Here is a 72,089-nt window from a genome sequence, read left to right as displayed (position 1 = left end):
TGTTTAATTATTTCCTTTTACACTAAGATTATTAGCTTTCATTTTTATTATTATGCCTAAATATAGTTCTTTTATAGTTTTGTAATCATATTAACATACTCTGTATTTCACCTTTATATAACATCAACTACTTGAGATGCTACTGAAAACCAGTCCTGTGTGCATGCTGTGTGGTGTGTGTGTGAGCGCCCCCTGCAGTACCTTCTGGGGTATCTTCAGATCCTCTTGTAGTTCCAGAGGGTAGGAGATGTTGAGCTGTCCTAAAGGAACCCTCACATCTCCTAACACTGTGTTTCTGGAGAATTTATCAAAGTCCCTCACCTGAGATGCATACAGACACCTGATAAATGATTTACACCACCTCAGATAAAATACTTTTATCATTCATACTTTTTTCTCTCTACAGGTGAAAAGAGACTAAAGTACTATAACATAGCTGTAGTGCTTATGGTTTTAAATTCTTTGGCCCTTGAAAGTATAGTACAAGCAATACCGTTTGAGTCCTGAACAAATATGTTTTAAGAATGAGAGATATGTTTGTGTAGTGCAGAACCTCCATCCTTAGGTTGATGTGATGAAGCTTATCCTCTTGTAAAACACAGCTGAACTGGTCTCCAAATAAAGGGTTACAGCTGCCTTTCACAATGCGAGTACGCCACTCCTGCAGCACTGTCCTCAGAACAGGCAACAAGCCTTCACCCTAAGAGGATCACAGCAGTAATCTATGACACCTTTGTCTTTAGTACAGAGATGCTGCGCTGAATGAAAACTCAAAGACAGCGTGGATTATATTTTTTAAATATGTATCAAGAAAAAGAAGAAAAGAAGTTCATGGAAGAAATTAACAAGAAAAGCTTACCTCTTCATCTTTAAAGCCCTCGACTTCTACAGCCTCTGATCCAGCCCACATCAGCAGTATTTTAACAAATGGTTGGAGGGTTCGGCTCTCACTGTGCTCCAAAAGGCCCTCCACCTGCAACACGGTGACCACCAGACGTGACTGCATCTGGTCATAATAGACGGAGAACCGTATCGATCCCTCCACCTGGTACGAGAGGATATGTTAAGAAAGACACAAAGGCTTGATTATGCCTGAAACTGTGTCATCAGTGATTTACTGTTAATCTTATTTTGTGAGGATTGAGGGAAGATTTAAAAAAAAATTATGTTTAAATTTCTGTTACATACTCAAATACTTGCCATTAGGAAAAGAATGGAATACTAAAATCAGCCTGCTTATCTTTTAGTCACCCTGATTCACCCTGAATATCTAAACGGATGCCAGAAGGATTTACAGGACATTTAGCTCAGACATCTTTGGTTGACAGAAGATGAATCCTAATGACTGTTGTGAGGTGTTTGTACAGCCAGAGAAATTAGTGTACACATGTATCTGTGAGCTTAAGTGTAATTCATGCACAAGTTCAAGGATATCTGTATGTTTTTGTGCAGCATATTTACACTGCATTTTTTAACGTGTCTCTCTATAAACTCACTCTTGGCGCCACCATGTGGTTATGTTTATGGCTTACTAGTAAGAGACAGAAGCTTGTAACGTTTACCTAAACGTTGGCATCTCTACTAATGATGGGAAAATCTCAATTTTACACCACTTAATTAATCTGACAGCTTTATTTAGTAGACTTTAAATAAAAAAAAGTGATAAATTCAAAACATATTTAAAACAGCTGTGCATAATTGGTGGTCATTCCTGGATGTTGCTGGTGTTGTTTTATGAATCTTTAAATTATGGATCTTTAAAGCAACACCGCACTAAAAGAATGAATATACTTTCTGTTTCATCTCACATTAATAATTTCACTGGACCTCGGGTTTCTGTCTGTCCAAAATAAAATATATAAACTGGATAAAATACCAGTTTTACCTTTTGAATAGTCGCCTGCTCTTCTTTGTCTCCAGCTTCCTCGGTGGATGCTAAGGAGGGAAACGAGGGCTGGGACAGGCAGCGACTCAGTCTGTGGGCCTCTGTGCTGACATCCTCCAGCTGCAGGCACACACACATGCACACTATTTACCCAGGAATTAAGAAAGAAAGCAGGCTGGTTGTATAAGCCTTTATAACACAGAGCCCAATTAATTTTTAAGCCTCTACTCTTTACAGACTCACATCTATCTATTGAGGAAATACTTAGATATTCCACATGTACACACTGTCATGATGGATCTGGTTTCATGTACATAACATTCAAAGGGTATTACCTTATAACTGTCCTTAGACTAGAGTCCTTCACTTGCATCATAGTTGTTGTTGCCTGCTCTATCACAAAGGTGCTCAAGGTGATTTAGAAGTAGTAGCTTCAGCTTGTGATATTACATTAAACTGCTGCCTACATTCAGGTCTGTGGTACATCTGTGGTCCTCGATTTTCATCAGTCTTAATTTAGCCAACATTTGCCCTTGTTCTAAAACTCTACAAGGAAGTTTTTATACTCAGCTGAACTTTTCCTGACACAGGTCAGTCATGTGGTACGACGCAAACAGCAGACTATCCAAATAAACTGCCCGACTTCTCAAACACATCAACACAAACACCCCACCCAGCCTGTGGTTTACTTATCTGCCTTCTCTCTCCTCTAAAACAGTCCTTAGTAGAAATACATGCTAAATGCTTACTTCCGTGGTACAAAATATATTAAAACTCCTAATGGTGTGGTATTTATATCATCCTGTTTTCCTAATTTCCTACTGAAAATTCTCACGTTCAAGTAAATTGGCATTACCTGATCACACCATGAATCTACAATTTTCAGAAATATTCCCTTCATTTTTTTTCAAGCAGTCCTACGTAAAATATTTCCTGCATTTCTCCCAAATCCTGTTCCAGAATCTTAACATGTAACTCAATAACTGTGTCAGAAAGAAATTAGCAGCAACATATTACATTTCAGAGATTCCCCTTGTTCAGATGCACAAACCCCAAGTATCAACTGAAAGACAGCAGATTCCTTGAAGTTGGATTTTCACTTAACCTGGTTTATACACTCTGGTCAAGACCATGTGCACATTAGTGCTCAATTGTGATAAAGTTTCCTCTTACTTTGGTACTTGGAGCTCCTGAGTAGTTTCCTGTTGTCGTTGGCCCTTCGTCTGAATACAGCAAATCATTATGCCCTATTGCAGAAAACAGACACAACCATGCACTTAATAATTTGTCTCACAGTCACTCTGGCTTGTCAATATGCACTGCACTGTGTCTAATTGTAATGCAATTCCTACTCACCTGCATCTTGCTGGGTGTATGTATGGGTGTATTTCTCTGTGCAGAATCTGTAGATCTGCCAGGCTAAGATGCCCAGAGCCAGCAGTAGGAGAGTGATGGAGATGCCCAGAATGCCGTATTTGACCACATCAGAAAATGGCATTCTCAGCTCTCCAGCTTTTGAAAACAGCTCCATAGGAGCTGGGTAGTCTATAAGAGTCACCATGGCTTTCTGCCGCCATGTGCCCTGCACATACCTCTGCAATACAGGAGCACAGAGCATGTGTGGATTAAAGTTATTTTAAGTTATTTACTTGCATTCCCAGATGGGAGAAAGTTTTTTTTTAAATTGTATAGATTTTTTCTATTGTTAATTGTTGTTATGCACTGTATATGCTAACAATACAAGGTTTCTGATGTAACCAATACTAAGTACCTTCAGTGAAATTTACAAAAATATTCAGCACTGGTTTTGAAATGATCATCTAGTTAGTCATGTAAGGAAGAATGTATTAATCTTGCTCAATGTATTACAGTTTCAGACTGCATGTGTATGACAACACTTGGGAACTGGATTTTTAAAAATTGTATTCTCCTATTTTTAGACTAATGGCTAATAATACGGATCAACACATTGTTAGTATAGCAAGGACACTCAGTGACAGATCACTGGCAAAAAATTTAAATCTAAGCTGTAGTAGTCATTGGTCTTTGTCACTGAAAACTTTCTAGTAAAAGTAAAAATAACAACAACAACCCCTCCCCCCCCATTAACTGGGTTGTCCTCAAAGAGTAAATCAAACAAGCATTACAGGAAAAAACAATGCTCTTGTTGGTGGCGACTGTTGTTATAATTTGGCCTAACTAATTGAATCCACAGTCCAGTTTTGAGCCACTAAAATTTGGATTCTATGTGCATAATATATAAAGTTCTTTGTGTAATAAAGCCCAAATGAGTCTAGACATATATCAGCTTAACTTTTGTTTTCCTTCATGTTGAATGTGGTAAAGCAGAGCCTGATGATCAGTTTTCTACAACCTTCTTCAATTTGCAAAAAGAAAAACAATAAAAAGAAAAATCTTATTTTTCTTCTAAAGCTGTCATATACAGTTAGTGGCATTAACAAAGTTTTACACCTGTACCTTTACCAAGAATTCTAGACATGTGCACACTAAATACCTACCAAATGTCCAAACGCCCTGCTATTATCTGAGCGTTTCCTCTAGTGAAGAAAAAACAGTACAGCTGTATCTCTTTTCTAAAACATACTTAACTCCTATCAGAGATGGTTTAGTCAAACCGGACCTGCTCTATGCAAAACACGACGGAAAAAGTAGTACCTAATGTTTCTATTAAGACAACGAAAAATCTAAGGCAATTATACAATGTGTTGCTAGGTCAGAGAATTTAAAAGGAAATGTAAAAGGTAAAAACAGATGTACACTTCACTACTGTACAGACCGTCTGTTGCTGCTTGAATCGTGGCTAAAATTACTTTAAGGACAGTTAAATATTTACCTGTGATAAGTTAAAAACTGAGGTCTCCTTTTTCTTCTTTTCTTTTCCTGTGCTATAAATCCATTGTGTGAGTGCTTACATGTCCACAGAAACAAAAGAACTTGTCTCCAAAGAGAAATTCAAACTAGTACCTTATCATGTAACTGTTGCTCCTACTTTGGTCACTCTACACACACACACACACACACACACACACACACACACACCCTCCCTCCCTCTCTCTCTCTCTTTCACCTAGCACATGACTAGCAACACACCATTCTGGGCAGACTGGTTTGATTAGATACGAATTACATTTCAGAGAGCTTAGCTCAGTGTGACCTGATCCCAACCTGTCTTCTTCATAAGGATTCCTCTGCAGGCCTGTTTACTGAGTTAGATAATTCACAACTGAATTACTGAAACTTGGAAAATACAATTGAAACTTGGAAAATAAACATTTTCTAAGTTGCATGTTCAGTTTCAGCTCTGCTTTATCATCTCTGTGGCCAAGCTGGCTGCAGATACAGGTGTTATAAAATGACAGTGGTAACGTACTTTCAACAGCTTAAAGGTTAGGCAGGATCATGACCTGTTTGTCTTAAAACACTTCCCTTGACATTGTCTCGCAGAATGGTCACCTACTATGTTGCAGGACTGCCTGCTGACAGCAAGGCCTGCAAAGGGGAAAAGGAAATGTATGTAAAAATTGGCCTATCAAGTAACACTTAATGCGGCAGGTAAATAATCAGCTAACAGTGCATATTATGTTAGCGCGATCTGCCTTATTACAAAACCTGCCATTACTGTGGGCTGCATTTAGGTGACCATGATGACAGAGTCAGACAGAGTCTGGCTGGCAGTTCTTGCTGCAGTCTACCGGTAGCGTCTCCTTTTAGTCCAGGATAGACGAATGTCACCGAGCAGCGACTAAGTTTGTGGTCAAAGGCTTGCACCCATTTGCCACAGCAGATGCCCCCGATTTTCGGTAAGTGAATGTGTTTAATTGTAGGCAGGGACATTACTGGATATTCTTGTGTAATTGCTACAAAATAATTTATGTTATGTTAAGAATATTTATTTTATTTTACATTTACAATTTTTTTTCCTGGGGACCCTGTGACACCCCATTGAAGAGCCGAAAACTGGATCGCTTAAGATCTCACTGTTGGGTTTGTAAGGCCATGTTACTCCTAAATTTCTATCTTGTTCAAAGAGAAGATATAAAACAAAGTTCTAAGCTAATCGACCTTAGCGTTCTCTTTTTTAAAAAATAAGAATCGATAAAGAATCGAAAATGGAATCGGAATCGTGAAAATCTTATCAATACCCATCCCTATGTACTTTACAACCTTTTCCCACATTCTTTGTAGCTGTTCATGTTTTTAGCTCCCTATTAGGGTTGCAATGGTATGAGAATTTCTAGGTACAATAACTAACGGCATTGTGGACTTGAATTGTTACACCTTTGTTTTGCAAAGCTAAATCCACTAAAATGTCTACAAGCACAGACTCAACATGCAACAGACCGAGACTGGGTCCCAGCTTCTTTGACAGTCTTTCTGCCAGTGTCCTAATTTTTGTATGTATTGGAGTTGAATCTTAAAAACACTGTCACACATTTTTAAAATGATTATTCAACTAAATAACCAATCACTTGTAGCCATATTTGCCATTGTAGAACAACAAGTATCTCCTAGGAACAAAGAGTCTCCTGAACTGGATTCGCTCACTGAGCTGGGCTCACTGACTGAGGGAAGTAATGCATCATCTTAAACTCAAGAAAGTAGATACATTTGAGACAACCTAAAACACTTAATGAACTATATTAAAACTAAGCTTTACATCCATTTCCACTACTTAAACAGTGGCACCCATATATAAACTTAGTATTCTTAATGGTATTGATGAATGTTATCGCTTCTGTCCTAGTCTTAGGAACTCTTATTCTGTAAGTCTACAGAATAAGTGTCTTGTGCATTTGCCTGCCTGCTTTTGTGGTGTCATTTACTTTATGTGCTTAGAAAATTATACAAAAAAAACTGAAGAAATGAACATACCTCATTTCATAGTTTATAAATATTATTTACAATAACTCTTTAAGGAATAAACCAAAAGATAGTTTTGTTTGAATAAATTATTTATTAGAACTGAAAATTGAAACAATTTTTAAAGCAAATATGTGTAAAAAGACTTCCATCTTTACAGTTTCCCATTGGAGCAAACAAAATAAGGGGAAAAGCAGCAGAACCTTTCAATAAAAATAAATAAATAATAAACCCTACTTCTTTTTTTTTAAGGAATGCAAACAGGAGAAGTGCACTAGCTTGATGTAACTGTTCTCCAAGCAACCAAGATGACTATGGGCAAATTAAATGCAAATATCATACGGCCGTTAATCGTCATACCATGGTTTAAGGGCAAATCTGCAAACTGCTGCTAACCTAGCCCCTATGTAGGATATTTTATTGGATATCTGTTGTACATGTAATCATTGTGGAGACACTGATGGACCGAGAACCCATTTGCACCACGGCTGGTGTTATTTCACGGCAAGACAATCCAAAAGTCTAATAAAGTAAGGCTAAAAAGTGGGTCATAAGCTAGTGAGCTAGCTAGACAAGTAGCAGATAAAGTTTTTTATTTTTTGCCCCAAAAAATACACAGCAGGCCCACCCTAAGCGATGAAAAGTTCATGGAGTTTGTGCTAACATTTGTAAACTCTAGTCTGTGATTTTCTCTTAGCAACACAACATGCGCTTCCCTGACCGCAGGGCTCAGTGCACTTTTTGAAGGGGACAGAGCAAAATGGTTTGGAAAAAGCTCTAGTAGATACTAGAGATGGCACGATACCGATACGTAATATCGGATCGGTCCATCTCTAGTAGATACGCTCCTATAAAGTGGAATGCAGCACAATAAAAGCCATAGTTACATTCATTCTTGCATAGTTAGTGTAAAAGCAATAACCATTAGGATGAGTTAAGAATTCTCAGTCATCCTACTCATAACTGATGGACATCAAGTTCACCAAGGTATCTGCTCTCCTGTAAAGTTCAGAAATGAGCCATGGTCCTTTTCAGTTAGCCCTCCAATCACAGACAACATGGAAGAAATACTATCCTCGGGACTCAGTGGAGCCTGGAAAGAGATGGAGAGAACACAAAAGCATGTGAAACACACGCTTCTGTCATGATCCCAGGTCTGTTCTCAGGGTATTTGTGTGTTTTGGAGTGTTATTCAAATTCATTCTTGTTTATTATTATGTTAGGTCTCTCTTTGGGTCTCTTTGGCAATCATCTATATTTTCAGGTTTCACGTCTTTTACTCAGTCTTCAGCTCACAGTTTGAGTTTCTATTTGTATTAGAGTTTGTTTGATCCCTCAGTGTCTCCGTCTATCTTATTGTCCTGAGTTAAGTTCACTCAGATTTATTTTTTCTTTGATTTTCCATTTTACTTCGCTAATCACACTCTTTGTGTATTGTTTGTAGTTTAACCTCCTCATTTACTTTGACTGTGCTCAGCTGTGTTTAGCTTCTCTTACGTTTCTGCTCTCCTCATTACTTCATGTTTATTTTTAGCCCCAGTTTGCCTGTGTCCTTTGTTGCATCATAATGTGTTTTAACCATCCATCTATCCATCTTCTTCCACTTATCCGAGGCCGGGTTGCGGGGGCAGCAGCCCATGCAGAAAAGCCCAGACCTCCCTCTTCCCAGCCACCTCCTCCAGCTTGTCTGGGGGAACACCATGGCCTTCCCAGGCCAGCCGAGAGATATAATCTCTCCAGCGTGTCCTGGATCTGCCCCGGGACACGCTGGCAACTGTTGCTTTTATTTTTGTGCGCTTTGTATTTTGTATTTTAGACTCTTTGGGGTTTTTTTTGTTTGTTAAAACCAATAGGCTTTTGTTATTTTGGATCTGGACTTTATATAGTTACAAGCAGCAGCTTATATTTGAGTCCTTTTAACTACTTCGATAAGGAAGGTACAGCCTTCCTTATCGATTATGTCATTTAAAGTAGGCCCTTACCTCTGACCCCCCCATGTCAGTGCGTACCCAGCCGGGGTGTATAGCCATACAGAGAATCCCATCTGGCTCTAGGTCTACAGCCATGCAGCGACTAACCATGTTTAGGGCACTCTAAAATGACAAGCACAAACAGGTTACCATGAAACACAAAGAAAATGAATTTCCCCTTGACCCCTCTTTTCATACTCATATTACAGTACAGTTAACCCAAGTTAACTGATTAGCAGTCCGTTACTTTTTATTATGCAGTATTATCTAATAACTCTTCTTTCCTTTAACCTGGAAGCTGCTGGGAGCTCCTGCTAGCTGCTAATAGCCAATAATTACTGTTCTGAATGTTTCGTGCAACTCCACATTTTCCTCAATTCTCTAACAGTGGTTGAAAGTGCAAAGTGAACATGGCCCACACACCTATAACAGCAATATTAATGCGAAATACTCACAGCTTAAATAAACTGTAATTATTCTTTAAATCACAGTAACAATACCTTGGATGTCCTGTAGGGGTACCATTTGAAGTTGTTGGCTCTCTCACCCCAGGCGAGCTCCACAGAGCCCAGGAGTGAGGTCACGTTAATAACCGCTGCCCTCTGGATTCCCATTGTAGCTGAGCCTCCTGCCCCTCCTCGGGACGCAGCTTTCTTTAGAAGAGGCAGATAAGCCTGGCAGAAAAAAGAAGACACACACATTATAGCTGGAAGCACCAATAAAGTCACAGTTTATGACTGGTTTAAAATTATTAAAAAACTATAAAATTTATAGTTTTTGTTTTAGTAGTTTAATATTTATATTTACATATGCTGTGTAGCATGCTGATTATTATACTTTTAACATTTTAAATATGAATTTGTCAAACTGACACATTTTACACTGTATGTGTTTAGAGATGATGCTAGTGCTGCCCTCTGGTGGCAGCATTTCCATGTAGCAGCCAAAAAGCCACAATTCTCCTCATACACTTGTTCAAATTTCTCAAACTTTACTGATGCTACTGAAATATTCTACTTTTATTTAATTATTATTTTTTGCTTTTTAAAAAAATAAATAAAATCAAAACAAATATTCAAAACAAAAAAGAAAAACAAAAATCAACAAGTTGAAGCAGAGATCAACAAAAAAAACTAATAATACAGCCAGACAGCTTCAAACTGCTTGATTCTCCACAACGCAACTCTATTTAAAAACAAGCATTTTTAAGACAAATGACAGCTACACCCTTTTAGGTTTTTATAGGTTAAAACAAGTTTTTCCTCAAATTACTGATTAATCATTTAGTCATTCAGTCGTTAAAACTCTCTGGGAGAAACAAAAAACAAACAAAGACCTAAGATGACATTTTCAGTTCTGTTACAATCTGAAGTGTAATTATCTCCCAAAGCCTGCAGAGAGGGCTGAGAAGCAGGCGTCTGCTCTAAAGTATGTGATGTAGTGTTGATTTCAAACCACATTTACAACTTTACAGACGACGATTATAGAAGACCTCCGGGCAGCAATTTGGCCTTGCAGTTGCAGAAAGTGTTCTTTAACAGAAGCAAACTGTGTGTCAGGAACAATCTGCCATGCTGCCGCGCTTCTGATCAGTGCCTGAGTTTTACCAGCACAGGAGGGTTACTCTGTAGTCCACCCTAAAATCAGCGGCCAACAAAATAATTGACTTTTAATTAATATTTATGGCATTCGGTCTGCCCCAGGCAACAGGGTTTTGTTACTTCTGTCCATCAAGGTCATGTCTTTATGTTGGCTTCCAGCACTGAGGAAATGAAACACTCATGGGTCCTGCTCGCGGCGACTGAGGAAAACAGAACGCTGGGCTCTTTTCTTTTGGTTATTTCACTGTCTGGTGATGTAAGAGGTTCCAAACAAAACTTTTTCAGAGCTACTAAGGAGCTGATTCACAGCACAGAATGTGGCAAGAGGCACACAATATATAAATAAAAATTACCTTAGTGATCATTAGAGGAGCCACAGTGTTGGTGTGGAAGTTTTCTATCATCATCTCGGCGGTAACAGAATGAAAGTCGGCCACCACTTTGATGCCCGCATTGTTGATCAGGCAGTTCAGACCTTCTTCTTGCACCAGCTTGCTCACCTCTTCTACAGACTTCTCTATGCTCTCCTGGTTCACTACATCTAGTAAAGAGACATAAACTAATCAAAGCTGAACATAAAGAAAATCATGCAACGCTCTCAGCAACAAGATTTTTGGGGGCTAAAGAATCATAAAAGGACAAGGTGATCATGAAATGTGGCTCAGATCTTAAATACTATGAATTGCATTAAGCCATGTGATTGGCTGATTAGATATTTACAATAACAAGCATTTGAATGGGTGTATCTAACAAAGTGGCCGATGGCCTGTCGTAAAGAGTGTGATTTTGTGTTTTAAGTTTTCATAAATTTTTCTGTCTATACACAGAAAACAATGTTCTTCTCAGTCTTACCCAAAGTGATTATGTGGATGTTGGGATGCTTCTCTGCCAGTTCCTGAAGTTTCTGTAGGTCAAAATCACAGTCGGATAGCGGTGAGGGGGGATGTCTTGATCCTGTTTATTTCTATGTTAACTGAGGGGTGTACTACAAACCAAGCTCAGATAGCCAGGGTCTGTTTGTGTTAACTGGCTCAAGAAAACCTTACCGGCTATGATGAAAATTGGTTTCCAACTTTCTCTGGTAACAAAGGCTTTCTGATTCAGACACTGTGCATATTTTCTGATGCAAAAAAGCCAATTTTCTATTATTAGCGGCACTTACAGCAATGTGACAAATACACAGGTTGTTTATGCAAAATGCATTTCTTCCTCAGAAAATCCATATCGCACTCAGAGCATATTGTCAAGAAAAGTTAAAAAGTATCAATTTTAAACCACCACCTTTCTGACATTTAAAATTCAGGCTCAACACGACTAAATCATAAATCCTGCTTCATAGTACAGCCCTCTGGTGACCATCAGTGTTTGCTCAAAGGAGGAGAATAACTGGCCAGTGTACTTTTTTCCTTACTTGAATGTCAACATGTTTGCCTTGTCAGTGGAGTGTTGTTTGAACATGTCACCTAAAAGAAATGTTGCTGTATTTTTAATGCTGCATAAAGACACAAAAGCTGCTGATAGGATTAGGATACAAAAGCACAACGACAAGTAACACAATGCGAGATCCCAACAGACTTGCTCTCTCTCACATACAGATTCCACTATAACATACAGGCCAAAGTAATTTCAGATTATGTTACCCATGTATACTGAGATTGTTGCCACTTGTTAGATTTAGATTAACAAACTCCAAAAATTTAGCTAAAAATAAAATTGAATTTAATTAATGTGGTAAGGATCCTACAATAAAATAAACAAAACCCCAACAATCAGAAGACCTTATGGGCGTGCACTTGGCAACAGTGGGAAGGAAAAGCAGACTTTTAACAGGAAGACACCTCCAGCAGAAACGGGCCCAGGGACAGGGAGCCACCAGCCGTGACCAGTTTGGTCTGGGATGAGCTTTTACTCAAACACTTTAAACATGGATCAGCGCTGGCGGAAACAAGTCTTTATTTAGCCTTTATCCTACACATGACAATGTTTGAAATGATCTTAAATTTAACATATTTTTGTTAAGAACATATTTTAATTAAAATTGTGGGTTTTTTAAAGAAAAGATCAATATAGTGTACATCACTTTTTTCTTACACATTTACTAAAATATGACATCTTTTTCAATAAATACCTAACCTCTTCTTTTACTTTATGAATAAGTTGTAAAACTTATGCGAAATGTTCATATTTAGCGTTTTTTTAACCGAGTCATACTTTTTTGGAAGATATTTTTCCATTCCTATTTTTTTAACTAAAGGGGGGAAATTATTCCGTTTCAGCGTGTTATATTCACTAGTCTTCACAGATGAGTCAAATACGCATGCGCCGACGGATTACTTAAACGCGACCAAAGCGACATTGACTGAAATACGAAGAATCACTGTTTGACTATTCTCGGGAGTTAACATACACACTTGTATTATCCAAATAGCTGTCTTTGGAGTGGTCCATCAGCTTTGTTCCATTACTGCTAGCCATCAATGCACACAGCGAGTTTCGTGTTGGTGTTTACCTGTGCGTTACCAGGGTTTCTGCACGTGGCTATTATCTTTCCAGGTGAAAACTGTCCACTTGCCAGACTGTCCACTAACTGCAGCCCGAGGCCCCGGCTGGCTCCAGTAATCAGCACAGAGCCACATTTTTTAAAATTCATAGCAGCACTCATGATGGACTGTATATGTCCCTGTGCGCGAGCTCTTAGATAATCTGCAGGCGTCACGCGACTCCCCCAGCAGGGGGAAAGCTTGCTCCACTGGGGCTTGGGATTCTTCTTCTTCGTCTACGGAGTTTCATTAAATTGCTATCCCTTTAAGTTTCATTACTGCCTCCTTCTGGTTTTAGTCCTTCATTGCAGCCCACTGTTGTCTCATAATTGCTGCTGTTACTTGAATTGCTTTAAAAACTTAAATATGCGAGAAGCCACGCATGGCTCCACTCTCTTCTCTGCCCACGTTTTTTGGACACTGGATATTTCTCTAAACCTGTAAGTTACTGTAATCATTTTTAAACTTTTAATGACTGGCTATTTTCTACTCTACCCCAGTTCTTCAACATCACCTCAAATCAGCAGCTAGACAGCTGAAACGTGGACACAGTTAGGTGTTCTGCCAGGACAATTATCTCAAACACAAATCAAAACCGGTTTTGGAATTTATAAAGCTCGCTGACATTGAGCTTTCTGGACCATGACCTCAAATCATTTGAAAATTTGTGGACTATACTGTAAACCTGTATTCTTCTCAGGAAACTACTAAGCAGTGCAACAGTTGTGCCAAGAAGAGTGCTCAAATATTCAGCCAGAATTATGCCAGAAGCTTGCTGGTGGCTACCAAAACTGCCTGGTAATTCAGGTAAAATGAATGGTGCTTTGACCATGAGCCGTTGCTAACTTCTGAAGTGCAGCTTTTAATTATTATCATATGATGCAGTGCAACTAAGAACTAACCCAACAACGGTACCATTCTGATTAAAACCTAGTAGATTAGTAGTGTGTTACCAATGGAATTCTTGGTGATTGTACTCCCAACCACCCTCAGATCATTAACAAGCTCTCCCATGTAGTTTTGGGGTGATCCACCACCTTTCTCGTGATCATTTTCATCCATGAGCCAAGATCTTTCGCACGGACTCCAGATCACAGGTGACTGACAGCTTTGCGCAGGTCTATGATTTTGTTCTTGGTGTCCTCTGATGACAGCTCTTTGGTCTTGCCCATGGTGTAGGAGAGGGTGGAAGAAATTGATTCTGTGGACAGGTGTGCTTTACACACATAACAAACTGAGATCAGGAGTATCTGTAATTGATTAACTGACTGCAATCACTAATCTGTGGGAGCTAGAATTCTGTTTGGGTTGTAGGGGATCAAATATTTATTTCATGTATTGACATGCAAATAGCTTTGAGATTTTGGGTTGACATTTTGTCTCTCTCTATTAAAATGAGATGATTTATTTCTTTGTAAGTGAGCAAACTTCCAAATTCAGCAGGGGAAACAAATATTTATTTCCCTCACTGTATGTAAATCTCTGTCAACTATAAATGTGATGTCTTCCCTGAATTAATTCCTGGCTGTTGTAATGGTTGACAGTGCTAACAGTGACTCATTCCACAGAGTATTTCATTTTCTTCTGCTTTTTTTTTACCCTATAATGGTTACAGGAATGTATATAGCTTAACAGCACAAACACTCAAATAAGCTGATATTCTCCTACAAATGCCAGTGTGGCCACTGTGTACAGTACCTGAGACTTTGACCAAGAATAACCTCACAAACAGAGCCTGGTAGTAGTTGGAAAAATAAAATAGAGGCATCAACACCGCAGACAATGAAGTTAATAAAAAGGAGGTCTCTGTACTTTTCATTGTTTTGAAGCTCTGGATTGAACATTTCCACAATTCACTGTGCACAAAACCCCAAACAGCTGTGTTTGCAGCAGAGTCATCTTTACTTAAGCAGCAAGATGCATTTCTCAATGAAAGCTAATAATCCATAAGTTCAGGGATCACAGAGGAAAAACAAACAGAGTTATGGGTTTTATTTAATATTTTTTGAGCTCAAAAGACAATGATCATATTAAACAATGGAAATCGAGGCGCAGGAGTGGGGAGGAAATAGCAGTTTGTCCCAAGTCTCTGCTTTATTTTGATCGTTATAATACACAGAAGTGCAGGTAAAAGCATAAAATAATTAATGCTGGGTAAATGTTTTAGGAAAATGTATTGCAATCAGTCACTACCTCTTTGATCCACACATATCAAAAAAGCTTTGTATCTTCCCTGCTATCTTTCCGATCTTTGCCTTCAGTTTTGCTCTGTGTAAGAGGAGTAGACTCACTCATTTATGGCACACAGGTTCTGTGTAATCGCTTCAAAGAACTTTGTCACTTCTTTTTCTGGCTTGTCATATTTTGGTGAAACCTGTCAAATTAATTCCTGGTAAACTCACCTGTAATATTGCAAGAGTTTACTATCAATAGCTTTTTTTTCATACTCTCATACCCTCTTTTCTTCCGATATTGACAAGACTGCTACACCTAAATGAAAACTCTTGTAGAGCATTTTTGTACTTGAGCCACACACACCCACCAAAAACCACACAAAAACAAAACATAACAAGTGCCAAATTACTTCTGAATGAAAAGGGCTGTATCTTACTCATGTGCAGTGATAGAAACCCAAGAAAAGCCAAAGAAAGTCCAGACACTGATTATGAGATAAAGTTAGCAATACTCATATGTAAAGTAGCAATGGCATGCTTACATTGTAGACCAGGGCCCGTGATAGCAGAAATATATAAACCTGCGTACACTATACAAACACATTGTCCTTATTATGTAACTTGCATGCTAGGTGGTCTAATGACACATATTCCAGTAATTTCGTCCGCTGCCCTTGAGTCTTAAATGGGGCTGTATTGGTGATCCTAAAGGACACACTTCCTTGCACAGAACGTTAACAGCCTGTAGAGCTGCTTTGCAAACTTCCCCCTGATTTTGTCATTCGCCGTTCCGAGTAGCATACACAATGGATTACATTCAATTTCACTATAGAGGATCTTATCCAGTTCACATTTTATAACCCATTACTGTATTTCAAACTGAAGGTGCTGAAGCACATTCAAAAATGAGAAAAATGTGCAACATACCAAACACTTACATGTCTGCCTAGATTATAATAAATTATTTACAATAACGCTGAAGCTAAAATGAAGGTAAATTAGTCTTCTCTCAGAACTACCAATAGTTTTTCATTAGTTTGATGTGAAGTTGGGAGGGGAGGGAGGCAGAGCCTTCAGTTTTCAGGCCCCTCTTCTATGGAACCAGCTTCCAGTTTGGATTCGGGAGACAGACACTATCTCTACTTTTAAGATTAGGCTTCAAACTTTCCTTTTTGCTAGAGCATATAGTTAGGGCTGGATCAGGTGACCCTGAATCCTCCCTTAGTTATGCTGCAATAGGTGTAGGCTGCTGGGGGATTCCCATGATGAGTATTTCCTTTCCAGTCACCTTTCTCACTCACTATGTGTTAACAGACCTCTCTGCATTGAATCATACTTGTTATTAATCTCTCCCTCTCTTCCACAGCATGTCTTTTATCCTGTCTTCTTTCTCTCACCCCAACCGGTTGCAGCATATGGCCCCGCCCCTCCCTGAGCCTGGTTCTGCTGGAGGTTTCTTCCTGTTAAAAGGGAGTTTTTCCTTCCCACTGTCGCCAAAGTGCTTGCTCATAGGGGATCATTTGATTGTTGGGTTTTTTCTCTGTATGTATTATTGTAGGGTTTACCTTACAATATAAAGTGCCTTGAGGTGACTGTTGTTGTGATTTGGCGCTGTATAAATAAAATTGAATTGAACTGAATTGAAGTTACCTGCAGTGCAATAACTAGTGCCTTTATAAATATAAGAAATGGTGACAAAGCAAAAAAAGAGACTGCCTAGCATATGCATTAATTTGCTGTGATGAACATGCATTCACACTCGAATGCTTATTAAAGCCAGTAGCTGTTAATGTGTTTCCTTCTACTTTCTCAAATTTACTGGAATCTACACAAGGTGGAAGGAGTACCATCTAAGATCACATTGATCACATTTAAGGGAATTTGATTCTACTGATGCAGTCAAAATATATGATTAGATAGTCTGGCCTTCATGAATACTGAATTTATAAAGGGGACTTACTCTTTGCATTCATTTAGTTTTCAAATATTGAAGCGAAGATGGAGGCGCAGCGATAAGGGTGACAGCACAGCTGATGGAGCTTATGCAGTCACAGCACACAGATGGTTTCTCTGGCAGCTTCCTAAGTCCAGATTTTCTTAAAGCTTCTGGTGCTTGGGAGCGGCAGATACTCTGGGTCTGCTCCAGGGTCAGTTAATTTGGAATTTGGCTGCTATGCCTCCATTTACAGACACATTACTTTGGCACCAAGCGCACAGTGCAAGTGATGAGGTAGTGGTACAATGTGTGGTGCAGAGATTTGCTCATGGAACTGGAGAGTGTTAAGTGGCTTGCCTAAGCACACACAATAGTGCTAAAGACAAGACAACAGCAAGTTAATGGCTTATATTGGAGTTGGTCTGCCTGGTAATCAGCGCAGTGCAGAGGGACATGCAGAACATGGTGTTTCCATTTTGCTGGTTCTACTGCAACTTTACACATTTACAGACTCTAAGAAAAAAGCTCTGGTAATGAATGACACAGTCCATGTCCACCAGAGTTGTATTACTTGAAACAGCTGCCTCTGAGCTATGCTGACTATATAAATGACCAGACAGTACTCTAATTATAGTTAGTGGACTTCAAATATTGAAAAATAAAAAATTTAGGACCACCCTCAAAACCCTCATCAGAAATGCATCAGAGTGTTTTAATTTCATTAAAAAAAAGATGGCAAAGTGACACAAAGGCACAGGATGTGAATGTGATAACCTGCCCGTGTGGCTTTAGGGCCAATAGTTCAGTGCAAGGCTCTCTTTAAAGTTTTAGTCTTTAATATGTTCAAGAATCTGAGCATGAAAAGAAAAACCTTAATGTAGTCAAACTTTTCAACTCAATCTACAATTTAATTCACCGTGAAATTTCTGACAAAAACACAGGCCAGGTATCTTGAATCATCCCATATGGGCTAAGGGGGGCATTGTAACTCCTTTGAAAGCTCCATGACATGCAGTGCTCAGGCTGTTTACTAAAGGCTCTTATATCTGAGAAGTATAGCAGCATGGCATAGGTTTGCAAAGTTGCATCTGACATTCAAGACCAAAATGGAGTGGAGCATGTCATGTAAAAATCAGAAACAGCATATTAGCATGAACACTGCATACCAGTTGTCACGCACAGTGGTGGAGGAGTGAAGATTTGGGCTTGTGTCACAGCTATTGGACCTGGACTCCTTGCAGTCATGGGTTAACCATGAACTCCTCTGTACACCAAAGTATTCTAGAGGCAAACGTGAGATCATGTCTCCAACAGCTAAAGCTTGTCCAAAATGAGGTCATGCCTCAGGACAATGATCCCAAGCAACACTGTACAAAAAAAGGTGAACTCAGATTTCTTCACAATGATGTGAGAGATTGATAACATTATACAGAGAACAATTACTTCAAGTTCTTGCTGCTAAACGTGGTTCTACCAACTACCAAATCATAAAGTCTACTTAGTTTTTTAACAGACTATATTTTCACATGAATATTTTCTTCATCGAATGAAATGTGAACATTTAAAAAGGGGTTGAACAGCATTAATTTCCAAGTTAACAACAGACACAGTGGGCTAAAGAGCTGCATATATCACAAATAAGGAGTTGGTAGAAACAAAAAAACTAAAGCTAAAGCTGAAAATAAACAAATCTAATAAAATAAACTAGGGTATACATATTTTGATTTCCGAAAAAGAGGACACTTGGATCAGTCATGAAGAACTTGCTTAAAGAAACATATTTAACATATTTAAACGATGCCTTCTCTGTGCGGTTAATGAATTGTGAAATAAAAAAATGTCATATAGGCTTTTACAAGTCAACAAGTGCAAAAAAAAATAATAACTTAAAAGCCTCTGGAATTAAATAATGGTACAGAAATAATGCCTCATCTGCATAAGAAAAATTACCAGTACTGGGCCGGTAAGAGGGAAATTTCTTTTGCAGTTCGTCTGAAAAGATGCAGTTGCGCTTCGGGATCTTTTAAACATCAGTAGGGGCGTTGCTGCGCGCTGTCTGTCCCGTCCGTGAGCGCAGAATAAGCGCTCACAAAGCAGCAGCTCGGGGATGACGTCACACACATTGGTCCTCTCTCGGACTATTGGATAGGATTTTTATCTCAACCCCCCCCCCACGGACGCCCCGGACAGAACGTAAAAAGTGGACATGTCCAGGGAAAAGAGGACGGTTGGTCACCCTAAGTAAACGAACCTCTGTCAAAAGCCATGATAACACGTGTATTTTCTATTCACAGGTTATTCATAGTTTTGATTGATGTAGCTTTGGATGAAAAAAATACATTTTTAGACTAATTTATGGAGTAAAGTAAAAAATAAATATATATATATATATAAGTCTATAACATCTTCATCAGTGAGCTTTAGCATGGTTAGTTGGATTTAAATCTTTTAAGCCAAAAGTTTGCTTATTTACAGTTACAGCATAAGCTCCACATTTATCATACAGATGTGTGTCAGGGGTTGGGAACATTACTTTCAGAAGAGACATTTATGAGCTGTTTTTTACCAAATAAATCTCTATTTGAGCCTCATAATAAAGTTGCCGCATCCTATCAATTAAATTGGACCATCAGCATAACTCATTGGTGTAAATCAATAAAATCCTTTAACATGAGGGACCACACTGCAGTTGGCATATACTGATATGTTAACCCTGTATAGACAAGAAATCTGTTCAGGGTGCGCCCCGCCTGTTTTACAACTACAATATAATGTTAAGAATGTAAAAAACCCCCACACACAATAGTGATAAATAAAATTTAAAATAAACAAAAGAAAACAATAAGACCTCTGGCTTTTGTGAATAATTTATTTGAAAACACTCATGTATACAGAGACTAACATGTCGGCTCAGCACAAAGTGGGTTTAATGAACTGAGAAATGAATGTGAAAGGACAATTCTCCCAGTGACGTGTAGCTGCGTGTCATTTCGCCAGTCTGCTTTTGATAATAATTTGAATCCTGCAGACCAAGACCTGCACATTTTTCCCCCAATGAGAAATCACCTTTTTAATCATAAAGAGCAGTAACCACTTATCATAATTATAACTTTATTGTAACATAATTATAACATTTTGTAGCAGTTTTTGTTTCCCAGTTGGAGCTGTGAGTCAGCTAGTAAAGAGCTGACGCATGGCTCAGGAGTGTATCTGCCATCAGTAACTTATGTCTGTTTTTGAATGTGTGAATGTGCGATTGATGTGTTTATGTGCACACAATAGATGACTCTAATCATGCTTGTGCCTGGGTGTAACACAAGAAACTAGGTTGGAACATCCATTCTCAATCACTTATTTAATTCACATGAGCTATATTTAAAGACATCATAAATAAAATAACAGGGTTTCTTTCATCAATGAATAAATCATGACTTTTATCCTCTTATATTTTCCTATTACTTACTCTTCTGTAAAACATAGTTGGCTGCCTTGGTCTTCATTACAATGGTTTATCACAGTCGGCTAGACGTATGAAAGACTGTGTTTACATGCACCGCAGTATCCTTTTGTTATTCAGTCTACTCAGCTGTTCACTTATTGAGTTTGTTCAGTAGCCGGAAAAAATGGCATTCTCACTCGCATTCAGAGGACTAAACATGACACAAGATTCAGCAGTGTTTAGTATCCTGAGGGAAATGCACTTTGCCAGAACAAGGCAGAAAGTAGTGCAGGTTACCGAACAACATGTCATCATTCTGAAACAAAAGAAATCCCGGCATTTTAGGAAATCTTGTTATATGTTCCCAAATGAGAACATTAACAAATGAACTGATGAATTTATAATTTGGAATTATCCATTTGATTTAAAAATGTATGGCTCAATAAAGTCTCCCATCTAAGATGGAGTACCACGTTTTATCTCACACTGACAGCACCAGTGTGCTCTCTGACTGAAATTAAACATATGGGTTAAGGCAAATCACTGAAGTTGCTTTCCAATGATTGGCTCTTTCACACAACTTTAATATTACTATTATTACTAGATATCAATGTTAAACTATTTGCTTCTTACCTCATTTCTCAGGTTTTGCATATTTGTTAAACTTAAATCTTTTATATCATTAGAATTTTTTTATATTAGTCAATTGTACAACAAATAAATACAAAATGCCTTTTTTAAATTATGATTTTATTCATTATTGGGAAAAATGCTATCCAAACCTACCTGGTCTTACATGAAATTAAGTAATTCCACCCCCTGGTTAAATCATGAATTAACTGCGATTAATTTTTTGGAAAGTTCAATTTCACTAGCTACACCCAGGCCTAGGTGAAGTAAGCTAAAGATATAAAAATGCAACTTATCATTCAACAATCTAAAGAACTAGCTGAGAAACAAAGTCATTTATATCTATCAGTCTAGAGAGGCAATTTCTAAGACTTTGGGACTCCAGTGAACCACAGTGAGAGCCATTATACTCTAATGGAGAAAATGACAGTGCCTTCTAAAATTACTCCAGCAGCACATCAGTGACTCATCCAGGAGGTTACAGAAGAACCCAGAACAACATCTGAAGAACTCCCAGCCTCACTTGTCTCATTTAAGGTCAGTGTTCATGATTCAACAATTAGAAAGACACAGGGTGAAAATGACATCCACGGGGACTCCTGACCAAAAAGAACACAAATGCTCGTCTCACATTTGCCAAAAAAATATCTTGATAATCCCAAAGATTTTGGGGGAAAATATTCTGTGGACCAGGGAGAGAAAGTTTTTTCTTTTTGGAAAGTTTAGGCCATGTTATATCTGACATAAACCTGACACAGCATTTCATAAAAAGCACATCATACCAACAGTCAGACATTATATTATACTAACCATTTCAACATTATATTAATCAGAAACACACCAGCAGGTCTACCTCTGAAAAGTATTTATCACTGTTACGGTATTTGTGCACAGAAATCATTTCATTTTTCTCACTGAAATATGATACAGATGCACCAACTAGCAGATAGCTCTCCCAAAACTGTCAACATTATCTCATGGTCCTCAGGAGAAAAGGTGTAATGTAAATCTCATCAAGGCACACCAACCCCATCTCATGATGAAGATGGGATTTAAAGCTGTGGCAAATAAAAAAAAAAAAAACTATGTAAAAGGAGTAAACAAAATAAAAGGTCATGTCACAGTGGCTACCACCATCTGTTATATGCAGTTTATGGTGATGTCATGTAGCTATCCTTGTAAATCTACTATTTAAGCTCAGATTTAACTTGCACCTGGATTCCTTCTCTGGGAATTACAAATGACTGATGATGCACTGGTATGATTAAAAACAAGTGGGAAAGTAAGAAGATGTCATGGCAGAAACTGTAATGCAACACACTGTAAAGTAAAACCTTTATAGAACAGTGAGCTGAACGGCCAGCAATCATATTCTCATCATATATTCACATTTACCTTTTGTTGTCAGATAAGAATGTTGTGTCCTTTTAATTTGCAATTTCCTTTTCATTGCTTTTTTAGCTAAAGAGTAAAGTTCATTCTGCGTGTGCCTGAGAACAGTCTGATTTTAGATGTAAAATCTACTCCCAGATGGTGGCAGAAGGAAGTACTTAGAGACTGTACCCAGGGATTGTAGATACACCCTGCCTTCTGCGTTGTCTTCAGCTCAATCTCTTCCTGCAGGTTTAAACTAAATTCCACTGTTTAGGCAAAAGGTACCAAAAAACACAAAGATGATGTCTTTGTTTTGGATTATTTACACAATCCTGGCAAGAGACTTATGTTGTTCAACCTTTCATCTTCCTGAAGTTGTGAGTTTAATTAGATAGGGCGTCCAAGTTAAAGACTCTAGTGCAAAGGAATTTATGTGCTGCTTTCAGCTTTTGTGAGGACTGCAGGGATACACCTGTGTGCTGTGTGTGATAATGAGTAAATGTCAGAAATCTAAGCTGACTGCTTACTACTGAATTTGCTACTAACTGGCAGTTTAGGGAGTACATGACTGAATGCTTTAAAGGCGACTCCCTTTGATTGAGACAAATGTCTGGAAGAGTAATGTGCTTTTTCTGTAATAAGGTCTTAAGTGTCAAATTAAACACAGTGAATTGGATTCCAGGTGATCAAAGTAGAGTTTTGTTGACCATGAAAAAGTCCCAAGAACCTTGAGTATCTATTGGGATTTGGTCATCAAAGGTAGGACCTAGAGCACTGGTTCTTAACCTGGGTTTGATCAAACCCTAGGGGTTCGGTGAGTCGGTCTCAGGGGTTCGGCAGAGCCTCCGCCGTGACATGCACAGCTCATTTTGTGCACCAGTAAAAAACATATCTATGTCTTGGATTTGAAAAAAATCACATTTTGTTTTTCACTAAAGAGGGGTTCAGTGAATGCGCATATGAAACTGGTGGGGTTCGGTACCTCCAACAAGGTTAAGAACCACTGACCTAGAGTATCCCTGAATGAAGTGGCAATTGATCAAATTACACTTAGGGACACAAGAGGAGATTAGGACCCTCCTAACAGATTGATGCGACCATGACTACACCCCTGCTTATTAACACTAGAAAGAATACATCCCATGGACAGTGTTTGCCAGGCCCGTGGGACTCGTTAACTTCATTCATCGAGGGCCTGGTTTTACCCAGGAACTGCCAGCATTTACCCATTTCAGCATACATCCAAACAAATATAAATAAATATAAATATTAACTTTGATAAAATGAAAAAGACTTGTTGGTTTTTCCATGTTTTTGGCATTCTTACATTTGCAAGAAAGCACTTGACACTGCCAGGTTTCATTTCCATCTTGCTGTTGGGTTTTTACCTATGATGTTGACATGTTTCATTTGACATTTGTGATAACATAATTAATTATTAATTTACAACCACTAGAAATCCAATAAAAGAAACCCATGGTTGGTTCTCAGTCCTCAGGCCTTGGCCACGCCTTTTGTCCAGACAGGAAATAGCCAACTCCCCAAACCAGGTAACTTGAAAGAAAGAGAAACATAATTAATATAACAGAATACATCTTAGCAACCAAACAGTACTCTTATGTGCGCGTTTTGTAATATTGCTGTTAGGCCTAAGTAGAGAAGTTAATGAATTACGTTACTGAAATACATGTTTAACTGCAAAACAAAACTAATGAGGTGAGTGTGTGGACTGATCTTACTAATGTGTGGCTGAGGCCATCACAGTAATATATATCAGTGATATATATCTTAGCTGTTAGTTGTAAATATTGATCTATGTGTAAATCACAAAGCTAAATAGCTTCATTAATACTAAGTAACTACTATATATGATTTTGAACAGTATTTGAAACTACAGGTTAAAAGAGGAAAAAGTAAAACTTTCAACATTTTGCTACAAGTGAGACACTTTAACCCTCGCTTTAATTTCAATACAATTATTATGCAGGGCAGTCAGATGTTTTAATGCTACAAGAAGCAATAGATTTATAGTACCCTATGATGTTAGCTAATTTATCCACTTTTATTCGGTATAGCTAACTTCAGACATACAGTTAGGTTCATAAATATTTATATAGAAACAACTTTTTTTTTCTAATTTTGGTTCTGTACATTACCACAATGAATCTTAAATGAAACAACTCAAATGCATTGCAGACTTGAACTGCAGACTTTCAGCTTCAATTCAGTGGGTTGAACAAAAAGACAGCATAAAAATGTGAGGAACTCTAAAGCATTTTTAACACAATGCCTTCATTTCAGGCGCTCAAAAGTAATAGGACAAATTAAATAACTGAAATTAAATTGTTCATTTCTAGTACTTGGTTAAAACCCCTTTGCTGGCAATGATTGCCTGAAGTCTCGAAGTCATGGACATCACCAGATGCTGGTTTCCTCCTTTTTAATGCTCTGGCAAAAGGATCCATCCAGACCCTTTAAGACTATTTTTCTTTTACCGATTGGGTGACTTAGATGAAATAATAGACTGTCACAGCATATATTAATTTCTTTGAGGACTTGTTAATCCCAAGGAAAGTATTTCATATATTTCCAAATAACAAACCTTGGGTGTCTAAAGCTTTGAAAAATATTATAAGTCAGAGAAACATTTAACCGTGGTGATGTTGTTCACAGCAGAGAGCTGCAAAAGCAGAGTTAAAAGAGAACTGAAGTTTGCTAAAAAAAACCCAAACAAAATACAAATACAAAGTGCAGTCATTGCTCGGAGGGGTTTAAGTCCATTATTGGTTTGCAATCACAAAAGTGTCCCATTTCTTTTGGAGGAATGTACAACCTTCAACTTGCAAATGATTTGAACATGTTTTCTAATCGTTTTAACATTCATGATTTTATTAAAGAATTTGCTGAGTATAGGGATGTTTCCCCATAACAGTCAGTTATTAGTATAAAGAAATCATTGATTTGTAAATTATTTAGGGGGGTGAAAGAGAAGAAAAGTCAAGACCTAGATAAAATAAATTGACATCTTCTTAAAAATTGTGTGGAGCAGTTGGCTGGGATTTTTTTTCTCTTCTTTTCTCACAGTCTCTTGAGTTTTGTAGTTCCTCGAAGCTGGAAGGACTCCATTGTTGTACCAGTGCCCAAAGTTAAGGCACCTAAATCTTTAAATGATTTTCGGCCTGTTGCTTTGACTTCCCTTGTGATGAAAACTTTTGAGAAACTTGTAAAAACTGAAGTTTTGTATGCCAAAATTAGACCCCCTCCAATTCTCATATAGAACAGGTAGGGAGATAGAGGATGCTGTGTGCACCTTGCTCCACTCGGTTCTGAAGCACTTCGAGGGTGTACAAAACTTTTCCCATTTGGTCTTTGTGGAATTTTCTTCTGCTTTTAATTGAATTCAGCCCCATGTTTTAAGTAAGATGTCTCACCAGTACATTTAATCTGGATTCTGGTCTGATTTCTTGGCTTATTGACTTTTTAACGGATAGACCTCCGAAAGTGAGAGTCAACAATACAGGGTGGGACATTTATATGGATACACCGTAATAAAATGGGAATGGTTGGTGATATTAAAGTCCTGTTTGTGGCACATTAGTATATGTGAGGGGGCAAACTCCTCAAGATGGGTGGTGACCATGGTGGCCATTTAGAAGTCGGCCATCTTGGATACAACCTTTGTTTTTTCAATAGGAAGAGGGCCATGTGACACATCAAACTTATTGGTAATATCACAAGAAAAACAATGGTGTGCTTGGTTTCAACGTAACTTTATTCTTTCATGAGTTATTTACAAGTTTCTGACCACTCATAAAATGTTCAATGTGCTGCCCATTGTGTTGGATTGTCAGTGCAACCCTCTTCTCCCACTCTTCACACACTGATAGCAACACCACAGGAGAAATGCCAACACAGGCATCCAGTATCCGTAGTTTCAGGTGCTGCACATCTCGTATCTTCACACCATAGACAATTGCCTTCAGATGACCTCAAAGATAAAAGTCTAAGGGGGTCAGATCCGGAGACCTTGGGGGCCATTCAACTGGCCCACGACGACCAATCCACTTTCCAGGAAACTGTTCATCTAGGAATGCTCGGACCTGGCACCCATAATGTGGTGGTGCACCATCTTGCTGGAAAAACTCAGGGAACGTTCCAGCTTCAGTGGATAAAGAGGGAAACACAGCATCATATAGCAATTTCAAATATCCAGTGGTCTTGAGGTTTCCATTGATGAAGAATGGACCCACTATCGTTGTACCCCATATACCACACCAAACCATCACTTTTGTTGTTCCAACAGTCTTGGAGGGATCCATCCAATGTGGGTTAGTGTCAGACCAATAGCGGTGGTTTTGTTTGTTAACTTCACCATTCACATAAAAGTTTGCCTCATCACTGAACAAAATCTTCTGCGTGAACTGAGGGTCCTGTTCCAATTTTTGTTTTGCCCATTCTGCAAATTCTGTGCGCCGATCTGGGTCATCCTCATTGAGATGCTGAAGTAGCTGGAGTTTGTAAGGGTGCCATTTGTGAGTAGCTAATATCTGCCGAAGGGATGTTCGACTAATGCCACTCTCCAGTGACATGCGGCGAGTGCTACGCTGTGGGCTCTTGCTGAATGAAGCTAGGACAGCCACTGATGTTTCTTCATTAGTGACAGTTTTCTTGCGTCCACATTTTGGCAAATCCAACACTGAACCAGTTTCACGAAACTTAGCAAGCAGTTTGCTAACTGTAGCATGGGAGATGGGTGGTCTCGTAGGGTGTCTTGCATTGAAATCTGCTGCAATGACCCGGTTACTGCGTTCACCAGATTTCAACACAATTTCGATCCGCTCCTCACGTGTTAACCTCTTCGACATGTCAATGGCTGTGAACAAAGAGAAACTTGTAAATAACTCATGAAAGAATAAAGTTACGTTGAAACCAAGCACACCATTGTTTTTCTTGTGACATTACCAATAAGTTTGATGTGTCACATGGCCCTCTTCCTATTGAAAAAAGAAAAGTTGTATCCAAGATGGCCGACTTCTAAATGGCCACCATGGTCACCACCCATCTTGAGGAGTTTGCCCCCTCACATATACTAATGTGCCACAAACAGGACTTTAATATCACCAACCATTCCCATGTTATTACGGTGTATCCATATAAATGGCCCACCCTGTAGTTCATCAGATGTACTTTTATCTTCCACCGGTTAACCTCAAGCATGTGTCCTTTCCCCACTTTGATTTGTTCTTTATACAAATGAGTGTCAAAGCCTCTACCAGGACAGATATATAGTCAGGTTTGCAGACAACTCAGTGATCGTTTCTCTGCTCCATGATACAGATCATGATCATTCTGTTCTTGAGGCTTATGAGTTGCTTGCACCTTGCAGTGAACCCTCTGTACTTACTTTCATGCAGTTGCTGTTAGTCTTCTGTTTATGGTAGACTTGGACATCGATATGCCTTCTCCTGGAGAGTGTTGTTCACTTGGTTGACATGCAAAAATGAGGAGTTTCTCATCACCATAGAAAGGATTCTGCGATCATTAGCCACCGCTGTCTTCCGTGGATGTCAAGGTCTTTTTGTGTTGCTGAGTTCACCGGTGTTTCTTTCTTACTCAGATGTACCAAACAGTAGATTTTGCCACTCCTAATATTGTAGCAATTTCTCGGATTGGTTTTTTTCTGTTTTCACAGCTTGGGTCAACTGCATGGAGAGCTCCTTTGACTGCATGTTGTTTGTTCACAGCAAAATCTTCCAAATGCAAGCACCACACCTCAAATCCACTTCAGGCCTTTTATTTGCTTAATTGATAATGAAATAACGCCCACACCTGCCCAATAAATTGCCTTTGAGTCAATTGTCCAATTACTTTAGGTCCCTTTAAAAGAGATTGGCACATGTTAAGGAGCTGAAACTTATAAACTCTTCATCCAATTTGAATGTGAATACCTTCAAATGAAAGCTGAGAGTCTACTCAGTATACCCATAACCATTATATGACTATAACTGGAATATCTTTTAGTAAACAGGTAAAAAAACTGTGTCAGTGTCCAAATATATATGGACCTAACTGTACATTATGTACACTGTACATAATCACTCATTACAACAATGGCATGCAGAAAAACATCTCTGAATGGTCACCAGGTCAGATCTTATAGCAGATGTGCTAAAGAAGCAGAAAACCACAAAAACATTTGGATGGTAGTGTCAAAATGTGGCATAACCAAAATAAACATATGAGTCCATCCTGTCTTGTGTCAATGTTTCAGGCTGCTGAGGGTGGTGAACTACTGTCGGTGATATTTACTTGGTATGCTTCGGGTCCCCTCGAACCAAATAATCATTGTATGAATCTTTCAGCTTACCTGAAAATTGTTGCTCATGCCCATCCCTTCATGACAACAGTGTACCAATATTCTCATGGCTGCTTCCAGCAGGATTATGTGCCATGTTACAAAGCTCAGATTACTTAAAACTGTATTCTTGAACTTGACAGTGAGTTCACTATACTCAAATGGTCTCCACTGGCAACAGTTCTCAGTCCAGCAGAGGACCTTTGGGATGTGGTGGCACTCTGCAGGAACCAGACAGGCATCCTGGACATGCAGCTGACAAATCTTCAGCAGCTGTGTGTTCCTTTCATGCCAATATGGACCATCATCTAAGAGGGTTGGTTCCAGTACCTGGTCAAATATATACTGTGAAGAATTGAAGAAGTTTTGAAGGCAAAAAGGGCTTCCAACCTGCTAGTAGGGTGTACCTTCTGTACAGGTGACTTTATTTAGGATTTGCTAACTTTGTGATCAATTTAACATTTTCCTGTGATTGCTATGTACTGTATGGCCATTGCCTCCTGCAATAATAACTGAACCTCACTAAATAGGACTTCTCATCTGCTAAATTTTTTTCCAGTGACCTACACACTTTTCTTGTACAGATGTGTGTATAAAGATTTAAATGCTCCTGTTTAATTGACGTGGATTTGCACCAGTTCCTCGGTATGATGGGGCACTTGTGTGGCTGCTGTATTATTCACATTGCTTTAAAAGCATGTCAACCCGATTACAGGAGTTTTAGTAGAAATATCTTGTCCTGTCCTACTACCTCAGGAGTAACATGTCAGCTCAGCTGCAGGGAAAACCTCCTATCCTGCATTCAACTGGAGGAGTTGAATGCCTCCTGTGCTGGAATTCAGCCAAGATTTTGAGGCTGTCAGTTTAAATAATTGTTAAGGTTAAGTTCTGTAGTTATATTTTATTGCAGCTCTTACGTAACAGGCTCTGCATACATGTTTCTACTGACATTTAAAGCTTTTCAGGTACTTTTTTGGTCAAGTCAAATCCTATTAGCTCTCCTTGATGATATAATTTAGCCGGTGACTTATAAACCTCAATCAAGCCACAATTATTATTCCATCCTCAACATATTTCATCAGTATATTTGGACTTGAGTAAACTTCATAAGTCCTTTATTTGGTGTTGACATTTAATTCCCACAGAACTGAATAAGGCTGAAAGCCAGTTCCATTTTCACTTTAAATTCATGTCAGCGAGAACTGTAGGTCAGGCTGTGTTTTGTGCAGCGGTCCAGAATTACTTCTGCATCTCTAGGGAGCGGAGGATTTCTGTAATGCTGTTTTATTTTACCTATTGCCACCTATTTCTTCAGTCATTTTCATTATGCAAATGGGGGAAAGACGTTATCCTGTAAATAACAGCAGCTAAGTCAATGCTACAGCAAGACCTATACTGTGCCCTTCATCATCTTTATTCCACTGAAGCTACAAAAAAACCAAAACATTAGACCCACTGCTTCCTGTAGCCTAATACTGATGGCTAACATCAGCTGATTCCAGTTTTCGAATGTCTCCAAAGTAACTTCACTAAAGCCTTAAACTGCACACCGTCTCACTCTTGTTGGGATTTGCAACCATCGTTAATCCTTCTTACACTTTTGCTTGCGGATTGAAGGTGGGGGAGCAGGAAAAGCTGGGAGTCCTTGATAAAAAATGGCCAAGCTGGTACGCAAAAGGTCACCACAACAGGATGTATCAGGCAACTGACAGAATAGCGAAACACTGCATACCTGAAATAGGCAAGGGGAGGTCTGCATGGTAATGTACCACTCTCAGTCACTCACACAAAATCATGTCAAACATGATTTTATCTTAAGATATTTTATTAATATTTTCAATTGACAGTATCAGCCAAAAAACAAACACTGAAAACCAAAATCCTTTCATGGCAATGATACACAAGAGTTTTAATGGAACAAGATAGTTTCAGGAGAAACAGAGATGGAAAATTAATATCAGCTCCATCACAGATTATAAATGCAATCAGTTCAAACACATCTGTCTGCAGTTTTCTTTGACTATATTGTATCTAATGCAAAGTTGAAAAAGCAAGGGAACAAAGGGGTCAGTAAAGCTGGGGTCAAGGTATAGCAGTTATCATCAGGGCATGTTGGTGGCATTAGGGAGACTTTTGGTCAGGAGTTGCAAGTCACGCACAGCATGGGCAGGGATGAGGTCAGGAATGGAAGATGTGGGAGGGTTACTAGAGAGAGCTACAGGGATTCAGATGGGTCATGATTAGTAGAGGTAAGGTAGCAAAAAACAAAACAAAAAAAACAAGGTTTAGAGAAGAAGAGCTGTTGGTGCTGACAGTGCACTTATCACCAGGCTTAGGTAATGATTGGGGCGGGAGGTGTCCGGCACATGCACCTGATATACATATGTTGCCACTCAGCTGGAAGTGGATGTGGTCTAGGGGAAGAGGGTGGGGCAGGCAGAGCAAATGATGATATGTGAACAGAAAGAAGGAAGAGTCACACAATTGGCTCCCTGCAGAGGACAATTTCCAACTCGCCACGGTAGAGCTTCCCTCCGTCAGATAGGCTCATGATGCTCTGCTTGTAGCCCGACAGATTTGTGGGGTCCACCTCCTGAATGAGAGACAGGGTGATATGATACACTGAGGAGGCCAAAAAGCAACATGTTATGCTCTTGTAGCTCATTTTGATGAATATTCCCCTACTCTCCTCCCAGCATTAGGTTTTGATTATTTTCAAGATATTGAGGAAACTAAAAAATGTTAGTATGTTTCTGACTAGAAAACTGAATGACAGAAAAGTAAATCCAAGGCAAGTTCTTTTGTTTTAACTGTTCTATCTCTTTGAAGATAAAAGGTTTGAAACAAAATAGTGAAAAGTAGTCTGAGTCGTATTTTAAGCATAAGAATTTCTGATTGCAATCATCTTTTTTCCTCACCAAAAAGGTTTTGTGTATGGGGCATTTCTGTAATATATTACAAAGACCAGTTTTTAGAGTATCCATGTTTGCTTACCGGAGCTCAACATATGGCGACTCACTCATCAAAACATCACTCTGTAGTGCTGCTAGCGAGGGGGAGAAAAAATCTATCTACTGTACATATCTCAGGATAATTTAAATGGGGCTCTGTTGGGCTTGAATTCAAGTGTTTATCTTTCCAAAGAGCGCTTTAAACAGCTTTGGTAGCTAATGTTGAAGGAAAGACCTACTAGGCTTTGTATGGATATACAGCCCTTTTGCCAAAAAGAGTTGAGACACTGTGTAGACTATAAATAAAAGTACAATGTAGTGATGTGCAGTTCATTTTGCTAGAATACTAAATGCACTAAATGAGATCTTGAAACTTTTCTGTCTCACCCTGGACAGGTTGCTAGTACTTGGTGTATTCCATGGGACTACCACATTCTCATCCTTAGTCTGTGCTCAGTTTCGATAGAAGTCATCCATGCAGGCACAGGGAGGAAGTTCAAACTCCGCACAAGAAGGCTTAAGCCAACCAAGAGGTTCAGCTTAGGCAGGTATTTTTTCATTCTAAGGCATTAATACTAACCACTGCACCACTGTGCCACCCACATTTAGTTTGATTTAATGTATGCCTTACTGTGATGTCAGCCAAAAAGTAATATACGCTCACTTCTAATTAGCCTAATAAATACATCGTTGAGAGAGGTGATAAACTATTATTACCCTTAAATCAACACCAGGCATACCATGGACTAGCAGAATGCTCTGTTTAAAATACATTTTTAGACCACAAACACATTGGATTGAAGAACCCAGAATAAAAACTAAGGAGTTCAAATGCAAACCACATGTGGTGCATACACATATCATACAGTACAGGTGTTAGCATGCGCCAATCTTCCTACCTTTAGGGGTCACCACAGCAAATCATCTGCTTCCCCAATCCTTAGCATCTGTCACACCAACCCTCTGCATATCCCCCTTTACTACATCCATGAACCTCCTTTGAGGTCTTACTTTTTTCCTCCTTCCTGGCAGCTCTATACTCAACATCCTTTCTCCAGCTTATCCACTATCCCTCCTCTGCACATGTCCAAATCAGCCTTGCCTTTCCAACTCTTTCTCATGTATCATGCACATCTTAGTCACTCCAATAAAATTCTTAACATCTTCAACTCTGCCATCTCCAGCTAGGCCCCCTGTCTTTTTATTAGTGCCCCTGTCTCCAAATCATACATCATAGCAGATCCCGCTTCCCTTGCACTCTTGTCACTATGCACTAGCAGACAGTATATACAGGCTGTAGGACTGATCACCTTGAGTAAACACCCATCTTACCTTCTTGTTTGTTTGGTAAAGGTCTCGTAGCAAAGCGTCCAGCTCCTGCTCATCAATGTAGCCATTTCCATCCTGGAAGGAGTCACCAAAAACATCATGATTGTAATTTTCATTCACAAACAATCATAATGGAGACAATTAATTACTGTTAATAATAATGATACTGTAACAATTTTACCACAGCTTTTGAAAATATAGATGTCACATATATATTTTCATTCCCTTCTTCTAATTCATTCTTTAAAGTAAAGGCAGTCTTTTTTCAACAATGTTTTGATTCAGAGCTACTTGATTTTTCCTTTCGCTGCTGCTCGACTTCATTCATTCAGTATTTTGTGGCAGCAATCGGCAAATGATTTAAAAAAGACTTCCCATTCAAAACTCTGTGCACGGGGTTAGTTGCGAAGTTAATACGGAGCCCCTTTGCTAATTAATGAGCTATGTCTCACAGCCGTGTTTATAGAGTTTAGGGCCAGAAAGTAAGCCCAAATTATTGGACATTTTCCCTTGGCAAGTGGCACAAAACATGTTCTGTTCATCTAGGCTCGGTCTCAAGATGACTTCAGAGCTGAGTGTCTTGCCAGTCTTTTTTTTTTTTTTTTTTTTTTAACTCTGGGAGATGCTCTTTGATGTTCACAAAGCCAGACTGAAGTGTCCTAGATCTTGGGAATAAAGTGTAAATTCTATTTATTTTTCCTTTAAGGATAAAAGACTGCACTCTGCAGTGCTATGGGAAAGCAGAGCAACATCAGGTATCAGCCAGTCTGTCTCAGTTCTGCTCCTCGCCATCTTGCTTTTCAGACATTTTCAAGTCTTGCACAGCGTGGGGCCGTGGCACTGTGAGCCACGTTAGTGTTCAGCTGACCGGCCACACTTTGCCCGGCCCTCGACCACTCGGCAGCTGCCCGTGTTTCTGCTGCAGGGGCCTGAGCTCATAACAAAATGATGAAACTAATTACACACATAAATGCAAGTGCTCCATACGCAGAGGGGGACTACATGAATGGACCGCAGTGGCTAATCTATAATTAAACATTCCACCCTGTCCTCTACTAGTGAACTAGAGAGAGTGAAGAGAGTGCAAGCCTTCAGTCTGATGCAAGACATGAATACGCACGCAACCTCCAAACCCCCCTTCCATCGCTGCTGTAGACGGCTCTATACAAATTTGCCAACCATACTACTTTAGTATGGGACAAAAAGAGAGCACAAAAACACAGAGCGTGAAAACATGAATATGGAAATAGCTGTTTGTTTTTAGTCTTTCTCTAATCACAATGTCAGTGCACTGACATGACTTAAGGTCATGGATTTACATGGACTCGCCTTGTGCTTCAAAGTGAACTTATTAGATAAACGGTCATTTTGCAGCCCTTCTACTTGTTGCTACAGCAGGGCACAGAAAACTATTTCTAATTTTTATTTTATTTTATTTTTTTTATAAGTGTCTGCATCCTGTCTTCTCGTTTGTGCAGAGCTGCACGTGAGCAGTGTAGCTGTTCTGTCATAAAAAACATGAAGCAATTATAATATACTTCTACATTTCAAAGTTTAGCATTTTGTAGTTTCATGTAGTTCACATTAGGATATTACCCATCTTTTGGTTACACAGGGGATGAATTTCAGGCAGCAGCTGAATCACTGTTGCTGAAAAAGCAGTAAGGCGAATACTTTAATTTACTTTAATTAATTTACTTTTCACTACTGTTTTTCATCACTGATATAAATCGGGGAAACATGAAAAGCATTTTGAACATTAAGATAATGCTAAAAACTGGGCTAACAAGCGCCAGCGCTGTGTCACATCAAGCTGAATTGTTTATTTCCTCAAAAAAACTGAGTCAGCCTTCTTATAGCTACTTAGATTATGGCTGGTCCCTCAGCTGTGCAAAACACACACGATACCATAAACAAGAAAAATGATATAACAGATGCACAGAGCGCTGCTCTCTCCCTCTCTCGTCTTGTACCACAGTCCCTCCCCACTGTTCTACTGCTAATGTGGAAAATATGCCCATTAACCAAACCACTGCTCAGCCACCCTGGGCTGTTTACAAAAGGACAGGTGTGCCAAGCCTGACTCATTTCCCTAGGTAAATGAAGAGTGCCCAAGGTAAAAGACAGAATTTACATATTCATGATTTTAACAAAAAGGGATCTCCTAAACAAACAGCACTGAGTCACCCAGACAGCTTGACTCAAGCTGGCGTGTTTTTACACTGTAAAGAGTCCCACCCTTATTCAGACACACTTCCATTCTGCTAGGCTTTCTGTGCACTAACCATTAATTATTTTCACAATGATTTCACGAGCATGTAACAACAGCCTGAAGCCTTAAACGTTTCCCCATAGGTAAGACTCATGGGAGACGGAGTTGTCGCTAAGAAAATAACTAGATTTGATGAGGTTCTCGTGTGTGGTGTTGTTGCAGACGCCAATCTAGCTCAGAACACATGGAGGAAATCCCCGGGAGAGCTCCCAACGTTGCAGAAAGACAGATCAAAGAATCCATTCTTGCCAAAGTACACTAAAGCAGTTGTTCTAAAACTTTTTCTGACATATCCTTCTGAGACTGGAAAACATACCCCACACACCACAATTTTTATCAGTCATTAATGATAAAAAGAAAAAATCAAACCTGGTTTTTAATTAAATAAAAGACAGCCTTATAGCTTCATTATAGTCTTGGTTCTTTTCCTTTCATATTTTTATTTTTTAAAAAAAAATCACATTTATTGAATTTCAGCTCATAACTTTCCCACTTTTGATAACATGTCACCTACCTTGTCATAGTATGTGAAGATGGCATTGAACTGCTCAGAAGTCAGCTTGACACCCTGTAACCAGAAGGTTTCACTTTAATTACAAGACTATAAAAAATAACATAAAAAAACATGGTTCTGTGCAGCTAACTTAGACCCAATATACTTTGTTTTCTGTCACATATGAACTCCAACTGTGGTGTATGCTCATATGAAACATGGTGAATTTTTCAAATAAGGAGGGCAGTTTATAGTCAACTAATTACTGTTAGCCAAAACCTCAGGCTTGATTTCAAGTCTTCTTTACTCCTGACTCTATATGTCAGCTGAGGATGGATATCTCTAATATGGTCCAGCACACAGCTCTGTCTCTAAGCAGAGAAGCCCCGCCCACAGCCTGTTCCACCCTGTCGGTTATGAGGGACAGCCAATCAGATGAAAGTGGGCTTCAAGTGAAAGGTGCTACAACAGCTTGTTTCAGACAGTGGATGAATTGATATGAAGCAGTAAGACCCACTATAATATATATATAAGGATTATTTTAAACTGTGAATTATACAAAGCTACTTTTGAAGAGTCAATGAATATCTTCTTTAACCATGATCAAAAACAGGCCTGTGAATCATAAATTTATAAAATGGTTACAGTGTATTATGTAATTCAGTGGCGTTCTCCAAGTATAATATATCATTTCTGTTTTGCTTTTATTTCAGCCCCATGTTTGTCCCCTACCTGGAATTTCAGCAGGAAATTCTCCTGTACAGGAAGAAGCCTGCAGCAGAGAGGGACTTCATTAGCAGACACAATAGTTGTTAAATTATTCACATTCTTTGACAGTGAATGAGCATCAGCGGGCAATGTGCTTCAACATTTACACAATGAACAGAAACAAGCAAAATTACATATTACCTTGCCATCTCTGACAGGCCCAGCTTCCCATCTCCATTCAGATCAAACATCTTAAGCTACAAAGCAGAAGTAGAACAGAGGAGAAAGTGAAAGGAAGCTTTTTATAGGTATACTCTGTCAAAGTAAAGGTAAATGTGGTCCCGTGCATTTCATTGGCTGAGACGCCGAAGGAGTAGCCATAAATTTATGATATATTCACCACTTCTTTTTTTCTTCCTTAACTCTACATGTCTAACAGGAACACTAAAAGCAGCGGTCTATAAACCTTGCTTCAGTTTTTCACCCAGTGTGGCAGATTTTCCTTACACAATAAGCCAGAAGGTTTAGAAGAGAGTTACATTGGAGGAAAAGAATAATAAAATGGAGACTGACCCACTCTTTTAACTCGAAGAGTGTTAAATTATTTATTAAATGAAAACCTGACACACAGTAAAAAATACCTAGGAGTTTTGCGCTGTTGTCAGATGCAATAAGGCATCTTGATGTCATTGTGGTCTATGAAAATAGTGATGAGCATTTTTATTGGCTGAACAATTAACCCAGAAAATAACTGACGGATCACTCAAACTACTTCCAGAGGTAGCGTGGGATGCATCTGTGGTCTAATTTGTTCTGAGGAACAAGACAGCAGGAAAATATGTCATCACTGAAGGTTTGGTGTTTTTCCTGGACCCTTTTGGAAGACAAAATTTGGACTGTACATATGTCATAACTAAATGTAATAACTGTGTGCATAAAATCTAAGCACATTTGGTCAGCTTGATTCTTTGGAGACTGAAGGTGACACAGATGTGAACAGCGATTGCATAAGTAGAGATCATGCATGGGTATTATGCCCGTTGTTGCTGGCAGTACTGTATTATTTCCTCTTCATTAGGACAGTGATGTTTGGTGAGTGTAAGCTAGGCTAATTTTAGTCATCAGTTTACACCTTATACATTTTTCATCAATTAGCAAAACTGCCTGCATCATAGCAGCATGCTGATTAAAATTACCCATTCTTTTTACATTAATCTCAGCCTCTGTTTTTTGCTTTATCTCTAATATTTCCCTCTGCACTAGATGAAGTAACAATAAGTTTATCTATGAAGAAACTGCTTCAGAAAATTAGGTCAGCTCAGCTCTGGGGCTTGCAGAAAGAAGCAGATGTTAGCACATCTGGGCTGCAGTCTCACAACCTGCAGGACATGATGGGTCACAACCAGTGAGCCGCACAGGGCTGCAGCCACCACTCCACAAATTGCTAGACATATGTCTTTCATCACAAATGTATACAGTTTAGTTTTCTTCTAGTGAAGCAACTTCTAAAGATTGCATTCACAATCAGAATTTCATTACTGTTTTCTTACTATTTTTCTCCTTATTTTATACGACTGAAAGCATTTCCTAAGATGTTGTTTACAAGATAAGAGTCTTCCTTTGCACCACAAAGCACAATAGATGGGCGGAATCGCAAAACTTGAAACTGTCTTACTCTCTTTGAAAAATTGCATTTTTCGTAAAATTGTCAGCTTTTTGTTTCCAACGCTAAGTGTAAAGTTTGTCCAGTTAAACTGAGCTTGTGTGACTGAGTGTTTGAATGTGCAAGAGAGCAAGTCTTACTATGGTCTGTGTGTACTCCTGCAGCTTCTGCTCATCGTAGTGTCTGTTAGCTTTCTCCAGCAGGTCTGACAGAAAGCCCTGAGGACAGAGACACACAGGGTGCTTTTCATTATGCTAACTTGTGCTTCCTTGTGTTCTCTCTCCTCCCATGAACCAAAAATCATTCCCCATCATGGAGGATCTTGCAGTGCCCTAAAATGCAAGTCTGGCTGATGAGGAGCAACTGGAAAGAAGGCTTTTGGAAGAGCTTTTGCAATTAAACATATGCACATCCTATATGGAAGAATTTTATCAAATGGCATGACATGCAATTACACTACTAAAACTAAGCATTCAGCAGCTTTAGCTCCTCCGCCTTTATATCTCTTCCTTTCATCTCTCTCTTATATCCAGGAGGAGCTAAGAACCGAGAACAAGACACGAGAGAGTGAAGCGAAGAGGCATAATGAAAAGCACCCATGGATTAGTAAAAAGAGCCAGCGGCTGGGCCTGGCCTTCCATTAAGCTGAGGCAAAATGTCCAGAAAACAAATACAGAGATCTTAGATGAAGATGAAGATGCATTTACATTTACGTAACATATGCTAACAATCTGAAAAACTTAAAACACTCAAAACATCTGCAATAAGCCCTGGAGAATATAACCCTAATGTATCAAAAAAAACCTAAACATGCAAAATAAAGTTATATTAATGAGAGTTGAAGTTTGGGCTGGCTGGGTTTTTTTTCTTTACCATATTTGAAAAAGAAAAAATGGGGAAAATTAGGTATGGGAGAGAAATGCAAGAGTAAGAGAAAGAAATGAAGAAAACAGGACAAAAAAAGAAGAAAAAAACTGAGACACTGAATTATTAAATTATATTTTGATTTATTGGTTTATCTGGTGTTTTGTTTTTGAAATCAGAATTGAAGAGTACATGTAGAGCAGCAAAAACTACAATTCCTTCTGAAATTAGCACAGTATAACATCTTCTATAAATAAAGTACTCCAGTAGCATTAGACCAAAGGTATCAGTTATGCGCTACTTGAGTCAATATTTTCCGCGTCTGCTCACAATTATGTGGTGAGACACATGTCTGCTTCCTGAGATCTCATCTGCACTTTTTCTAAAGCTTTCAAAAAGCCACACCTGAGTAACTCATCTGCACCTGGTCAGCTGGAAGAGATCTTATTCCCACAACTACCCGAGCAGCCAAATCTGTACACAATGAGTAATCACTGACCCCAATTAATCCGCAGCTTGCCACCGTGGTGCACTTTCCTTTATATAATTTGACAAAACATTTCCTAGAGGTGTTTGAATGACTAACCTTTGTGTAATCAGTAAAGCTTTTTTTTTTTTGTATCTGAATCCTCGCTACATAAAAAAGAAAAAGGAAACGCTTGAGGTCAGTAGGGAATTTCCTGTGAAGCAGACATTTATCTCTCCTGAGTCAAAAGTACTTCCCGGTTTGGCTCATCCATATGCTCACATGAATTAAAAAAAAGAAAAAGATGACACACTGAAAATATTCAGTGGCAAACAATTTATATTTTTCAAAAGAATGCCACATTCAGCTATAAGAAAAACATAAATAAATCCAAGGCATTTCTACTTCTATCGGTATTTAAAGTTAAGTGCTGGGCAAACAGTATCTACTTCATAAATCTATGCTAAACTGATTATTAATAATTGATGGTTCGAGCTTCTGGGTCATTTGACCCAGCGTTTTGAGTTTCCTGTGTTTTGGTGAATATGCTTTATGGTGATTTAAGGTTCATTGGTTAGTCTTGAGTTTATTCTATGTTCTGAGTTCTTTGTATTCCCTGTTTCTTGTCTGTTAGGTTCCCCTTGTGTCTTGGTCTCTCCTCTGTGTCCTCTATGTCTGTCGTGTCATCTACGTCTCTCCCCTCTCTGTGTCTCTTGTTTCCTCGTTCCCCAGGTCCCAGTCACGTCTTTGTGTTTCGTCTCCCCTTTCTGTTTACATGTGCCCTCCTGGTGTTTCATTCCATTCTCCCCTGTCTGTAATGTGCAGTCATGTATGTTTTCCCCAGCCTGCCTCGTCTCTCTCTCTCTCTCCCTCTGTGTCTCATCTTCCTTAATTGTTTCAGTGTTTCCCTTTTTGTGTCTCCTTCTTTTGCCTTCCCCTGTCTGTTCTTTCCTCCTGGTCCCATGTGAAGCCGTACACTTTAGTCTGTGTCGAAGTGTTTCCTGTTTTACTTTGACAGTGTCGCATCCTGTATTCAGTGTGTACGGTTTTGCTTCATCCTGTGTCATTATGTTTATTCGCTCCAGCTGTGTTCCCCTTGTGTTTCCTCTTCCCCTTTTACCCTGTTCTGTATTTATGGTGTGAATTGTCATTCGTTCTTTGTCAGGTTTAGTTATAGTTTAGCTCACTTCAGCCTTTTCGTTACTCTGTTCAGCCTATATGAAACAGCTCCCCTTTTGGTTATTCACATTTCACACCTCGTTTTGTCTGCGTTTGGGTCCACACAACGCACCGGCCATCCGGCCTTGACACATAGTGAGTGTGCAAGCATGAGGGCTGTATCCTTCTCTTTAAAAAAAAAAAAATTAAGCCAAAAGCTGTAGTTCCTCTTGTGGCCACTTGAGGCTGGCTCCAAAAGTGAGTCAGTTTGATCAAAAACTGTTTTGGTCTCTTAGCTTATTTCCCCTTGATCAAAACTATACAAAGATGAATTTTGTCAAAATGTATGCAGTTAAATCAAAGTTCACCTTGTTAGAGATGTTTATACTGACAGGCTGTAGCTGTTAGCTATTTACTCAAGCTAATTCAGGTCACTGAACAGGATTTCTCATTATTTTAAACTGTGCCCATGGTGCTGCTGCTTTTTGAAACATATATTTTTACGTTTTTATGTATTTATATTGTTTATTTAAATTGGATTGTGATCCAATTTTGAAGAGTGATACTCTAAAAGCACCTTGATAATGAAGCTAGCATCAGCTCAAAACTTTGTATTTGGGGTTTGTTAGCCAAATTTGGTTGCTACGAGCTCTAAAAACAAAAAACAAAAAAGCATTAATAGACTGTTTAAAAACCAAAATCAAAGCCTAAAACCAGACTCCATAAACAATGGGTTACGCTAGGTACGTCCATCTTTGCTATACAGTCTATGATAATGACACAAAACTTTTTTTTTCCCTTTGATTTATTTGATACCAAAAACAAAGCATGCAGGTGTGAAGCAAAATTTAAATATACATACAAGTATGCATACAAATAAAGATATATTGTATATATTTAAAATGTCCAAAAAATGTTGGAATGAAAGGTGTAAGAAAATACAGAGATTTAAGATTTTTGGGACATGTGCAGCTTCTTAGTTCATACTATTTGATAATTACATTTTAGGGGGTGTGCTTTGTTATTGTGTGTGTTGATGTGCAAATGAATGTGTGTAGGGGGAGAAAAGAGAAAAAAATGCATAAAATAAGTATGACAACAGGTTAAAACAATGTATGTAATAAATGAGACACTGCATGTTACTGATCACATATGGTCAAATTAATAAACACGTGTCAGTGCTTCTTAATATTTGATTTAATGCTGTTGAGAATTTACCTTCAGTTCATTTGCTTCAATGTAGCCACTGCGATCTGTATCATATCGCCTCCATGCCTAAAAAGAAATCAACGAAACAAACTGAAGCAATCGATTGAAAGCATTTTCTCAGCTCAAAAGCACAGAGAAGCTCGTCTCCAGAGTGATTTACATTCTTTCCCCTTGAATAAATCCTCTCTGATCGACTCCCAGCTTACTCTTTGACTATGCCAAGGGTTTGCCTTTTTTCTCTGGTGCACAGCAGAAATCGTTCCAGAGCAGCCGACCACAAAAGCCTGGACCATCACTGTAATCATACAGTTTTCAATACAATCCTATTTGCCCACATACAGAGCAGAGGGCAACGGTGGACAAAGAGAGGAAAGAGGGGAGAGAAAGTCATTTTAATGAATGTTTTAATCTAGCAGCTGTCCCTGTCCAGAGAAGGGCTCCTTATCAAAGATGGATGGCCTTCCCCCTTCTTGTTCTCCTCCTTCTCCTCCCCTCTCTCTGCTCCTCCTCGCCTCCTCTGGGTTCTGCAGAGAGGAGCTACAGTGGTGTTATCCATTATATATGACTCTGAAAATAGAAGGCTCCGCTTCCTCATTCTAACCCTTTAAAAACCTCTCTGCCCCCTTCCTCCTCCCTGCACCCTTCAGCAAAGACTGATTAATCTCCCCTCTCTTGTTTTATGCTCTCAAACTCTGGCTCTCAACTTCCCATCGACATTTCATTTACGTCTCCTCTGTTCCTGCTTTCGCTCGTTTGCCCTTTGTATCCTTCTCTCTTCGCACACCTTCTCTTTCATTCGTTTCCCTTCTCTCATTTCATTATTCCTCCTCAATATGACACAGGAGACAAGGACAGCCTCTTCCTCATATGTAATTGGTTTCTAATTGGCTTCATTTTTTCCATTTAGCAGATCTAACACGAAATCTGCCATTTTGTCTCATCTTCTTGAGATATTTGGTAGAATAGATTATTTTCTGTTTCTGCTACCTTTCAGGATATAGATCTATATCGGTCTCCAGGGCTTTTTGCTACTTCTTCTTCACCCATTATCCAAAATTCAAAGCGGCACTTTTCAGAAAATGTTTAGTATAAATGGTAGCAGTAAGTATTCACAGGGTAAAGTTGGTAGAGTTTCTCCACTTTCCACTTAACCATTTAATAATATTCTGAGACAAAAGTTTCCCACAAATTTGGGTAAATGTTGATTTTTGTTTCTGGTCTCTATTGAATTTTGACTGTGTGAAAGTGCCTCCTGTTAATTCTATCTACTAGCAAAAAACTGTAAAATGACTAAAGGCTTCTATTTCTGACAGACTGAGGAAGTAAGAAGTATTTTTTTAATAAAAATGTAGTTTTTCAGGAGAAACACATCGATAGTGACTATGGCTACGTTCACACTGCAGGTCTTAATGCTCAATTCCAATTTTTTGATCAAATCCGATTTTTTTGTCTGCTTGTTCACACTACAAATAAAATGCGACAGCAAATGCGCTCTAGTGTGAACGCTCAAATTGGGCCGCATGCGCAAAAGAAGACATCACACAACGCGCTCTGTTTAGACCCAGATCAAACAATATTGTTTGACTTCGGACTTTACGTTTCCAAATTTTTGCTTTAAGTTATTTTGTTATTTACATAATAATGTAAATAACCTAATAATTATCCTTATTGCTGTTTTAGAGAGGCGGTGCTTCAAAGGATAGTTGCAGATTTCTGTCAGAATCTGCAGATTATACAGTACAAATAAAATGTTCACGTTGTCTTCCCAACAGTTTCACTGACATCTACACTGGATGGCCAGGAAGCGTTCGCGATGTCCTCTCGGGCGCTTCTCCGGCGCTGATAATTGGCGTCTGTCTTGTGTCAGTGACGTAAAAGACGGATTTAATGCGACATGACCGTTCAAACAGCAGTCGCTTTCTAAAACATCGGATATGTATCGGATTCAGTACCACATACGAAAGTGACCCAGATCGGATTTGAAAATATCGGATTTGTGCCGTTCACACTGTCATACCATGATCGGATATGGGTCACATAGGGTCAAAAAAATCGGATTTGATGCGCTTTCGCCTGCAGTGTGAACGTAGCCTAAAAGACATGAGATGGTTCTGCCAGAAGTTAGACCCTTGGGTTCCTCAAGAGTTCCTCATCCCTGCCAGGTGCGATAGATGGTTTCCCCAACCCCCCCAAGGATGGTTCTGCTGGAGGTTGCTTCCTGTTAAAATTGAGTTTTTCCTTCCTACTGTCGCCACAGTACTTGCTGACAGGGGGTCATATAATTGTTGGGTTTTTCTCTGTATGTATTATTGTTGGGTCTGCCTTACAATGTAAAGTTCCTTGAGGCGACTTTTGTTGTGATTTGGCGCTATATAAATAAAATTGAATTGAATTGAATTTAATAGATGCTATTAGCAGAAGGAATGGGGAAGTTGTGAGACTTTAAATGCTGCAAGCATCATCACTGATAAGACAAATATCCAATGTCTTCATATGTTTCTGTAAGATAAGCAAAAGTTGTATGTTTATTATTTGCAAGTGTCTCCAGAAAATAATCCACAGCCAATATTAGCCTTTTCCAGCTCAATTTTGTTAGCATTTCAGTTGTATACTGCGGAGGTGATTGTTTTCCTTCCTGTTGGGCGTGGTTTTCGCCATGAAGTTACTAAAGCTTTTCCCATTTTTCCAGCACAGCCGGAGGAACTCGGAGGAACCGGCAGAAAATGTTCTCACTCCACCATCGGTGATTTAGAGTACAGCATACTTCTCCAGGCAGCAAGTGAGTCGATCAGAACGGTTTCTTTTAACTATAGATAAAGATACTTTGCTTTTAATGTGATTTTTCCTGTTCTATTATGAATCACAACTGAGAGTGTCAGCTCCTCTGCAAACCTCTTTCACTTCTACTTACACAAACAACCCATAACTGCTCTGTATGAGGACTCTTAGTTATTTACATCAACCGGTTACTGAGATGGCAAAGGTAACAGTTCACATAAACGAATAAAGTGCTGACTGTTTTCATGCCCCACATGAATTTGGGTGATGTTTAATATGCAGTGGGCATATTATTATTATTACCATTCACTCCTCCTTTTCTCTAAGCCATCTTTTTGTTATATATAAGCCTTTAGCACACACATGCAACCATTTCTCATTTAGACCAGCAGGTTATATTCCAGATTACTCCTGTCGAACACACCTTCAATTTATACACCTTCAACCATTCATAAAGAACTGATTCATGAAATTAACTGTTAGGCAGAGAAAATGCAGGTGGCCAGCCCTCCGAGGCTGACTGACTCTGGCCTATAACTTTATGGTTGAGTGAAGTAAGTACGCCCTGGCTAATGTTAACGGTGAACAAGAACCTCCTGTGCAAAAAGTTCAAAAGTGCCTTAAAGAAGAGATCAAATAATTAAGTTGGTCAAGAGGAGCGGCAGGTTCTTATGAAAAAACTATGTGACAGATATTCTCAGGAACACACTCTTACCGCCATAAACTCAGCGCTGGAGCTGACAAACTGTCTGAAGCAGAGCAAGAAGTTCTCTTCAGTTGGAAGAATCTGGGCCAGCTAGGAAAAGTGACAGGGAAATGGGAGTGGTGAGAACACAAGATGGTACAGTTGATATTCTGGGAGAGACTGGGGGAGCTTTTTGTCTGCAAGGCCTCAAATGGGCAACTCAGCATAAATAATAGAGAGCCACAACCTCAGAAGCACAACTATGCCTAAGTTAGAAATATTTATTAAAATACATATTTTTAGCTGTTCAGACAAAGACCATAAACTGCATGTTCACACAACCAAGTGGACTGCACACTCATTTACTTCTCTGGCAGCAGTGGATTATTGATATTGCAGAAGCCCTGTTTCTCGCAGCTTTGTCAAATCACTGTGAAAGTGGTCAAATCGAGGAAAACCAATATCCCAAACTGATGGTCTATAGAGAAGATCATGAAGACCGCATTTATGCAAGCAGTTAAATATTGACCAGACTTCTGGGGTCTTTATTTTTGGCTCTCTGAGTTATCTGAGCTCTCTTTTTGAACCTTTTCTCATCACTCACAATGAGCAGAAAACCTTCACCTTTATTTTGCAGTCTGTTTATGGTCTGATATCCAATGCACAATTCTCATATATAGTGTGTCATGTGAGCTTCCTGCCCCCAGCTTTCCATGTTTGCACATGTAAGGGCAGTGAGCTTCCACAAGAAAGTCATTCTCCCAAATGTAAATGACTGTAAATAACAATCCTCATTTGACTGTGGCAGTGCTATCTGAACTAAAGGTTTCCCAGGTCAGTTAAGAATTCAAAAAATTGCATTAAAAGTGATCACAATAAACATGCAATGTAAATGTAACGCCACAAATTGTTGTTTGCGGAATTTTTACATACTGAAAAAAAATGCAATACGCATTTCATTTCAATCAGCCACAACTTCATAACCACTGACAAGTGAAGCAAGAAACATTAATTATGTCATTACAATGCAATGTTCTGCCGGGAAACTTTGGGCCCTGGGTCTAAGAAGTGCTGCATGCGTATGTTACTTTGCCAAGTAGTAGTCAACTAAACATTGTTGCAGACCAAGCAACGCTCCATATGGCGCTCCCAGTCAGCAGCAGCCACTGCCAGCAGAACAATGTGCTCCACCACACCACAGAAACTATTCAGGAATGGTTCAAGGAACAGCTCCTTGAGCCGTTAACTTGGCACCAAAGTTTCTTGGCTCCAAAATTCCCAGAGCCCAATGTGATCGAGAATTCACAAGAAGCCCCACCTATCTGAGCCACAATACCAAAATGATTCAGTGCTAGAAACCACTGGATACTCATGGAGATTCTGTGGCCTCGGTTTTCTGGGTAAAACATTTTAGGCATCAGAAGGGAGACCTGCATAATATTGTGCAGGTGGTTTAAATGTTGCGGCTGATTAGTGTATCTTATTTACGTGACCAGTAATTACTCATGCCTCCACGCTAAGCTAAGCTAAGCTAACTGTCAGCGTAGTTAGTGTTTGGCTATTTACAGTAAACTTGTCAAAAAACAGAATGTGAAATCATCCTGTCGTCTGAGCTGACAGTCAGTCATTTTTGGACATTCTAGGTTCTCATTGTCTTCTTCTTGTAAGTGGGTACCCACCCTCTTTGCATTACTGGCAGTTATATCTTTAAGCTAGGCTAAGATAAACGACTTCTTTTTGTTTTATGTGGGAGCAATGATCTTCTGTCTTAATCATTGTAAAGAATGTGAAAAAACCCATCCATCCATTTTCTGCTGCATATCTGAGTCCAGGTTGCGATGGTATATTTCTCAAAAAGTCAAACCAATCTTTGGTGGAGCCTAGCTGTTTCTAATCTTTCTGCCAAGCTAAGGTGTGTGGCTGCATATAAACGTTTTGTATAAATCTTTTCATCCAAAACAGGGAAAGAAAGCAAAGATGCATATTTCCCAGGCAGTCAAGCTATTTTGTTAAATAAAATCTATAAAATAAAGAGGTCCTCTGAGGCCTTACCTCTGACATCTCAATTCGTCCATCTTTGTTCTTGTCGAACTTCTGCATGAACTCCTTCATCTTTTCTCTGAATGTAGGATTTGAAGGGTCCTGGGAAACAATTTTACTCAACATAAGTGAACCCTGAGTTGTCAGTGTGTAGATATGTGATTAATTTCTGGCCCCTGAACTCACCACCCCTGCTCCTCTCCGAGCCATCTCCAACTCCTTGAAGAAGTTCTCCAGCTCCTTCCCCTCGATGTATCCATTACCTTGGAACAGAGAGACCATAAGTGCGTGTTAATGCAAGATCACAAATGGCACTGTTTTCCTGTTTTTTAATTTTTTACTAGTAGTGCTGATGTGCAAAAAGTTCCCAAACAGAGACACGGTCACAGTGTCAAACAGATCCCATCGTGGCCTGGGTTTGCCCTGGTATTGATTCAAACACGAGCCTTTCAACAGTAACTCTCTTCCTCCCCTTCTAAAAGATTTCATTATTGACTGCCACAGTGATCACTCTTCAAAAGACTTTGTGTTCACATGATTGCATGCCAGGAGAGGCTATATATGGGAAATAACTTTTCTTTGATATTCCACGTGATGATTCATGGGCCGCTTCGGTTATTCAGCAGTGATCAATACTGCATTCAGTGGTAATCTGGCAGATATTAAGCGGACGAAAATAAATGGATAATTTCGATATAGTTGTAGCCTATACATGCTTTTTTTATTTGAGATTACTTAAACTCCGAAAGTGATATTTTGCCAAGAACAGTGTGGCTTTCTACAATCCTTTAGAAAATATCTTAACCTTGGTTTGCTGTGTGCCACCAGTCATTTTGACAAGCTGTCATAATGACTGATGGCACGAGTGTCATTTTTGTCAGGCGGCGCTTAATCTGTGATCCTGTCAATCACACTTTTTTGATTCTTTAATGACAAATTTATCTTGCAGGGGCCACAGAGTTGATTTTCATTTTTCCCTCATCCTATTTTATTCTTGTTCCTGTTGTTCTGTTGCCCTGACAGTTCCTATTCGGAGGACAAATGAGTGTGCCCGCTTCACCCAGGTAGTATGTGAACCGGTGCCAATATTCTTTCAACACTCCTGCTGAATGGCCGGACAGATGGCTCCAAACGATGTGACTAGCTGCTTCAATAAAACCCTGGAAGGCAGTGCTGCCTCATTAAACACTAACAAAGATTATTATGCCATCCACTTCCTTCCCCCTCTCTCTAACTTTCTGTCTCTCTTTTTCTCCCTCTGTCATTTTCAATCAAACTCCTTCTCTCTATTCAACTAAACTCACAACATCTTTTATCCAAGGAAATTGTGTGTGCGTGCGTGTGCATTCCTCAGTGATGTTATCAAAACTCATGAATACAAACTCTGCTGTTTTAATGAAAATGTGGGACAGTGAAATGCTCTGTTGCTGTCGAGCCTCCCTCCTGTGCCTCTTATTTGACATTTAGCACTGTAGAGAGAAATGGCACGCCTGGTAATTAAACAGAGTAAGTATGATGTGATTAACTACACAATGAATGGCATAAAAATGGCAATAAAAACAGATATATGAAAAGATTGTTTGGGGATGTGCTCATATGCTCAATAGATGCAGCAATAGACCCATTCATTTGTGCAAACCACCATCTGTTGATGCTTGCGCACTCTGTTTATTCAAAAGCAGGATAAGCAAGTTCTGTTTCAAGCAGCCTTGAAATAACAACAGTATGTTTAAGGTACGAAATGCTGTGTATGCTGCTGAATAACATCAGTATGTACAGATTGCACTGAAGTGTCCCAATTTCAGTGTAGACATTTAGACCAAATATCAAAAGCAGTATGTGAATGTGCATCATTACCAGCAGCTACATTTTATGGCTGATTTCACTTTACTCTCAGATAATTTTGTTTAAATGTCAAATATATACTTTGCACAGCGCAATGAGAACATTCCTGCCAACTTGTACTTTTGTCTTTCTGCACAAGCACTTAAAGTTTGTACTGAGCACCCAGATACTGTAAAAGGTTCACAAAAACCACTTTAGGCCCAAATAAACACTTTTTCATCACTAGTAAACATTTAATGCGTCACTAGACCATTGGGACAAGCTGGTAAAGTGATTTTATTTCTGGTTATTTATTCTAAAATCCAACCCCGACTGGGAAAAAACTCTCAAAGGGGGCAGTTGTGCCAACTAAGTGCATATTTAAAGCTTATATAAAGTGCATTTGCCTTTCAAAGGAAAGTGGAGCCCTGTCTATTCAAATATTTTGTGTTGAGCTTACAGCTGGGTCAATTCAGGAAGTAGATTCTGCTTAGTGTTCCAAATGTTTTTATCCAGGTCAATAAGAAATAATTGACAGCAAATGTGCTATAATTAGCAAACGAAACTGTAGTTGTTTCCTTTTTCAGCTTTGAAGTGACTGAATTAAAAAGGCTCGAAGGAGACAGCAGGGAAAGATGAGAGGGACGCAGAGCAGAGGAGCTGCAAGAGATGCAATCCAGATGAGATTTGATCCCGGGCCAACCAGGGGAATATGTGGTTTCATCATCTCTAGGTGCATCGCCTCTCGTGTATTTTTATCTCCAACTCAGAGATATTTACTCAACCTGAACAAACAAATTAGCTCTCGTTTCTTTCTGCTGAGCCAGAAGACACTCCCATTAATGAGTGCAGAAATCAGACTCAGTAGCCAAATCTGTGGAAGCGTATTGGTTAAATTTGATTTGCAAAGTGGCTCACTGCAGAGCAAAATATGTAAAATACCACAGCTTAAGAACTTAAGCACCTGGGTGGTTGGACTAATATCCATTGATGTAACCATGATGAGCAATGAGAGCCATAACAACTTTCTCTGCGCAGCAGCTCATATGCAGGAGCTCAGCTGTGTAACCTCTTGTCCCCACCCGAAATGTCCCTCCACCTTGATTTCCCTATGGAAAGCAGTTCAGCAAGTGTGCCAGCATCAAAACACATCATGCTGGCAATAAACTCCCAGGAGGATGTGTTTAGGTGTGGCACACTTGCCTCATCTGCAGGTGTGATTTGGACATATTGGAGGAGTAGACTGTATATTTTGAAAATAATGGCCAGTTGTAGCCTCATCATGTATACATCACAGCCAGAGGTTCATTAAAAAGTGAATGAGATGACAGTGCTTGACTACTATTTTCAAGAGGGTTCATCATATTGTCTGTTTGATATTAGATCCCAGTTATGTGGCACATTAAAGCACACAGTGACTCTATTTTAAAATATAAAAAAGACTCTTGAAATAATTTATAGGTTTTAAAGGCAGCAACTGATGGTTTTCTCATCAGACTGCTGTATAGTATATCCATCAGTTTGCAGAAAGCCTTCAATCCGCTGAGGAGTCTGCAGACCTTCAAATGGAATGAAAGCATCTCTAATCAGGCTTATAAAACTTTCACTGCTGTAGTGACATGCTGATGAATTTGTCATAGAGACATCCACACACAGACAAAGAGTGATAAAAGAGCACTGAGACAAGAAGGCAAGACAACACTGAGGCATTTGATGACAAAAAACGCGTATGGGCGTATGTTGGATATTAATGGGCAAATACAATGTCAGTAACAATTTTGAAGTTTTCAGGAATCGCACGTTCATCAGTCCATCAGCTGTGATCTGAAGCAGCTCAATCCAAGCAGCATCTCTCACAGATGAATGTAGTTTAAGGACCAATGGAAGCAGAAGTTGCTGACTGCAAAATTTCACTTAACATAGGCGTTTAAATGAAATGCTTTCATTTCTGAAAAGCGGCACACTTCTCTGTGCAGCATGCACCAGAATTGCGCTTTAATGACATTCACATGGTTTTAGTTCACCCACCATTTAGATTAATAGATTCATCAGAGAAACAAAAACGTAAAACCGTGCGTGACTATAACTGTGACTATAAATAGAGTAATTGTAAATGCATGCAACCAAAATGTATTTCTTGATTTAAAAAAATGTGTTCTGAAGTTGTTAAACATTATCTAAGCAGAAAACTTCTCCTTTGAGCTGCTTTATCCATCAAACAGCCAACCGACGAAGACAGAGAATAGACCACAGCTTCGGGACCTAATGAAAAAACAGTCTTCTTCTTAAAATCTCATTTTGTGAGCTGCAAAGATGGCTCATAAGAATTTCAATTTCTTCTTCTTCTTCTTTTGATTTTTTAATCTTTCAAATCTCTTAAGCGTCGTTCTGCCTGCACAATCTAACTTTTGCGCGAATATCTTTTTTTCCTAAGCTTAACGGTTTTAGGATAAAAAGCATTTCCAACCTTTTCTTTGCATTTTCCCTCAGTCGTTAAATCGATGACTTCACAAACCAGTTGTATCTAATCAGCCTGTCATTTAATAATTCAAGAGTTAAAATAAACTTTTAATTTCTAAGGAGGGGAAATAAAATCCTACCATCACTGTCGAAATGTTTCCAAATGTCGAGGAACTGGGACGCGGTGACCTCGGCCAGGTGCAGGTGAGGAGGCTGCTGAGCTTTGTTTGCCATGATGCTCTCGACCGATGCTGCTGCAAGTCAGACGCGACAAAAATCCGCTACTAACTTTTCTGTGTCTTCTTCAAACACACCCCACACTGTGGCCCCAGCGCGCCGCCCGCCGCTTTTTAACCTCGGCGCAGGAGCGGTAGCACCGCCGCACGGCCACTGGGGGCGCACTGCCACCGACAGTGTACGTCTGACTCAGCGTCCCAGCGTATGTGCTTCCAAGCTTGATGTAGCTGTGTGATAGGACGTCTTGGGCACTGCAGTAGGCTGATGAGTGTCTGTGTATGTGTGTGAGAGAGCGGGAGAGAGATGCAGATAGTGAGCAGATTGACTTTTTCGCTATTGTATCATCATTCACCTCAGATCCCGTGTGTTTAATCTGTTGCAATGCATACATGCGAGTTCACGCATTTCTGCATGCAGGGGAAAGGCATACGTGTGTGTGTGTGTGTGTGTGTGTGTGTGTGTTCTCCTTCCCAGCGTGCAGCTCCCCGAGCCTGTCTGTCAGCGCGTGAGGCTTCACAGACTTAATTAGAACTCACACACTAATCACATTTCCCACACTGCCTCCAGCCAGCGGTGATTAGCCCCCATAACAAATGTAAATTCTGAAAAAAAAACCGGGGGATTTTCATTAATGGCCAGTCTTGTGTGCAAAGCAAGACCACAGATCCTATTAGAGGAATGAGGCTTGGAGGGAAAAATGCACTCTTATATATTTCTTTAACTATTTGCTGCAAAAGGTGATAATATTCAAAATGAACTCATAAGACCATAATGAGCAGGAGGGCAAGCATCCCCAGAAGCATCTTCATGCTGCTGGATGAAACGTGTAAGAAGAAAGCTTATACACATGAAGTAAAGATTATTTCCCTTTCATACTCAGTTGTGCTTGAAATCCTGTAAGACATGGGTCCTTCGAGCCTTCCTGGCGGATGTCAGTCAATACTTTAACAGCTATTATTTTTAAACTGTAAAGTAGTCAATAGATGTAACTACAGCATCAACAATGTCTCTTTTTCATTTTGTTGCCAAGTGAGTCATGCCAGTACGCAAGCACAAAATAAAGCTTATGGGGCAGAAATAATTTAAAAGACTGCAGTCAAGTTAAGTGATTAACTGAACTTTTCCTTTTTCCTGCTAAAACTTCTTTAAACACTAGAACTGATTCAATGAGGATCTTTTTCATATCAGTTAAAAAATAACTTCATTATTTATTTTTTTGGTCACTTAAGGACTTTTTCAAACAGGAAACTGATATATAAACATTTTATAAAGATCAGTATCTGAAGTATTTAAACAGATAGCAGACTTATTACAATAATAGTATTCATCTAACATCCCATTTTGTGCAACCTTTGGATACTTTGTTACATATTCACTCTTCTGTTTGCTCTTCTTTGGTTCAATTCATGTCAGTGTTATTGTTATAGTGCCAATTCACAACAACAGTTACCTGACGATGCTTTATAATGTAAGGTAAATGCCCCTTCCATTGATAAAACCCTGTTTTCTACAGTTATTGGTCTCCACTGATTCCTGAAGGAAAGTTATGTCTCCATAGCACATAAATGCTGCATTAGGTTTGCTGGCTACTGATATTATAGTTTATTAATCCTCTGTTTTAAGAGTCAGCTGAGAAGCTTGAAGCTGTCCTGTAGCTATGAGCTTCAGACAGGGAGCTGGTGATTGAAATAATTAGTCGAGTGTAGTAAAAAGACTTGAATTATAATAAATGGACAAAAGCATTACATCACATACCTCATCTCTGCTACAGAATCTGATGTCATGAAGCACTGAGCACACAGTTTTTGTGCTGATGTTAATGTCAGAGCAGGTTTGGAAGTAGGAGACCCTTCTTTATATGGCATATCTAAGAGGGATTAAATGTCACACACTGATTTGTTACAACAAGGGCATAGTATTACAGTCCTAAACTTGAATTTCAGTGAGCTCTTTACAACACTCAGTTCTTTCACAAGTGTTTGTGCAGGCAGACTGCACTTGGTTTTTGATACAGTTGTGGCAATGGGCCAGAAAACGCCTGAATTCAAAGATGAAGTGCTGGAGCCTAACAACTTTGTCTGCGTAGTGCATGGCTGGTCTTTCTCTAAAGTCTAAAGTCATTTCATCCAGCAGCATGAACATAAGCCCTAATCATAACTTTAAAATGCACTAAATAACATTTTTTAATTAATTTAATTATTTATGGCATAAGTAGGCAAAGGAAAGTGCATATGTTTGTTTATTATTTGGTTTTAGGTGCCTAGCAGCTTCATATAATATAATGAACCCCACGCTGTAGTAAAAGGGCAATACTAGAGGTGTTCGTAGTTGAATATATAGCTAGTAGGTTCACCTTTTTTAAAGTATTTACATGATTCCATGCAAAGTTAGAGGGTTTTGTTTTCAGGATTATTCAGTTTGCAATTATTTGTGCTACTTTTGAAGTGTTTTTGTCCACAGGCTGGGTAGACCTATTTTCTATGAAAATTAAATTCAGTGAATAAGGATCCATGTTTACTTTTACACAAATGCTTCAAACCATATTCCAGACCCATAGTCTCTCTCTCACTCTCTGATCGACAGCTTTGTTAGTAGAGCTCTGCAAGGTTTTGCCCTTGTGGGACGATTTGCACATTACAGTGCAGTCTGTGCTGTTTGTTTGAATTTTGTTGCAATAAATCAAGACCAGTATACAAGTTGAAGCTGCAGGCAAATAATTAAGATAATCCAGATAAACTGAGATAAACCACGCCATTAGCTGCAGCGCTGAGTTTGACCTGTCACATCCCCACAGAGTTGGAGCAGTAATTTTCCAGCTCCACCCTGCACACTGGTACAGTGCTGACACACTGCTGGCAGCTGACACGATTTGGAGGCAGCGTGTGAAAGTCAGCAGAGACATTCCCTCACTGACGCTGTTCCTCGGGCTTGTAAGAGTCACATTCAGTAACAGGACAGGAGGGGCACTGCTGCACCGATATGAGCACAGGTACATGACAGTCTATAAGGGCACAGGGTGTGTGAGTGAGACAAAGACTGAGTGTGTGACAATGTGTGACAGTGTTTAAGAGTGTCAACTCAGCAGAGCTGTCCCGCTCTATTTCCTCAGCTTCTCTTTTCACCCTATAATAATCAATAACGGGCCCCAGCCTCAGTTGGCACAGCAACAATAGATAGATCAACATTACATTACAGATGAAGCCTGTCAGCAGCCGTAGGGACTGAAGAGTCAAACGCACTTTGTTCTCCTCTCTTATTCTCTTTTAGTCGCTCCCATCATCTATGCTTTTCTGTGTCCCGTTTCCACTTCCTCTCATCCCAAAGCAGAGAGAGAGTTATTTGAATCTTACATATCTTTGAAGATGTCTTGTGTTTTGCTGTGCAGTTAAGTTGCGACTCGTTTTTACGAGTATGTGCAAATACAATCAAGCTCAGTGGTGTGTTGTTTGGCTCTTGGGCTCATTTGTATTAATATTTCAGCTCCACAGACGGCTGCGCGCTGTATGTAGATGAATTATATAAGAGAGCGGAGGGGTGGGGTGGACGGAACAGCCATTTTCGCTTTATTTCAATCTGACTCTGACCTCATCTGTTTGAAGTGTGTTTAAAGTGAAGGATTGAAAGAGTGTGGCGCTGCAGACAGAGAGTGTGTAGATGTGTTGATGAGGTGTGTGCTTTGTTTGGGGCTATGTTTGCCTTTATCTCGCTGTTCACTGAACCTCATTATCGTTGAAAGAGGAAGAAAGTCCTTTTCTCCTTGAAACTGACTTCCATATTCATTGATTTTGGGCTGTACCCCTGTGGTAGCCTACTTACACACACACACACACACACACACACACACACACACACACACACACACACACATAAACAATGACCAATGTGTGCAGTCACCCATGGCAAAGAAAAGATGCAATTACCCAGATGTCATCTGTAAATTTTTATTTAATAGCAGCAAAACCTGGCGTGGCAAATAATTGCTTTGCTAGAGTGCATTGTTATATAACTGAATACAATTCTAACCTGAGACCTCAATACTTTAAATAAGATTAACAAACAACACATAAGGGTTAATTCATCCAATACAGTACAACCACAAGAAAGACCAGAAAACAGGAGACTAAAACAAACTGCCAAATTTGGATTGCTGATCTTGTATTTCTCTGGCCTTTCCAGCTCTAATGAATGAGATGGTCAAGACAAGCTGGCAGGCAAACTTGTTCTAAATGAGCACAGAAAAGATTGAAAACTGCAGGTATTCCAGCCCTCTCTGATGTTACAGTGTTGAGGCCTCATAGTGTGCAAATAAAGCAGTCCACTAAAGAAAAAAACCCTCATACATCACAACCATTTAATAAGACTGCTGGTATCTCTTTCAGACTATACCGTGTCCTTTTGTGTGATTAGTTAGATTTCTCTCTTTGTATGATATATGTATGGTATACATATATATATGTATATATGAAAAGCTGTTGATCTACAGTAAGAGATTACTAAAACCAAGTGCTCTTCATTTTTTGACAAACTTTTAAGAAACTCATTGATTTCTTTTTTAAATATTAGGAATGATATCAGAGATCGGCCTATTTATTTGTAGGCCAGTATTATAAGATAAATACATTGGATAGATAAGTAATCTGCCTGCTTAGAAATATAAAACTCTTGATTAAAGTGGATAATAAATATGCCTGCATTGATTTACAGGTAAAATAATTATTAAAAGTGCATCCTTAACAACAAGAAACCAGTAAATAATGCCAGTTGATAAGTCCAGTCCATAAGCTAACAGAGTTTTCCACGTGCACCTGAAACAGATAAATGATGGATTCACAGGTAATAGATGTTTGCATTGCTCTCGCTAAAAACAAACTGCAGCATGCATGCATGCAACAAAAATAAGAGTGGGAGAAAGGGAGGAAGGCATAAACTAACCATCAAATCTTAAAGGTTTGGATTCACTCAGATACTCAAGTCCGGTTTTCAACAAGGACCCAGATTTAAATTTGCTGCCACTGTGATCGTAATAGGGAGTACAGGGAAAACCCCAACCTCCCTGCAGCACTTACATTAGGACAGAAATGCACACCAGTGGTTGTAAAAGTATTACTATTACAGTTATTTATCTGTGATATGGAATATCTGTGATATCTGAGACTGTGGAAAGTTGAAACATTGGAATGGATGCATGGATTCAGGCTTACGTTTCCTAGATCACATTTGTTGATTTGTGCAGCTCTTGCTGAGGTAGTGCTAAATCCCTTAAAATCTTAAACCTTATAACTTCTCCTAAATGTCCACTTTACCCAATAGCAAATAATAATCTATCCCCCAAAGCACCATTTTTACCTTTTGTTTAAAGCTATGATTATTCTGTCACCAGTGATTTGACTGTAAGGCCTAAAATGTTCCATTGTAGATGATGCTACTGGAGCTTGGCTATGAGGTGGCTCACAAGATTCTGGAGGTCCCGAGTCCTGTGCTCAGTAGTCTTCAGCACTTCTGCGTGATTTGCTCTTTCATTGCTCTCATAATCTGCCACAACCTTGTTGGTGATGAGGGACAGGCCCAAGACACGCAAGCCACAGTGACGAGCCACCACCACCTCCGGGACTGTGCTCATACCTAGACAGAGGGTAGAGGTTGACATTTAATCGAGTACATAAAAACATTCCTTTAAATCTCAGTTAGTACTGAACCTTGAAAGAGACACGTTAAAAATAAAAGGTGGTTTGACTTCAGCACTGTGGTGTAGGTCAGTCTCCAAACACACAGGATCCTTCATTTCAGAAAATGCAACTTTACAGCAATTTCTATTAGATCATCCCAGCTTAATTAATCTGCGTGACTTGGCTTTCACTTATAAATGTGTAGTTACCAAGCCAAATAAGGCTAACACCTCACAGAACATGACAAACATGCAATAACAAGTAGGCTTAAACTTAAGGGTAAAAGTAGTACTAAGACAGTCTAAAAAAAATTGTGATAGTGGCCCTCCTGGGAGCAGCAAAACAAGGTTTGAAGCCAATATGACAATATTATTAAAGTTTAAATCGGTATATCCAATGTTTTAGCAAACAGTTGCCTATTAAGAATTCATTTGGAGTCATTTTTTTATCGTTATATGATGTATTTAAGATCCTTATTCACTTGTCTGCCATTTGTTGCTGGGTCTGTAGCATAAAGTGGCTTTTTAGCTGCCTGTTTTACTGTTAGACAAAATAGTAAAGTTATGGGACAGACAGACAAACCTATAAAACTTTGGTGAACTACAGTTAACTGCAGAGTCGAGTGATAGTCATCTTTCAGTTTTAAATATAGTCATTAGAAGTCCTGTTGAATTTTTTTTAAAAGGATTATGGCAGTGAAAGTGCATGAACTTAGACATTTGTTTTCATTAGCTATACAATAATGACTATTCTGTCAGAAATGGCATATTTTCCTGTAATTTAGCACCTACTCTGGCTGTAAGCTGAGATATATAAATGTAATCTATAGTAAAATTTCAAATTAAGTTAATAAACCCATATAACAACTTTCAAAATTGATCATCTTTTTCTGCCAATTTTACTACACAGAAAATATTTAACATTAAACATGTCACATTTACTGTAACTGATCTGATGTAGTTAAAACTGGTTTATATCAGGTTCTTGTTCTGTAGGACATGAAAGTCTAAATCACATTATGATACATAATAACACAAAAACAAAACATCAATTGCTACACAGTGAGAAAAGAGTAAGAGGGTGTGTGATGTGATGTATATGATGTGAACCAGTGGTTACAAGCATGTCCGTAGTGTCTGTTTATGAAAGACGTAGATTATGTATGAAAAAATGATCTCTGATGATAGCTGATTTTTCAAGTTGGTACTGAAAAAGGTGCACGTGAAACTGATTTAGTGATGAGGTATCTTGTGTTGTGCCCCTTAAGCGCAGCAGTAAGAGTTGGAAAGGAGTTATTAGTTTGAATTTGAAAGTAAAATTTAATGGCATTAATATCTGTGTAACTCAAAAAAGTCAGGGTACTCGATCCATGTGCAGAGGTGGAAATGAATCATACGAGCTCTATTCTATGTTCTCGGTTCAGTAATATCTCTTGTCGTGAGGGAACAAACTGGGAGGAAGTAGCACAGCAAACTGGGAGGCAGTGTTATGGCTCCCAGTTTGATCTCCACCAAATTATTTAGAATTAGAATTTATTCATGGATGGATCTAAAGAGCACAAGTGAATAAAACTGTAATGAAGGCAAACAATAAGCAAGTCCAATCATGTAACCTCTTTCCGTATTGTCATTAAAAACACATGACAAATAACAGTACTCAGATAGTTTTTCTGATTTGTTCCAGCCATAGCCTGAATCCAGACCGTTTACTGTTGATTTGTAGACTCTGCATGTATAAATTAATATTTTAACCATGCAGCTGAATTATTTAAATAAGAAAACAGAGCTTGTATTCAAACCAACGTCACCTTCAAAAACACAAAAGTATTGTGTAGTATAGTTGTGTGTATACTACCACATAATGTGCAAAACAAAAAGTGTGGGGGGGAAAAAGGGGGGAATTAGAAGAAGCGTTTTCAAGAGTGAAGAATTGCAAAGTCATTCATACTGTATGACTTTGTAAAAACTGGAGGTTATGTAAAAATAACAGGAGAGCCAGGTGCCAAGTTGGTCTGTCAATGATCTGAACAAATAAGTAACAAATACAGACTCATGATCACTGGGAGGACCAAATGAAAAATAGTATCCTTTAAACAAAACAACATTTTGCATGCATAGATTTTGAAGTCATTTTTAGGTCTCTCATTTAGTTAAGCCATCATATCTTGTGTACCTTTAAGTCTGGGGTTCAATATTGTATCATAAAGGACAAGTGAACCAGACAGGAAAACTCTGTAGTATCACATAAGCTTGTTTTTGCACTGTCCAGTGAATCAGGTGAAAACTGATGCTTTTTTAGCTTCCACTAGTTCCAACTGTTGGGGTGATATTACTGCAGAAATGTAACTGCTGTAAGTACATCTTCAAAGTAAATCATCTCTCCTTATCCATATTTTTTTTAATGTCTGTACAGTGGCTCTTGTAGATGTACTGTTATGAAGTTTTAACCCTTTATGGTATCTTTTTAAAGGGCACTATCTGAACTGAGGATGAAGGAGCTGTACTAACCCACAGCATCAGCCCCCAGCCTCTGCAAGAGTTTGCACTCAGCAATGGTTTCATATGTTGGTCCAGCCAACATGCAGTATACCCCTTCCTGCAGGAAGTTGTCATAGCCCAGTTCCTTTGCTGTTCTTTTGGTCAGGGCTCTCAGGTCACGGTCATATGCATCTGACATGCATGGGAACCGCACTCCAAACCTGCAGGGATAATTAATGCATGAATGAGACACAGGAGTAATGTATAAGATACAGATTCTTTCACTGCCCTGCCTGAGTGTTTCTGTACCTCTCATCATTGTGCCCACACAGAGGGTTCTGTCCTGCAAATCCGGGCATGTTAATGTGATCTTTAATGAGCATGATGTCTCCCACACTGTAGGTGTCATTGAGTCCTCCTGCTGCATTTGTCACAATCAGAGTGGTCACACCCAGCAGATAGAAGACTCGCACTGGGTAAGTCACCTGGAAAGATAAAAATTGTATGCTTCAGAGACAGCAGCTGTCACTCTTTTATGGTCTCAGTGTTTGTCAGAATATTACAGCAGGGAGTTACAGGTAACCTGGGAATAATAGCAAAGGAACCAATTCATCATCTGAAGCAAACATTATAAAAGTGCCAGCTTCTTTATGCACTGATGTCAGTAAGATTTTTATTACTGTAGGTTTTTGCGCATGTGTGGAACAGTCGTGGTTCTGTGCTAACCTTTATATGGCAACTGATGGCCCATAAATGACTGTTGCTACTCTTCACTGCAGTCACATTTAGAAATTGTTTTTTTCTATTTCACATTCCCCTAGAGATTGAATTGCCTATGAAAGTGCTCTGCTAGTTAGTGCAGAAATGTTATTGAGTAGCTTGCTATCTTGATAAGGTCAGTGCTGTCACTGTGGAACATTGGTATGTTTGATATAGGATTTGCATATTATAAGCCCACAACAAACTTTGTTCCATGGACAAAATTTAAGCAGAGCCGTGTGTAATAACAGGACGGCAGAACCTCTAAAAGCAAACGAATGATATAATGTTTGGTGGAATACTTCTTCTAAAAAACATATTCATTGTATAAGACAAAGTAATCAGTTACAGGCAGTTATTATAGCTGGTGTTATTTTTTACTATACTAAATGTTTCAGATGAGTGTATTGCCATGGTAACAATGGCTGATTAGTCCTAACCAAAAGACAGTAGATTGTGATAAGCGTGTCTTTAATTTGCAGTTATTCTGCAATAAAGCAAAGTACTGGAACAATTAAAATGTGTGGACAACCAACAGAGTGACACTGCCATTCACTGAGCCATGCACTTCCTGTACATGGTTAATAAAAACATCCCATCTAATGTGATCTTGGCTTTATTTTTTTCAGGTTGCCAAGTAGGGCTTAAGGACCATAAAGCATCTGACCTTCTGTTACTGTAAAAAAAAACTTGACTTTATGATTCAGGGGGATCATATGGAGAATTTTATGTGGATATGGCATGTGAAAGCGGGTAATAAAAGTCAAACCAGGATACAGTCTCCACAGGCCAAAGGGCAATCCAATGTGACACACTGGTTTGTTTTCTTACTGTCATCTCAGCACTTCAGCTGATCATTCTACAAACTTGGTAAATTCTTACCTCAAGTTGTACCTATGCAAGTGTGTATCAAAAGTCACCACTAGGCTATTTGGGAGAAAGTCTTAATTGTCTCAGAGAACAGCTTTCTCTCATAGGTTAGGAGCTTTATGAAAGAAAGTCTGATTTTGACTCATCGATTTAAAGAACAACAATTCATTTTAAAGGCACTTTGAACTGCATGTTTTTCTCAGTGTGATTGACTATGTCAGAATTTAAACTGCTGGCTGAATTCTACAGTACAGTGCATCGTTTGCATCAGCAAGGTCTCAAGACACAGAAGCGAGTTGGGTTGTGTAATGGAAATGTTGTATTTGTTCCAGAGTTGCTTGTTTTTTCACAGCACAATAATGCTGATTCATGAGTTATGAAACTATTCTATGAAACATGATTGATACAGTCTTGAAGCCCCTGAATGTTCTGCTGAGGGAACGACTACACCATATGAATTTGAAATGACTACACTAAACTTTGCCTGTGTGCCGAGCCAGAGTCTCAGTCCCATATGCATATAATAACCTTTTTAATGAAAACTCTGAATGATGACTGCTTTTTATTTGTCTTGTTCTTTCGTTACTGGATTTCTTCTGCAATTTGGGATAGAAATTGTGACAGAAAGCTACTCATGAGGGAAAGTAATAACAAATAAATGTCCCTCTATCTTTGCACATGTTCACATGGAGGCCATTCAAAATGCAATTAGATTAAATATAATACCAGCAGAGCAGAGCATGGAAGTGGACAAATAATGGGATACATCCCAAAGAGTAAACACCAGGTATCCGCTACTCACAGTAGCTCAAAGAAAACACCAAGCTTTGTTAACATAAGCGGAATACGCTACTAAAGTTCCCCACCCAAGACTGATCCACACACTGACTGACCAGCTCTTCACTTGCTTATATGCTGCTAGGTGGCTGATTGCTGAATAAAGCCAGCTGTCCACTGGCTCCTCGGGAGAGATGGGTGGAAGCTGAGCTACTGGATGAGAAAAACACACCCACACAACACACACACTTGCTAGGGCTGTAACAAATGTAAAACTCAGATCAGATCAGAGATATGACTGTTTTTAGCCATACTAGCATCACTGCTATTTAGATGGATAAAAACAGTCATGTCTCTGTATTTACTGCAGACTGAAATAGTTTAACTTTTGCTTTGTGTGGAACCAGCATTTTTTTTTAGAACTGCAGCTGTTTATAATTGTGATCCCACAATGCCAATTTAAATATTGGTAATTTATTACTTATTTTTATTGTGGAATAACTATGCACTCTATATAAATGATGGCTGTAGCCAATGTGACATCAGAAAAGAAAAAGATGGTCTAATCTGGGTAATGAAAAGTACTACAAGCAGTAGATTATCTCTACATACTGCTTACCGTTTGTATGTTGTAACCCTCGTAGAAATGGAATCTCCCCTGCATACAGACACACTCGCAGCCCTTCAGCTTGCCAAACACCAGCTGCCCTGCATGGCCCTGCACTGCACAGCACATGTGTAGTATTAGCCATTGCTGGCTTGCATATGCACACTGTCCAGACAGTAATAATGAGTTTTAGGAAACCACTTACCGGTGCTGGTGGGAAAACCCGGAATATCCTTATATTTGAACACTGTCTTCTCCTCCAGCAGATCAGCTAGACCGCCCAAGCCTGAACCACAGATGATGGCCACTTTAGGACGCTGCTCCGTACGGTTGAGCAGCCAGTCCGCTGTCTTCTTATAGTTTTCATAACTGTATATGAAAGTGTTAAGGAACATAAACAATATCAAGTCAACATGTGCAGTTTTAACTGAGAATACAAAAAGAAGACATTGTTGAAAACAGAAGAACCAGCAGAACAGCTTCAACAGAAAGCTGTTTTAACTTCTATAGGCAATCATTAAAAGTCAGAACTCTAAAAAGATAGAAAGATTAATGAGTTTTGTTCGGTTAAGGCTTTTCTGTGTGGATCAACTAGCCTGACCTGTCTATCCAGCTAAATTGTGTCCTTTTGTGATGACAAAGTTTCCACAACTCACGTAAAGTTAATGCTCATTGTCTCACTGGTAGAACTGGTAGAGTTACCCACTATTCAGCAACAGCAATGTTAAAAACAAGTGAAAAGATAATCTGGAGGGGAAATGTGGGAGAAAAAACACACGGAAATGAACACTGTATAAATATGATTAAATAATGATGCAGGGTGCAACACACTGAAGGGCTTTTACTTTGCCATTTTGAGTGCACCAGCCAAATTATAATTCAGGGGTGCTGATTTGATTGGGAATGCCCCAAGGTACTACATTATATAAAGTCTGAACCAGTCTGTAATTCTGGTTATAAATGTGGTAGTAAAGCTATAACCTTGTTAATGTTCCCTCAATGAATCAAGCCAAGCCTTGTTATTAAAATACAATGACACTTCAGGCTGTGGCCTTTACCTGAATCAAGCTGAAGCAGGAGAAAGCCTAAAGACTCCAGAAATCCCATCTAAGATATATGCTATATCTGACTAGGATTAGATGTTCTGGCTTATCTTTTCCATATTCCACCTGTTTCTTTGCTTAAATCTAGCATGGAATTATTTTAGCAACAGTAAAACTTTTGGCATCTGGGATGGAGACTTCAGTCAAAGTCAAAGTTTCCATGAAGTAAGAAAGTGGGCCAGCTGCCAAATATATCAGGGGCCTATGCATCAAAAATTTTATCCATGAGAAAGAAACTGAAAGTAACTGAATCATTATCCAGTCTGTCAGTTGCAGTCGTGGCTCTGTAACTAATCCTTCGGGTGGTAATGGCAGCTTTGTACAAGAACACCCGTCAGGAAAATTAACACATAACAGTACAAACGTCTGCTGGATTAGAAGGTGGAGAATAAATGACAGCATGTCAGGTTATTTAACCATTGCGTGTTTTGTTTTTTTTAATCAGTGATTTATAAACCCAAGCAATGGAAACATGGAGACATCAGCAGGGGTGTATAATATGTAGCACAGCCATAAAAACATCTCTTATTCAGCAAGAACATGATGACAGCTCTCATTCCTGTAATTCTGCTGTAACCTTTTATTTAAGGGGAAGTAAACTTTCCCCATAAACAAGATGAATTTACTTTCGAGTGGCCAACTAGACTTACCAAATAACAATTATAAGAACTTTAATGTTTAGCCATCTTTTGTATGATGGTGTTAATCTGTTAGATTGTCATGTTTTTTTAATTACTTAGTAACCTGACCGTTTCTACTATGTGTTAGCATATTAAAGTCATGTGAAAATGACAGCTTGTAAAAAATTGTGAAAAACTAAGTACAACCCATGTTTCAGTAGCTCCAAATTTAGTTGCAATAAGTTAAAGTAGCTGTTTTCTGTGTGATCCTCTACACTAGCTTCTGATTTTACAGGCCAGAAGCTTAAAAGCAGAACCTTTATAAAGGCCTCTGCTTTTATAGAGCTAATAACACCTGGATGTTACTTACTCTCTTTACTCCTGTGGAAGTAGTTTTTCACAGCTACAGCTACACCTAGCAACATACAGAGTAATATATGGGTAAAAAGTAAAGCCAGTGAATTTTATTTTGATTTTTCTCCCACCTGCCTTTAAATTAAGCTCAATGTTTATTTAGGTTACGTTTGTCTTTGAGCTCACTTCAATTACAATTACATAACAGGGAATTCTAAGATATAACAGCAAACAGGAAATGAGTTTGTAAGGGCTCTCCTTCACTTGAACTGGTGGGCTGGTTAGTCTCGTGTGGAGCTGTCCGTGGTACTGCGGGGAATTTGTATTCAGGCTCTGAAGCGTCCAGACTGCCTGCCACATATTTCTGGCATTCCGAACACAAAGTCCCGAAAACACAAAAGGCAGCTTGACTAGTCGCGATAGTTGCTAAGCCCCAGGCTTTGAATTAGACACGCAAGACAGGCCTGTTAGGCAAACATGCAACCAGTCTGACTAGATCATCACAATAGATAGCAATGATATTTGCATTTGTTTTAATATTAACAATGCAGGATATTCTACACTTAGTTACGCCGTAGCTAAAGGCTTCCACCTGTCACATTACCACAAGCTCACGTCATAGGGAGGAAAACTCTCATTGGCTGGTCTAATCCTCAGAAATAAGCGTCTTGTCACTTTTGCCTTCATTAAACGGTTCTCAAAACGCACAACATGCTTTAAGTAAATCTTAGGATGTATTCTTTACATCCCCTTTAACCCCATCCAGATTCTAATTAGACAGAAGAGTAGCCTTGACAATCATTAGGCTCTTTTCACTAACATCCAGCCCTGTCATTCCTACCTGCACTGACTGCTGGAGGGGTTTGCCGCTTCCATTTCCGACGATGGCAACGATAAGGTCCCGTTTAGTGTTTATTTTCACAGGTGCTTCCCGTGGATGCTACGCCAGTTAAACCCGCCGATTGAGACTCTTCTGCCTGGGTGACGGAGTGCGGAGGGGGTGTTGCGCGTTGACGTCACGGTATTTCGTAGGGGATAGGGGCGGGGCTTACACAGAGTGCCGGTCCCTTTGAAGAATACAAAATCCAATTTTCTAGCCGACTGGCCAATTTACTGAACCGTGTTCAATGGACGAGACAAGACCGGGACCAGAGGGAGAAACAGTGAGAGGGCGACAGAGAAGAAGGGAAAGAGAAGGATATGATAATAATAACAATAAGATAAAATATAAACATTACTGTTGTGGATATTTTTTTTTGTTATTGTTTTTTATCCCACAAATATAAACAAACATTTCAGATTACCGAGTTCCATTAAACACCAGTTCGGGGAAACTCCGCATGTGTCTGAAGCATGCTGTACAAATAATCTCTCTACCCGTCACTCGCTCTGACTAACAATTCAAAGAGCTGACTCAGGCATTAGTCGAAAAGAATGAACGTGAAAACACACAAAAACCTAATACAAAGCAGTAACACAAGGCAGAAGAAAAGGGGAGCAATGTACTTTATGTAATGCCACAGACAGGATAAAGTAAGGTAAATACAAAGCTAGAGGAGCTTATTTGTTCAATATTTTACCTTGAATGTCACGAGTTTACAATTAACAGGTCTAGTTATGGGTTAATGCCAACAACCCATAAACCATAAACATTCCCGATAAAGTGAAAAATAGTTTAGTATAACATTTCAACTTAAATATGAATAGTTCCCATTTAATGCAACTTTGACTGCTTTTTCATTTATTCACATGGGACAACTGAAAAACAAAAACATGTCATGGTGGTGCTGTGTAGCAGGCTGGAGTTGGACCCAAACGTAAGACTCGAACACAAAAGAGGCAGCTTTTATTTGCTGCAACAAAACACTCTAAACCAAATACATGAAAAAAACCCTAACATTGGAAACTCAGAACTGAAAACTAGAAACTAGGAATGAAAAACTAGGAACTGATGAGAAAGCAAGGAGAAGTCAATGGCCAGCGTTGGTATTAGTGTAGCGTGGTGTGGCTGAGCAGGTACTGAAAAAGTACCTGGTACCAGGTAGTATGACCTCATGGAAAACCGTGGTTAAACGTGCCAAGTCAATGCGCGCAGATACTAACAGAAAAGGGGCTATAAAGTTTCCAGGTTTGGGAGGAGTGTGAAGAAAACAGTCTTCTAAATTCTCTGAGCTGGAGTTACCAGTCTCCGTAGTAATACTTCCAGGCTTAGAAGGAGCATGATGAAAACTATTTTTTAAATGGAGGAAACGGACTCAGAAAAAACAGTCTTAGAATCTAAACACTGACTCAGGACAGATCAGCCTTTTCAAAAAACTTGGGACCTGGAGGAGGAGAGACATGGAAAATTTCTTCTGCTGCTGCAGCTGCGGTAATGTAGAAGACTCCATTCCCTGCCGTGGTGATGTGGTAATGGAGGAATTAAGCTGCAGTGCCGTGGAAGAGGAGGACGCAATGACTTGGGCCAGCTCTCGGGCTTGGAGTGCCTCCTTAGTCCGAGTCAGGGAACAGCCAAAATCCTAAGCCATACATGTAAACAAAACCTAACATTGATTGGAAACTGAGAACTGAGAACTGAAAACTAGAAACCAGGATCAGGAACTGGGGAGAAAGCTAAGAGAAGAGAGGGACACAAGGACCGCAGGGGAATACACAGCAATGTGAGACAACACAACAACAGGCAGAGGAAGACAGTGGACTAAATACAAACAGACGTGACAGGGAGGAAGCAAAACTGAATACAATAAACATAGGACACGGGACTATCAAAATAAAACAGGAAACATGAGGCACACACACTCAGACGTGGGCTTGACACTGCGACTGGGGAGACAGACAAAGGACACATGAAATGAGGAATACAGGGGAGGAACAGTAACAAAAACCTAAAGACTAGAACTATAAATATAACCTGAGCAGATTATAACTAAGAAAATTAGAAATGCAAATGTTTAAACTGGAAACTTAAACAATGCCAGAAAAAGCCTAAAAAACAGAAATGTTGGTACCATGACAAAACAAGAAGATGATCAAAGTGTCTCATGTACCAAATCAGTTCAGATATGTACTGTATGTCATGAGTAATCAGTCAGAGGGGATAAAGTGGACCTGTAGATTTAATTGGAGCTTCCTGCTCTTTAATCGTGCTCACTGGGCTTTCACATTCCTTTTGTGTCTCACATGCCTGTACAATGACCCTCTTGAACACACAGTGCTCAGCTGATGTTTGGTTTTAATGGATGTGGTGGTGACTGCTTGTGTGTCTGTGTGTAAGAGAGCAGGATTATGTATTTAATATACAGTATAAGACATATAATCAGAAATATTTGATTGTATCTGTGGGTTATAAAGATATAGGCATAAAGGGAAACTCATACAATATTATACAGATGAGTGTGACAAGGGAAGTAGAAACACATATGGAACACAGCTGGGTCTAAGAGAATTAATTCTTCAGCTTCACCTTAAATCACCACTTAGACCTTTGAAACCTGGACACAGCTGAGTCTTTCAACTGGTCAATAATTGCTGAAGTCCTGATTTCAACTCTATTGAATATTTTCAGATTACTCTGAAAATCTGTGTCTGTGCCAGGAAACAACCAGTTTAAATCAACCCTTCTGCCAAGAAGATTGATCAAATATCCAGAGGTTTGCTGATGAGTATTAAAAGTGTCTGGTTTAAGGTGCCACATTGGTAAGGGACATTTAACGAAATATTAGCCGGACTGTATGTATATTTGTATACTTTTGACCCTGTGTGGATTAGAGAAAATCAAAATAAGGAAAAGTTAGAGGAAAGTACATTCAAACTTGTGCACCTAAGTTTTGTTTTAAAAAAAAAAGATTTTATAGTGTACTATACAGTCATTCCACTCCGGAAAAAGATCAGTTTAAAGAAATCCTTAAAAGCTCAAAACTACAGTGACATTCATGTCCATGATGAGTGTATAGACACTTCTCAACCCACTTCTAAACATGACTGTAATTAAATAATTTTGGTTTTAACAGAATCTGTTTTGAGTTCTTTTAAATGTAGTAACTGGATCCTAATGGTGTCACAGTAATATTGCACCTCAGATAATAGAGAGCAAACTTTTTTTAATACACCTGTGTTTTTGTCCATTTTTTGATGATCCAGCTAAAATCTCATTAAACAGTCAAGAGATGAGAAAACATCATCATGCTGAGAAAGCATTGCATTTTTGTGTTCTGAACCAAGTCTGAAATTGAATATAAAACTTCACATCACTGCACCATAAGGAAGTGTAAAAGGAAACACAAGTGAATGCGATGTTTACACTGTTTTAGCCTTTTGGGAACACAGAGTGATGCTGTTTGAACTGAATCATGATTTTTCTTTGTTTCCAGTGTAGCCATTAGTATAAACTGCATAAACTGGGTGTCCAGTTTATCTGTCCATGACTTCACTGCTCTTTCCTTTCTAGCAGGTTTACTACAAAACTTTTTTCAAAATGAGTTCTATTCAGATAAAGAAAAAGGCGTCCTTGCTTTGCCCTGATAAACATTTGAAGGAGAGCAAATGAAGAAAGGTGAGAGTAATATGTTCTTTTTGGCTTTTTTTCCCCTGTGAACTAATAGTCTACCAGTTCTATTATGAAAGTTATGGTACTATCACCGCGTGCAAGTGACATAGAATTGAAGGCACTACAGCAACTTTGTGAGACAGATTTTTCTCATTAATTAACAGGGGCCCACTTTCCTCTGAGCTACATTTTGAACATTGTCCCATTCTTTTAAAGATCGTGCTTCAAATAACAAATTGTCTGAATAATTACTTTCTCTTCTTTTATGGAAGAAAAATCAATACCTGACTGCAATGAGGTTTTTTTGTATTTACCTCAACTCAGCAATTTTAGTGCCTCTGCTTTTTTTCCCATCCAGCATTACTTACAATGTTTTTCAATGCCACATAAAATTTAGGACTTATCTGCTTACTTGTTGAGATTTTTAAAAAATTGCATCAAAAAAGTAAAATTTCATATTTTTCTTGAGAATTTCCACACATAGCACCCCATCTCCATTCACCATGGAAATATATGTAGTTAAAGCACCAAAACATTAGAACATTACTTTTCTTGCATGTATTTTTTCTGAAATATTTCACAATTTATGACAAAAATTGGCCAGAATTTTCAGAGACAGAGCGGAGTGATTAACTGTCAGAGTAAGACAAGCAGAAAAGCTATTCCTCTTTACCTTTATTCTCTTTACTGTGCAGCAGAGGCCACTGTTTTTATTCCATAGCCATAATATATCATCCCAGCATGCTTCAGAACTTGTAACGTTTGAGAAAAAAAGCTCCCCATTTAGTTATTCTACTTTATAAACATCATTTAACTCTGTGACATTTTCAAAATAAAAGGCCTTAATAGGAAGCTACTGTCTTAAAATGTCTGGTTTTCAAAATGAAAGCTCCCAGATACCTATTGGAAGTAACAAAATGCTTTAGGCCAGTTAGTTTTCCACAATAAAAGCCTGTCATTAATTAGTGAAAATTATAGGCATCCTCAAAAATTTAACAGATATTGAAAGGAAAAGGCCACATTAAGCTACATGAACCAAAATGCTTTTAGGTGTTTATTGCTGCAGCTAGTCAATTTTACAATCTTAAGTCATCCATCACCCTTTGTCTTTTTTAGTCATCTTTTTTAGCTGCAACTTTTAAGCAGAAGTAGCGAACAGTAACAACAAATCCACTGCAGCTGCTCCAGGAATTCCAATCATAGCTGATTGTGTCACCGTCCTGGGTCTGCGACCCAGTGTTTTGTGTTTTGGTTTAAGCTTTATTCTGTGAATTATGGTTTTCTGTTTGTAGTAAATGTTGGCGTTTCTGTGTTATGCTTCCTGTTTTACTTTGACAGTCTGTGTCCCATGTCGGTGTGTTCTGCTTTGCCTCCTTGGTCTCGTTATGTCTAATTTGTCCCAGCTGTGTTTCCCTCCTGTTTCTCACTCCCTCATTACTGCATGTGTATTTACGCCCGGTGTTTTTTCTGCTTTTTGCTGCTCCGTCTGCGTTTAACTCTGCTTGTTGTCCCGTTTTCTCCACGTTCCAGGTTTTCTAGTTTCTTGTTCTCAGTTCTGTGTGAAGTTTAATTTTCCCAGTTTGGGTTTTTTCAGTGTAGTCGCTGCTATGTTCAGCTCCTGTTTGTATTTCGTTTTTGCCCCTCTGTAAATAAAGTTAACTCTCAATAAGTCCTTTGCCCATGCCTGCACTTGGGTCCTTAACCACTCCATGCCTCACGTCTGCCTTGTCAGGCCTGACAGATTGTACTGGTTTCAACATTTGTTTGTTCATATCTCATATTTAATTACACAACAAAACGTTTGCTAATCTGGATTAAGAAATAAAAAGTAAATGCACTAATTATCTAAACATATTAAACCTAAGTTTAGATATTTTTGGCTCTCCAATGATATCCCAGATTTACAGATATGATTTAAATAAATAGGTTTTAATAAAGCAGCACAGCTTTTATATTTAGCACCGTGCTTACAGTCCATCATTTGGGCTACACCAAATGATGACATTGTAAAAGTCACCATTTCACCATTTCAAGAATGGAAGAAGCTTCCCTTCTTGAACAATACTGTTTACTCAGGCAACTTTGTTGTCTTTTAATAAAAGATTGTAATGTATTTTGAAAACACACCTAACTGGCAGCTCTTTAATATTGCATATACAATAAGTCCTGCTGCTACATTATTAATTTAGATTTTAAGCAAAAATCATTTACTGACCTAACTTTGTAAGAGGTTAAGTGCAGTTTGATGTGTCTTTGCTTCATGTGGGCTGATGCCACATGCTAATGTCAAAACGCTGCTGATGGCCCTCACTCAAGCAGGAGGGTTGTTAACATTCTTTGTGTTCACCTATATGCTCACAATCCTGGTGTCTTAGTTAAAGGCTGTAA

The 72,089-nt window shown here is 39.0% G+C and overlaps 3 protein-coding genes across 4 annotated transcripts in view; all 3 read right to left on the bottom strand.

Annotated features, from left to right (window-relative positions):
* The window catches only part of LOC100698727 (synaptotagmin-12), a 14,702-nt gene extending 1,582 nt beyond the window's left edge, over window positions 1-13,120 (bottom strand). The window contains exons 1-11 of the mRNA XM_005449400.4: window positions 12,847-13,120; window positions 11,190-11,241; window positions 10,691-10,878; window positions 9,237-9,410; window positions 8,749-8,859; window positions 3,242-3,479; window positions 3,059-3,132; window positions 1,886-2,005; window positions 860-1,045; window positions 554-700; window positions 202-321 (exon numbers count right to left, since the gene is read on the bottom strand). Coding sequence (XP_005449457.1) covers window positions 202-321; window positions 554-700; window positions 860-1,045; window positions 1,886-2,005; window positions 3,059-3,132; window positions 3,242-3,479; window positions 8,749-8,859; window positions 9,237-9,410; window positions 10,691-10,878; window positions 11,190-11,241; window positions 12,847-12,999 — 1,563 coding nt within the window. The 5' untranslated portion in view covers window positions 13,000-13,120. The remainder of the gene's footprint in view (window positions 1-201; window positions 322-553; window positions 701-859; window positions 1,046-1,885; window positions 2,006-3,058; window positions 3,133-3,241; window positions 3,480-8,748; window positions 8,860-9,236; window positions 9,411-10,690; window positions 10,879-11,189; window positions 11,242-12,846) is intronic.
* Window positions 13,121-30,587: 17,467 nt separating this feature from the next.
* On the bottom strand, window positions 30,588-52,118 carry calb2a (calbindin 2a). The gene is made up of 11 exons (XM_003439444.5): window positions 51,826-52,118; window positions 47,588-47,664; window positions 47,414-47,503; window positions 45,392-45,472; window positions 41,908-41,964; window positions 38,342-38,419; window positions 36,740-36,795; window positions 36,563-36,602; window positions 35,852-35,905; window positions 33,069-33,140; window positions 30,588-31,378 (listed from the first exon to the last, which is right to left on the bottom strand). The coding sequence occupies exons 1-11, from the start codon at window positions 51,917-51,919 to the stop codon at window positions 31,262-31,264; spliced, it is 816 nt and encodes a 271-aa protein (XP_003439492.1). The 5' UTR covers window positions 51,920-52,118; the 3' UTR covers window positions 30,588-31,261.
* A 3,731-nt stretch (window positions 52,119-55,849) lies between these two features.
* pnp6 (purine nucleoside phosphorylase 6) lies at window positions 55,850-66,170 on the bottom strand. 2 transcript variants are annotated; one of them, XM_003439443.5, is made up of 6 exons: window positions 65,997-66,170; window positions 63,284-63,447; window positions 63,091-63,194; window positions 60,375-60,550; window positions 60,096-60,286; window positions 55,850-57,544 (listed from the first exon to the last, which is right to left on the bottom strand). In XM_003439443.5, exons 1-6 carry the CDS (start codon window positions 66,029-66,031, stop codon window positions 57,345-57,347), a joined length of 870 nt encoding a protein of 289 aa, XP_003439491.1. In that variant the 5' UTR covers window positions 66,032-66,170; the 3' UTR covers window positions 55,850-57,344. The 2 variants fall into 2 exon arrangements, with proteins under 2 accessions (XP_003439491.1, XP_013119807.1); XM_013264353.3 differs by having other exon boundaries at window positions 57,413-57,544; window positions 60,178-60,286; window positions 65,997-66,167.
* Window positions 66,171-72,089: the final 5,919 nt, after the last annotated feature.

This window comes from Oreochromis niloticus, linkage group LG7 (genome assembly GCF_001858045.2).
Source record: "Oreochromis niloticus isolate F11D_XX linkage group LG7, O_niloticus_UMD_NMBU, whole genome shotgun sequence".
Classification (NCBI taxonomy): Eukaryota; Metazoa; Chordata; class Actinopteri; order Cichliformes; family Cichlidae; genus Oreochromis; species Oreochromis niloticus.
Note: the sequence above shows the minus strand (reverse complement) of the source record. Positions and strands in the feature narration are given on the sequence as shown.

What these genes read in the sequence shown, in the direction of transcription:
- calb2a (XM_003439444.5), bottom strand. Translation starts at nt 51,919, where the DNA reads ATGGCAAACAAAGCTCAGCAGCCTCCTCACCTGCACCTGGCCGAGGTC. An exon ending in CCAGCGCTGAGTTTATGGCG is followed by an intron (nt 41,965 to 45,391) that starts GTAAGAGTGTGT and finishes ATTTCTTTTTAG; the next exon opens with GCATGGAGGCGATATGATAC. An exon ending in TCTTCACATACTATGACAAG is followed by an intron (nt 33,141 to 35,851) that starts GTAGGTGACATG and finishes GACTCCTTCCAG; the next exon opens with GATGGAAATGGCTACATTGA.
- pnp6 (XM_003439443.5), bottom strand. Translation starts at nt 66,031, where the DNA reads ATGGAAGCGGCAAACCCCTCCAGCAGTCAGTGCAG. An exon ending in AGGGTTACAACATACAAACG is followed by an intron (nt 60,551 to 63,090) that starts GTAAGCAGTATG and finishes TTATCTTTCCAG; the next exon opens with GTGACTTACCCAGTGCGAGT. An exon ending in GCTGGGGGCTGATGCTGTGG is followed by an intron (nt 57,545 to 60,095) that starts GTTAGTACAGCT and finishes CCCTCTGTCTAG; the next exon opens with GTATGAGCACAGTCCCGGAG.